The sequence below is a fragment of the Triturus cristatus genome, chromosome 9 (assembly GCF_964204655.1).
Source record: "Triturus cristatus chromosome 9, aTriCri1.1, whole genome shotgun sequence".
Lineage (NCBI taxonomy): Eukaryota > Metazoa > Chordata > Amphibia > Caudata > Salamandridae > Triturus > Triturus cristatus.
Genome location: NC_140592.1, coordinates 619,091,853 through 619,163,941, shown reverse-complemented (window position 1 = coordinate 619,163,941; position 72,089 = coordinate 619,091,853).

The following is a 72,089-nucleotide window of genomic DNA, read 5'->3' as shown; positions in this document are numbered from 1 at the left end:
TATTACAATCTGGGATCCATATCTTTGTCACAGTGCATATGCAACGTTACACTCCCCAGCACATATTTTATTTTACAACTTTAGAGACTAGTTAGGTTACACAACACTGCCCTGTGCATATTACACTCCAAGGCGTATATCGCATAGAACGCGCTAGTGCCTGTGCTATCTCGCGCTCTCCAATGAATCTGTCATTGCGCACAATGTATTGCATATTATATTTCACGCCCGGTTCATCTTATATCACACTTTTTGGTGCATAGTTTATACCATACACTATATCTAGTTTTCATTTTCAATCGTGCTCTCAGGACTATGTTCTATATAACACTGTGTTCACCTACCCTTTTCACGGGCATTACATTTTGCGATAGGGGGTGGAGGGTCAGGGGGTGTTTCTGCCAAGTGAGCCCGGAGTCACAGTCACAAACGTCCTCTTCTTCCTGAATAAAAGTGAGATTATGCTGCATACTTGTTCATATTTTAAGTAGTTCGCACAGACACACGTTTTAAAAACAATAAAGTTCCTAATACCCGCCTTCTCTGAACAGTTAGCTTGCTGCCCCATCCCCCTCCTCCCTATCCTCTGTTGTGTGAATCCATGGACTAGCCTCCTCCCTCCTGCCATGCATGGTCTGATGTGCTGCCACTGCCCTCAATTTAGTATGATGTACCAGTCCACTCCTCCTGCCCTCCATTGCCCAATTCTATGCCCCATCATTGACCTCCTGCTTAAACTCTGTGCTTAGCTTGCTGCCACTATTTTCCTTCCCCCTGCCCTCCAATGTCTTTGTGTATGCCCCTGCTCCATCCTTTTTGCCCACCATGTTCCATGGACCTGCCACTCCTATCTACTCTGAGTGTTCTGTTGAGCTGCCACTCCCCTCCCACCTGCTTAGCATTGTCAGATGACTGTAACCTGTCCCTGCCACCTCCACCCTGCCTGTCCACATGCCATGCCCCTATCCTCTTCCTCCTGTCCTACATTGTCCATTGTACTGCCACACCCTTCTGCCCTCCCTGGTCTGTTGTGCTGCAACTGCTCCTCCTGCCTGCCCCGTGCGGTCTATTGCGAGGCCCCTTCCCCTGAACTTTCTTGTCTGTGCACAGGTCCTGACCCTCCCTTCTATCCTCCATCGTCCTTTGTGCATGCCCCTGCACCCTCTTTCTTGCCCATCATAGCCATTGTGCTACCAATAACCCTCCCACTTGCCATGCATGGTCTTCTGTGCTGCCATGGCCCCTCCCACCTTCCCTGTGTGGTCAGTTAGCTGCCCCTGAACCCCTCCCACCTTCCCTCCATGGTCTGTGTGTATGCCATCACAGTCTCACTGTTGCTCTTCATGGTGTGTCTTGCTTCTAGTGCCCATCCTTCCTGACCTCCATGGCTATCTTGCTGCTCCTGCCCTGCCCCCTTGCCCCCAGCCCTCTGTTTACATGTGCAGACCCCTACTCCCTCCCTCCTGGCTTGTCTGTTCCATTGTAATGCCCCTGATCCATACCTCCTGCCCTTTATGGTCTGTTATGCTGCAGCTTTCTCTCCTGTCTGTCCATTATGGTCCTGCCTCTTGCCCCTCTGTTCTCTGTTGTCCATGTGCATGGTCCTGTCCCCTCCCTCTTGCTTTCTATGGATTGTTGTGCTGCACTCCCGTCCCGCATGCCCTGTGTGGTGTATTGTGCTGCTGCAAACCCTGATGCCTGCCCTGCAGGGTCAGTTTGGTGCACCTCTCCATGTCCCTCCTGTCCTCTGTTATCCAAGTCCATGTCCCTACCCCATTTCCTTCCATGATCCAATGTACCATACTTGCGAACATTTTGAACTTGGTAAGAGGGAGATTTTGAAAAAAAACTGGGGTATTGATTTTCCCCTTTGAGTTACATTGAAAAAGAGGAGATTGTAGACAGGAGACAGATAAAAGAAAGCCCATTTGAGCTTAAAAACATTGGACGTTTCCTGGCTGAATCGGGTCTGTTGGCATGTATGGTTGTACTACCATTGCCTCTTCCTTCTGCCCACAATGGTCTATTACATTCCCACAGCCTCTCTTGCAAGTCCTGTATTGTTGGTTTGTTGCCCCTGCCCCCCTTTCCACTGCCCTCCATAGTCTGTTGTGCTGCCACGGCCCTTCCTGCCTGCTCAGTGTGGTTAAATTGTTGCCTTTGCACCCTCCTACCTGCCTTCAATTTTCAGAGTCCGTGCCCCTGGCCTCTGCCTCTCAACAGTATCCTAATGAACAACTAGATTGCTAACATTCTATATTTATTACAAAAGTGTGGAACGCCTGACGTCATCTTGATGTAATCAAAACTGTAATACCTAGAGCATTTCCTTTAGAAATTACATATATGAGCGGGTCTTATTGGCATCAAAATTATGGTTAGTGCTCTAAAAGACTAAAATAAGGACATATTTTCTGAGTTTTCAAATAGCGGGAAAGCACTTTTAAATTATTTGTTACCTTTATGTTTTTTTATCCAGTTGACCACTTGATTAAATGTTGCACTTAGGGGAGAGGATGTGGTGTTACTTCCAGAACTGCAGACTTTGCAACTGGGGAACCAGGTTGGAGTTTCTGCTTCAGCTCGACATTCTGTGATTCTGGTCAAATCACTTAGTCTCCCCATGTCTACAACCAAAATGAATTTGTTCTTGTGTGATGTAACCAATGCTCATGTAAAGCACTCCAATACCTGACAAGTCTGCACTATATAACACTGCAAAAACACAAAATAATAAGTGTTTTGCACACTTCTGTCATTGGGCTATATTTGGGCTACATCTGGGTGATTTTGGGCTACATTTGGGCTCTTTTGTCTCCGGTGGCCATCTTGGGAGATTTATTTGTTATGAAATTTCCTCATGTACTGCAGTCTCCTCAGTAGGAAATGCTTTCAGTTTTTTACTTTGATTCCATCATGAAGGTATTCAGATACGTCACACATTTGCCATAAATTCTGAATGTTAGCACTCTAGTTGCTCATTAGATCAGTGTAGTAAAACTACTGTTCACCATGGAAGTCTGCTCCTGGTATTAAAAGTGCATGTATCAGTCTGCATGTCAGAATTTTTTAATGAAATAGAAGAGGATTTGAGAAGTCACTCAAAATGTGCCCTCATTTTCTGTCTTCAGCAGTAATCATAATTTCTATGGCAAAATGAACCCCCTCATTGTGTTCCTTTTTAAATTAAATGTTTTAAGTGTTACCAGTTTATTCCAATCAAGATGGCTTCAGGTGTGCCATACTTTTGTCATAATGAAGACAGTAAGCGCTCTAGTTGTTTTTAAGAACACTCTGGGACATTCTGTCATTGGGCTATTCTTGGGCTACATCTGGGTGATATTTGGGCTACATTTGGGCTCTTTTGTCTCTGGTGGCCATCTTGGCAGACTTATTTGTTATGAAGTTTCCTAATTTCCTCATTTACTGCAGTCTCCTCAGTAGGAAATACTTTCAGTTTTTTACTTTGATTCCAAAGGCATTCAGATGTGTCACACATTTGCCATAAATTCAGAATGTTAGCACTCTTTTTGCTCATTAGATCACTGTAGTAAAGCTACTGCTCACCAGGGAAAACTGCTGCTGGTATTGAAAGTGCATGTTTCAGTCTGCATGTCAGAATGTTTTAATGAAATAGAAGAGGATTTGAGAAGTCACTCAAAATGTGCCCTAATTTTTCTTTCTGCAGCACTAATCATACTTTTTATGGAAAAATTAACCCCCTCATTTTGTTCCTTTTTGAATTAAATGTTTTAAGAGTTACCACTTTAATCCAAGCAAGATGGCTTCAGGTGTGCCATACGTTTATCATAAGTAGGACTGTTAGCGCTCTAGTTGTTCTTTGGAACACTCTGGGAAGCTGCAGTAGAACACAAAGGAATCAACTGACAGTCTCTGCCCTTGTTGGATGTACATGTTTTACTGAGAATGTCAGACTTCATTCTCACATGACTGAGAAAGATAATGTGAATTTACAGAAAATAAGCTCTCAGTTTAGCTTATAGATCGCCTTCCAAACCTCTGTGGGAAAGGCATATTTTTCTCTCAATCATGATATCCCAGCAGAAGGCTTTTTCACATGGTGAAATCACCTTAGAACATACCACAATTCCTAAAATGAGTATGGTACCATCAACAAATGATTTATAATGTAACTAAAGTCTTAAAACCTTCTATTAACTGCAATGCTTTTTAATGAGGTGCTATCATGTATATTGGTCCCAAGATGGCTGCCAACACTTCTTGGATGAAGTGCTGACAGCCAATCAGATCTCAGGATGAGATGTGTGGTTAGGCTCCGCCCACATATATATATGATTTTACTTTTGATTTTCTCAGGAACTACTGAGCAGATTGACACCAGACCTGCAAAAGGCACATCCCTGACCTGAGGACTACCTCTCTGCCAAATTTCAAGTAATTCTGTTCAGCCGTTCGGGCTGTACCTTGGACTAAAGGTCCCTATGGAAAATTGCATGGGGAAAACGCGTTTTGGGACCCCCTTTTTTCTAAGCCCCCGCTTGACGAATCCCCCCGAGACTTTCTGGGTAGGAGCGGAGCGGAGCGCCCCACCTATTTTGAAAATTTTGCGAGGATTCGTCAACCGGCGCCAAAGGTATTCCAAATAGAATGTTGCGGATTTCCTATGGAAACACGGTCCTAACTATAACTATCTACTGGCGACCGCCAGTAGATTATATATATATATATATATATATATATATATATATATATATATATATATATTACTGTGACAGGGTTGTAATAACGGGATGTAGGCCAGGTCGGGTCAGGTATGGTTTTATTTTGCCATAAATTCGCTTGTATCGTCTTTCTTTAGCGATTGAGGCCGGATCCGTCTTGGTGTCAGTTTCAGGTTTCCGTGGGACTGGTTGGGGTTCCGTGGCTGGAGCTCTTGGCGTCTATTTTCCGGGTCTCGTCACGTCAGGTGGAGGGATGTTACGTGAAAGAAAAGAAAGTAAAGCGATATCAGAATTCTTGTCCTTTTGGTTGTGTTTTTAGGAGGACTGGGGAGTGAGGGAAAACACCTCGCACCGTGCACGTTGTGACACATGACTCTAACCAAAGGGTATTCAAGGTAGTGGGCTAGTGCTCGTGTGGGCGAAAGGAATGGGGTTTTTGAAAACTGGTGGGGGTTGGAGGGTTTTCGCTGGGTGGTTTACGCTCCTTCCTTCCCACCCACCCCGAGAACTTGTCCCATACCTGTTCCAGCCACGCCCCTCCTGGAGCGTGGCCCGGCGGCTCGTGGTGTTGTTGGCCTCCTGGCTTTTTCGCCGTTACCACGGGGCTGGTTCTTCGCTCCTCCTCATCTCCTCCTTCTGCTCCTCTCGTCACCGTGAACGCTCTCTCTCCCAACTCCGTCTCTCCTCCGGTGTCTGTGCGCGGTGGTATCCAGGAAGTCTCTGGTCTAAATGCCGGGAACGTGCTGATGTCATCAGAGGGAGGAGCCTCGTCAGGTATGTATCCCCAGTTAAAGGAGCCGTTCCCATGTTCGTCATTGGTGTGGTGCAATAAAGTTTTATTCTCTGGCATCCATTCCTCCTGCTGAAAGGGGACAAGAGTTGGAGAAAGAGGTACAGCAGACCACCAGTCGCTCTTTGCTTTCAGATTCCTGTCGGGTGACCCCAACCCGTCACAATTACCTACTGGCAGTCGCCAGTAGGTAGTTATAGTTAGGACCTATTTTCCATAGGAAAAGCGTTTTTTGTTTTCCAAATAACTTTAGCGCCGGATGATGAATCTTCGCGAAGGTTTTAAAACTCGTGGGGCTCTCCGGTCAGCTCCTATCCTGAAAGTTTCAGGGTGATTCGCCAAGTGGGGGCCGAGAAAAAAGGGGGTCTCAAAACGCGTTTTCTCCATGTTATTTCCCATAGGAAACTGTAGACATGACTACAGCCCGAACTGCTGAACGGAATTATACCAAATTTGGAAAAAGGTAGCCCTTGGTTCAGAAAGAGACCTTTTTGTTAATGGTGTAAATCCGTTCAGTAGTTCCTGAGAAATTCAAAAAATAGAGATCAAAAAATCAATTTCCCATAGGAAACTTTAGACACGGTTACAGCCGAAACTGCTGGACGGAATTACACCAAATTTGGCAAAAAGGTAGCCCTTGGTTCAGAAAGAGACTTTATTTTTAAATGTTGTAAATCTGTTCAGTAGTTGCTGAGAAAATCAAAAAATAAAAGTTTCAATATTTATGGCCGCGGTGGATCCGCGGACCCTCCCGAGCACAAGCTTTAATCTAATTGGCTGTCAATACTCCAAACCAGGAAGTGTTGGCAGCCATTTTGTGACTCGGTAGAACGGAGTCAGAAGAAAACAGGGAAAGAAAGGTGAAAAAGAAGTAAAGGGGGCAGGGTAGAAACACCCTGACCCCCTAGGTCTGCTCAGGGGGTCCCACAAGGACCCCCAGGGCACACATAAGCATATATATTTTTTTAAAAACACAGCATAATGCGCGCTGGGTGCACGGATCCGGATGAATTAATTTTTTTAAAACGAAGCGAGGGCTTCCTCGCTTCGTTACGTTTAACCCCCCTGGTGGGCCAGGTCCCGGGGGGATTTGTAGAATGAAAAGCGGGGGCCTGCGGAGGCCCCCCAGCCCCGGGGACCACCACCTCCCTGGGGCACTAGCTGTTAAATTGTGGGTGTCCTTTTTGGACCCCGGTGCTCCGGGGATCACCACCTCCCCGGGGCTTTGGAATTGTTGGGAGGAGGGCTGCTTCGCCCCCCTCCTGGAGCCTGTGATGGCCCTGGGGACCGCCACCCCCCAGGGCCAGCTCCTACAGTGTCCCAGAGTGCCCACCACGGGACACTGTTGTTTGCTACGGTAGGGTGGGAGCATGGTCTCCCGCCCTATCATAGCAAGCTCTGGTTTGGATTTTGGAAGAGAGAGTAGGGAAACCTACTTTCTCTTCTAAAATCCAAAGCAGAATTGTTTTTCCACAAGCGGAGCTGCATGTCAACAGCTCCCCATGTGGAAAAGAAATGGCGGCTCCCACAGAACGTGGGGAGCCGGCGGGACCGTGGGGGCATTGGGGCTCCCCCCACGGTCTCCAACAAAGTTGATAGGCCCCGGGGGATGGGGTCTCCAGGGCAAATAAAAATTACTGGTAGGAGCCGGGTTTTTTTCCCCAAAAATTTGGAGTCGTGACCCTAGCGCGGTGCTCAGCGCAGCCCCCTGGTGTGAATGCGAGGGGTGCACAGATCCCAGCGTGGCCCCTGGTGTGAACGCAAGGGGTGCGCGGCTCCCAGGAAAACAAATGTAGGATTTTTTAATGATAAATCTAGGTTGTATGTTTGGATCTTGGGTGGCTCTAAAAAGAGCCGTTGCGTTTATTGTGAGAATATGGTAGCTACATGTAAGTGCCGATGCAGAGTCTGAAGTTGTTGAGAAAGACTGTTTCCCTCATCTGTGAAATGTACACCATCTCTCCTGTATATGCCATCCATATTAAAACGCAGATTGTTGTTGTTTATGGACCCCCATACTATGGTCTCTGAGATAAGCAGAAACAGCTTTATTGACATTTTTTCTAGCTTTCTATCTTTGGACAAAATTGGACAACTTCCATTTCTGTCTTTGGCATATGTTAGAGTAGACAAAGGCAGTTTGGGGAAAAGCAACATCAGTTCTGCAAAGGTGTCCTTCATTAGCATTTCCAGACCTACCCCAGTCAATGTGCCTAGGTCATTGCCATCACAGTGCACAATCATGAGGTCAGGAGGTTGGAGGTGCATAAAGGTTTTAACCAATGGCATCAATTGGTGCCACTTCAATCCTCTCTGTCCAAGCCATTTAATATCTACATTTTGCATACTAGGTCTTTGTCAATACCTCTGCTCTCAGCATACCTTTTGCACCAGAAAACATAGCTGTGCCCAACAATCCACACTGAAAGCATCTTGAAGGGATTTCTGTAGGTAGAAGATGTCTGTAGCTGAGGTAGGAAGGTGGTAGAATGAAATCTATCTAAAATGGTGGACAACATTCTGTTTTTAGGAAAGTAGAGATTTGATTGGCTGTTTAAGACCACTCTACTTTCAAATATAGGGTGCATTTTACTTTGTTTAGAAAGCATGTTTCTTATTGGTTATTAAGAAAAGTTTGAAAGGTACAGCAGAAAGGATAAGGGCATGCTTTGCAAAGCCAACCACACTTGCTGTTGCCATTTGCAACATTGTGTGGTGAACTTGTGACCTGGCAGCTAAGTTGAATGTTGCATGACCTGTTCCTATGGAAACTGATATTAAGGACAAGGGGTGAAGATGTCAGTTGAAAAGTATTATTCTCTGTGACCAATGGAAATTCGTTTTTCAATTTGAAAAACACTGGGAAGCAATGTCATTTGTGGGTTCTGTGTGTATGTATGGAAAATTAGAGGGACAGTTTGCCTTTACTGGTTTTACATTGGAGGGTGTGCTCATCTACATTCTCTGTGTGAAAAAGAAAATCCTGACTGAGTGTGTGAGATTTTTCATTCAACAGAATTCTTTAAGAGGTGAGTTATATTTTTAAGAGATTTATGTAATATAGATGTGACATTTTTATGAAACTCTGCTGGTTAAATTAATATATTAAATGTACAGATATATATTGGGATAATATCTATTGCATTTGAACTTTGTTTAAAAAATAGTATGTGCAGTAATATATATATATATTATTAAGTGTCTTGAAAGGCATAGTTGACTGATGCTTCTTATTTATTATTAATTGGTTAAATATGTATGAAGAATGTGTATTTTCCAAAATGTTTATTTAAGGTGCAGTTTATTAGGCATGCATATTTCTTCTCAGCAAAAAAGGATAGATTAATAAAATGTCATTATTATAGATAGTTTGGTAAAATGAGGTACAACTGTGCTTTCTGCAAGATGATCATATAAGGTGTTAATGATTACAATTCTGTTATTAGTTTGTACAATTTGTGTGGTTTTAGAAATCCTCATAAAAAAGGTGTTGTTGATTACTCTTTTTACTTAAGTCTGTTGAGAGGTACAGTTTGTTGATGTTACATATTTCTAGATTTAATGGGCAATATGTAGTTCAAAAGAAAACCACTACATTTTACACGTAATGGGCAATATGTAGTTCAAAAGAAAACCACTACATTTTACACTTTCTGGTATGTAGTAGTTGTCTCCTTAAGTATAGTATGTCATGAGTCATGTATTTGTTTAGATTGTATTTATATAGTTGTATTTATATTTACTTAATTAATGAGAGGTACCTAATAGATTGCAGGAGTGCAAAGGTAGTGAATATGTGATTTTATAAGTGCATGAGAAGTGTTTTTGTGGTTCTATAATGTCTAATTTCGTAGTTAGTATGTAGGTAAATGTGCACAATCTATAAGGTCCCATAACCCCCTGCAGTCTACTGATTCACGCCTGCAAAAGTCCAAGTAGTAGCAATGCATTACACTAATCACAGTGTCAGTCTCTTCCCACTCCTGCTATCATCCTGACAGAAATATATCCTTATGTAATCTCTGTGCCAAAACAGAAGCACTTAGAAACTCACCCTGCTGTCAACTACCAGCACTCTACCTACCAAGTCACTGTCCATGCACTTGTACAATGACTCAGGCATGAAGAGACACTGTGCCACAGTCACATGTGCACAATCTATGCGGTCCCCTAACCCCCTGCAGACTACTGATTCACTCCTGCAATAATCCAGATAGTACTTTTGCAGTGCCCCACTCACACTGTCACTCTCAGTCCACCCTTGCAATCATCCTGACAGAACTATGTCCTAATCTAATCTCAGTGCCAAAACACAAGCACTTATAAACTCGCCCTACTGTCAACTACCAGCACTCTACCTACCCAGTCACTGTCCATGCACTTGTACAATAGCTCAGGCATGAAGAGACACAGTGCTACAGTCAAATGTGCACAATCTATGCAGGCCCCAAAAACCATGTAGACTACTGATTCACTCCTGCAATAATCTAGGTAGTACTCATGCAGTGCCCCAATCACACTGTCACTCTCTGTTCACTCTTGCGATCATCCTGACAAAACCATGTCTTTATCTAATCTCTGTGACGAAACATAAGCACTTATAAACTCACCCTGCTAAGAACTACCAGCACGCTATCTACGCAGTCACTGTCTATGCACTTGTAGAATAGCTCAGGCATCACGAGACACCATGCTACAGTCAAATGTGCACAATCTATGTAGGCCCCTAACCCCTGTGGACTACTGATTCAGTCCTGTAATAATCTAGGTAGTACTCATGCAGTGCCCCAAGCACACTGTCCCTCTCTGTCCACTCTTGCAATCATCCTGACAGAACCATGTCCTTATCTAATCTCTGTGCTGAAACACAAGCACTTATAAACTCACCCTGCGGTCAACTACCAGCAGTCTATCTACCCAGTCACTGTCCATGCACTTGTACAAACACTCAGGTATTAACACACGCAGTGCTACAGTCAAATGTACAATCATTCAGGCATGAAGAGACGCCATGCTAGTCACATGTGCACAATCTATGCTCTCCGCTAACCCCCTGCAGACTACTGATTCACTTGTCCTTATCTAATCTCTGTGCCAAAACACAAGCACTTATAAACTCACCATGCTGTCAACTACCAGCACTCTACCTACCCAGTCACTGTCCATGCACTTGTACAATAACTCAGCAATTAGGAGACACAGTGCTACAGTCAAATGTACACAATCTATGCAGGCCCCTAACACCATGTAGACTACTGATTCACTCCTGCAATAATCTAGGTAGTACTCATGCAGTGCCCCAATCACACTGTCACTCTCCGTCCACTCTTGCAATCATCCTGACAGAACCATGTCCTTATCTAATCTCTGTGCCGAAATGCAAGCACTTATAAACTCACCCTGCTGTCATCTACCAGCACTCTATCTACCCAGTCACTGTTTTTGCACTTGTAGAATGGCTGAGGCATGAAGAGACACCGTGCTACAGTCAAATGTGCACAATCTATGCAGGCCCCTAACCCCCTGTAGACTACTGATTCAGTCCTGTAATAATCTAGGTAGTACTCATGCAGTGTCCCAAGCACGCTGTCACTCTCTGTCCACTCTTGCAATCATCCTGACAGAACCATGTCCTTATCTAATCTCTATGCTGAACCACAAGCACTTATAAACTCACCCTGCTCTCAACTAACAGCACTGTACCTACCCAGTCATTGTCCATGCACTTGTAGAATGACTCAGGCATGAAAAGACACCGTGCTCCAGTCAATTATGCACAATCTATGCAGGCCCCTAATCCCCTGTAGAGTACAGATTCAGTCCTGTAATAGTCTAGGTAGTGCTCTTGCAGTGCGCCAATCACACTGTCACGCTCTGTCCACCTTTGCAATCATCCTGACAGAACCATGTCCTTATCTAATCTCTGTGCTGAAACACAAGCACTTATAAACTCACCCTGCTGTCAACTACTAGCACTCTACCTACCCAGTCACTGTCAATGCACTTGTACAATGACTCAGGCATGAAGAGACACCGTGCTACAGTCACATGTGCACAATCTATGCTCTGCCCTAACCCCCTGCAGACTACTGATTTACTTCTGCAATAATCCAGATAGTACTCATGCAGTGCCCCAATCACACTGTTACTCTCTGTCCACTCTTGCAATCATCCTCACAGAACCATGTCCTTATCTAATCTCTGTGCCAAAACACAAGCTCTTATAAACTCACCCTGCTGTCAACTACCAGCACTCTACCTACCCAGTCACTGTCCATGCACTTTTACAATAACTCAGCAATTAAGAGACACAGTGCTACAGTCAAATGTGCACAATCTATGCAGGCTCCTAACACCATGTAGACTACTGATTCACTCCTGCTATAATCTAGGTAGTACTCATGCAGTGCCCCAATCACACTGTCACTCTCCGACCACTCTTGCAATCATCCTGACAGAACCATGTCCTTATCTAATGTCTGTGCCAAAACTCAAGCACCTATAAACTCACCCTGCTGTCAACTACCACCACTCTACCCAGTGACTGTCTATGCACTTGTAGAATGACTGAGGCATGAAGAGACACCGTGCTACAGTCAAATGTGCACAATCTATGCAGGCCCCTAACCCCCTGTAGACTACTGATTCAGTCCTGTAATAATCTAAGTAGTACTCATGCAGTGCCCCAAGCACACTGTCACTCTCTGTCCACTCTTGCAATCATCCTGACAGAAACATGTCCTTATTCCATCTCTGTGCTGAAACACAGTCACTTATAAACTCACCCTGCTGTCAACTACCGCAGTCTACCTACCCAGTCACTGTCCATGCACTTGTACAATGACTCAGGTATTAACACACGCAGTGCTACAGTCAAATGTGCACAATCTATGCAGGCCCCTAACCCTCTGCAGACTACTGATTCACTTCTGCAATAATCCAGATAGTCCTCATGAGGTGCCCTATTCACACTGTCACTCTCTGCCCATTCTTGCAATCATCCTCACAGAACCATGTCCTTATCTAATCTCTGTGCCGAAACATAAGCACTGACAAACTCACCCTGTTGTCAACTACCAGCACTCTACCTACCCAGTCACTGTCCATGCACTCAGGCATTAACACACGCAGTGCTAACTTCAAATGTGCACAATCTATCCAGTCCTCTAACCCATTCACTTCTGCAATTACCCACATTGTAGCCATGTACAATATAATATACAACGTGTTTCTTTAGTAATATAATAGTATATTTTATAAATGTATTCTTAATAATGTCATATATAAAAAGAAATTCACAGGTATTGTTCATCATCATTAAAAAAAACTTACCTTGACTAGAATAACACAAAAGAGGAAACAACAAAAAAGGAGAATTGTTTGAAGAAAACAGAACATCAAAAATTAGATGAACTACAACATGTGGGAAAAAAGGTAAAGTCTTCTGGTAAGAGAACAAAATAATGTATTAAAACACTTTCAAAGGCTTAAAAGAATGCCCCAACAACAAAGAAGAATAAAAAGAAAAAAGGAGAAGGTAATGGAAAAATGAATTCTGAAGAATCAATGTATGTTAAAAGGAGAAAGAATCAGTTTGAAGAAATTAGAAAGAGAATGTTTTACAATAGAGTTGTTTTTAATTTGTTGAAAGATGTGAAGAAATATAAAAAAAGATCAGCATTTTATAAAAAGAAGAAACAGATTGAAACTATTGTTGAGAAGGCTTTTGAATTAAAAAGGAAATTATTCATTTTAGATTTAAACAGAATTCGATCACTAGATAAGCCAATAAATTTTATGAAGGCCAAAAGTAAAAAGAAGAGAGTAATTAACAGAATAAAGTTTTGTGATTTTTTTTGGGTGAATGGAAACACATTTCAAGATCAGAGCCTTTTTTTAATGAAGAGAGTTATTTTCAAACCAATACATTATTGCTTGAAGTTGATACCAGTGGCCGTGCTTATGAGGTTAGAAATGGTTGTCCAATTGAAAAAGAGAAGATGGTTCCCAGAAATGTAGAAGAAGTGATAGCTGATGAAGTTCTAAGGAGACATACTAAAGTCCCAGTGTATACTTGGGATTGTAGTAGTATTTGCATTATACAACAGGAATCTATTGATATTTTATGGAATTTCTTACAAGAGTATAGTATAAAAAAAGTGTTAAACAAAAGATTAAGATGTTGCAAGGACTAGATTCTTGCAGAGTGAGGAAAAATACTGGTTTGCAAGGTCATTCTCTGGCTTGTCTTTCTAGAAAAGTATGCAAAACTGTTTTTCATCATTTTAGAATGTTAGCAGTACATCATTCTCAAATGCGGAAGTTAGTCAGAAGATTGTATTACGCAAAAAGTCCAGCAATATTTTTAAATGATTAAAACAGTGCTCTTTTGCATGGGTCACTATCAGATGTTAAAAGGTTTGTGATGAAATAGAGTTTTGTTACTTTGGTCCTGAAGAAGAGAGTGGAGAAAATGAGACATTGATAGAAGTAGGTGTTGCAGAAAATGTGGAAAATAGTAGTACAGAGAAGTTTGAAGAACAAATTACAAAGTTTAAGGTCATTTTGTGTGAAAGGCCAAATTATACTTGTATTTGTTGTCGAAGAACTCACTATAAAAATCAAACTAGGACTATTGATCTATATTTAAAAAGTGAAAGAGAAAATAATGATAAGTGGAAGGAATTTGCAACTTATTTGCTGATAGAGGATTGTTTTGATTTGGGTACTGATCAGCGTATTTGTAAATATTGTTATAACAAATTAGACGATAATAAAATGCCTGCTAGAGCTGTCCGTAATAATCTAGAGTTGGTAACTATTCCTCCAGAACTGATAGATCTAAACACATATGAGTCTATTCTGATTCAATGTGTTCACCCATTTCAGGCTATTATTCGTATGGAGCCTAAAACAGGTAAATTGCCTCCCACAGATTTACAGAGAGGAATAAAAGGAAGAGTTGTATATTTACATCTAGATTTAAAGAAAAATATTGAAACTATTGGTGTAAAGAAAGAGGAAACTGAACCTGTAATTATTCTAGTTCATGGTGTTCCTACAAAGAGTAAGAAAATCTGGCAGGAATTAGTAGATGTCAGCAAAGTGCAAAAGGCAACATTATATCATAGAAAAAACAATGATTACTACAAAAATGTGTATGTGGAAGAAGAAGAAATACTTTTAGGAGAAGATAGTGAAACGTCAAGTAGTCAAATTGAAAAAGTTGACATGTCCAAAAGTGAAGAAATTTATGAACATCATAGTGTACATCCACTTCATTCAAAAGAAGTGATGGGGAATACTACTGAATTATTCCAAATGAAGAAAGCGAAGGGGACTCCCATGAGTATATGGGAAAAAAGTTTGGAAGCTCGCTGTTTTCCGCAGCTGTTCCCAACTGGAAAAGGTGTTCGATATGACGAAAGATCAGTGCAGATTCCTGTATCAGAATATCGGACAACAAGATTATATGCAGAAGATCCAAGATTTCGACAATGTATCCCATATATATTTCATCTTCTGTTTGAGAGTGACTTGTCTGGACTTTAATATGAAGTCAACCACATATTAAAAACAGGAGTACATCTTCAAAATGTTTCTGTAAAGGAATTTATGGATAAAGTACATCAGAGAGACGATCATTTAGAATCTCAACTGATTAATTTGATGGCATGTCAGCGCGGTACTAATGAGTATTGGTGTTGTCATCATGGAGAACTTAAATGTATGCTAAGGAACTTAGGAACTCCTACGTGGTTTGTTACCCTAAGCTGTGCTGAATACGCTTTGGATGATTTACTTGAATGTCTTCGGGAAGCAAATTCAAATATTAAAAATATTGAATACAAGACACCTGGAGAATTGTGTTCTTTGGATCCTGTAAATGTATGCAGATATTTTAACCATAGGTTTGAAGCTATGATGTCTTTTATCTGCAATAAAAAGAATCCTCCTCTTGGAGAAGTTATTGATTTCTTTTGGAGAAAGGAGTATCAAGCTAGAGGTGCTCCTCATATACATATGCTGTTATGGATCAAGGATGCACCCAAATTTGGAACTGATTCGGATGACACTGTTTTATCTTTTATACAAGATTATGTTACATTTGTTATACCAAAAAGAACAGAAGATAACACCTTAAGGCAACAAGTGTTACTATTCCAATGTCATCGATGTGGTAAATATTGTCGACGGAAATACAAGTCGAAGGAAAAGTTTTATACCAAATGTCGTATTGGATTTCCACGTCGAGTAATATCCAAAGGAAGAGTAAACAGTTTCATGTCAGCAGTGAGACATACCATAACCAGAAAATCAATTTGAGAAGAACTGAAGAATCAAAGTATATCAATGATTATAATCCAGTTATTCTCTCAATGTGGAATGTTAATATGGATATCCAGTATGTTGCGGACAATTCCATTGCTGTTGCTCGGTATGTAACATCATACATCTCAAAATCAGAAAAGACGGAGTTGAAAGAAATGTGGTAAGACATTTCCCACAAGAAGAGTCTTAGTAAGAAATTGTACAGTTTTAGTTTGAAGATGTTATCCCATCGAGAGATTGGAGCATACGAATGCTCGGATCGGTTGTCATCTGCAAGTTTATATCAAAGTCAAGAGGGATCATTTGGGTGAGTCTAGGGCTTGCTGCAACGTGAAATCGAGTACTTAAACCTATACAAGAAATTGAATATTTAGCAGTAAATGAACCGGGAAGTACAGATATTGTCAAAACAAACATGTTGGATACATACTATCCAAATAGAAGTCGTCATCTTGAGAAAATATGTCTCTATGAAGTGCTGCAATTTTACAGTTTTAAGAAAAATACTACAGAAAACATAAATGAAGGAAACTATGCAGTGATTGGTTTAGAAGGATGTTTGGTGAAACAAAATAAAGGAAATCTGATTAATCATAGGAAACTGAGTTGTGATACTCCTGATAGAAGAGAATTTTACTATTTTGCACTTTTGCAACTGTTCAAGCCTTGGCGTACGGAATTGGAATTACTTGGAGATTTTCAGTGCTATGAAGATTCTTTCAATGCATGTAAAGATAGCATTGAATGCCCAGTTTTTGCAAATTATCTCAAAATGTTGAATGAAGAAATTGATCAAGAAGCCACTATTGCAGCTGAGATTGCTAGAGACAGTTCTCAAGATAGTCAAAGTTCTGCTTCCCTGAGTCAGGAGCCACTAGGACAACCAATTCTTGAAAATGACGCAGCAATCGCCATGAATGAAGTGGAAACAGCAATGCATCAAGCTCATGAAGATATTATGGACTTAGAAAATTTGGAAGAACACCTAAATATTGAACAGAAAGAAATATATCAGCAAGTTAGACAACAGATCGACCATGGTTTTTTTCATGAAAAGAAAGAACGCACATGCACATCATTTCAACCTATCCAAATGTATATCAGTGGTCAAGCTGGTACAGGAAAAAGTTTCTTGATTAAAGTTTTGACCACTTATCTACAGAAAATAACTGACTCACATTTGTCTTGTGTTGTAACTGCTCCAACTGGATTGGCAGCACACAAAATTAAAGGAATTACATTACATCATTTCCTAATGCTACCTGTGGAACATGAAAATAAATTGGAATATCACAAGCTATCTGGAGAAGCTTGTTATGAAGTTTCAAGAGTGCTTAAGAAAATGAAACTTCTGATTATTGATGAGGTGAGCATGGTCTCAAACTTAATGCGTGCTTTTGTGCATTTAAGAATGCAGCAAATTTTAAAAACAGAATACGATGTATTATTTGGAGGAAAACATGTGATAGTTTTTGGTGATCTACTGCAACTTACTCCTTTAAAAGGGCAACCAGTATTTAAAACGCTTGTGCATGAAGACACCAGAAAGTCTTTGGGAAGTGTTGGAAACGTTAACATTTGGTCATATTTTGAGCACAAAGAACTCATTAAAAATATGCGACAAGCAAGTGAAGTAGATTATGGAACCATTTTTCAAGATATAAGAATTGGAGTATTGACAGAACATGGCAAACAAAGTCAGATACTTACCAACTTGTTTCCAAATGAAAATATAGTTCCTGCAAAAATATACAAAAAAATTGCAGAAAATAAATCTATTATCTGCCTCATGCCAACACTGTGAGAGTGTTCTACATTCAATGAAGAACTTTTAAAGCTGGAAAATAAACAAATAATAAAAATGGAAGCCATTGATAAAATAGAGCATGAAGGAATTACTATTATTTTGACAGAAAATTGAAAACAAAATTGGATTCTTTAGAAAAATCTGTATCTAAATCTGCTGGTTTAGAAAAGAATTCATATGTATGTGTAAACTGTCGGGTTATTTTGCGGCGTAATTTGGATGTGGAAAAAGGTTTAGTAAATGGAGCAATGGGAAAAGTTGTTGGTTTTGTTAATTATCAAAAAAAAGATGGAATTGAATGTTTGAAAATCAAATGTGATCAGATTAAAGAAGTAAAACAAATTGCTCGTTGTTCTGCTCGTTTTTTGCTTGTTAAAGATTTGTATGTTCGTAGAAAACAGTTACCTCTTTCTTTGGCATATGCCGTGACTATTCATAAATCGCAAGGTTTAAGTGTAGACAATGCTTTGGTAAACATTGGAAGTACCATATTTAAAGAGGGTATGGCATATGTTGCTTTGTCCCGAGTCATAACTTTATCTGGATTGCATTTGATTGATTTTGATGAGAGAAAGATTAGTGCAGATGCAATTTGTGTAAGAGAGCATATCCGGTTAAGAAGACTGTATGCTCCCAATTTAGGTGAATATCCTGTATATGAAAAGTGTGTAGTAGGTCGAAAAAGAAGGTATGAGAATATCTGTAGTGAAGTTAAAGAGAAGAAAAAAAACAAGATAGTGTTGAGATTCCAAGCAAAAAGAAAAAGGACACTATTGAAGAGATTGTCGGATATAAGTTAGAAAATAGTTCAGGTATCAACTGCTATGCTAATGTAGTGGTAAATGTATTTTTTCTAGAAAATCTGCAACAGCAAATTATGGAGAAACGAGAAAAAACGTTTTTTTCCTTGTTACATTCTATCTTTGAAAAATTGAGAACTGATAAAAGTAAAATAAAAAGTGTTTCTGATATTCGGAATCTTTTGGGTATATGTTCTGGTTCTACGCAATTTACACAGAATGTGCAACAAGATGCTCAGGAATTTCTAATGTATATGCTTTTAGTATTAGAAGAAGAAGGAATAGAAATTGAAAATCTATTTGGACTTCGTTATAAATGGGAACATGAATGTGAAAATTGTAGGTTTACTTCTACCACTAACATAGACACTGAAAGATTTATATATTTAACAATACCAGACTGTAAAACAGTGTCTTTCAACAAATTAGTTAAAGCAGCAAATCAAAACATGGAGTGTAGCCAATGCAAATCAGAAATGTTATCAACACTATTTATAGAAAAATTTGGACAATATATAATTTTAATGATACAACGTTGTACAGCTGATGGAAGAAAATTGGAAACTTTAATTAAAAAATTTGTAGCAAGTCAGCTATCAATATCAGGAAGAACTTTTGTAGCAGTAGCAATTGTTTTCCACGATGGTTCTTCTATAACATTTGGACATTACACTGTCTATTTAAAATGCAATTAAGGATGGACATATTGTAATGATGCTCATTTGGTTTTTAGACATCGTTTGCCGAACGAATTACCAAATTCATACCTAATATTTTTAAAGCCAAAGTTCTAAGAACATAATTCGGCCTATTGGGAATATGTTAAAGTGTATTAATATGATTACTTTGCACAATTTCAGTAGAAAGGATTTCAGGAATATCATTTGGCTTAGAGGAAAGATATTAATATGAATTAAGCACTTTTTCTGGGATATTCTGACAGCATATATTTTAAAGAACATCATTTAGAGTATATGAAAATTATAAACAATTGTTGATTGAATTATTGTTTCAGTTCTTTCTTATTGTAGTAACAAAATTCTCTTACAAAGAAGCAGTTTATATATGTGTGATTTGTATTATATGCTATGTTATTGAGGATGTTATTTTTATGCAATGTGCAGAGATAGTTCACTATGTCGAAAATATTTTAGTCACAGTTTTGTGTTTTTTTAAAACAATCTTCTTGATTGTTTTTTTTGCCCGCTGTTATGTGATGAGTAACATTGAAATCACTATTTATAGTGAAATTCAATATATTCTGAGAACAGCAAAAAAGGCAAAAAAAAATATATTTCATATTATACTTAAATTATGTTGTGTTTATAAAATTATATTATATATTACTGTATTTTTCTTCTCTTTTACAGATCCTAATTCTAAAGTTTAAAAGTTTTTAAACTTTAAAATATAACAAACAACTGCTAAAAATGTTTACAATATTTTGATATCTACTACTGTAAAGGTAAGGTTAAGTAAGCCAAACACTATCCATCCACTACTACATTCATCCAGGCACTATTCATACACACCTTTAAACACCTACTCACTGCTCAATGTCTAAAATACCTCAGGTACTCACCATACAGTACACCAATCACTATGTTACTGGTAATGCAGTTTTCAGTCATTTACTACTAGCATGTACTAATTCAATACCTCTGTCAATACCCAAGCAGTTATGCTTTTCCTCAGATGATCTCCTTGGAATACTCTAATCATTCAGTAGAACTATGTCCTTATCTAATCACTGTACCAAAACAAAAGCACTTACAAACTCACCCTGCTGTTAACTATCAGCACTCTAACTATGCAGTCTAGGTATCCTCCTGTCTACCCCATGCACTCCCTCAATCATGCATCCAGCACTATCTTCTTATCATGTCACTCCACAAATACCTAAGCACTCATAAATTTACAATGCACTCTGTTTGCAGCACTGTCATCATTCAAATTACTAGTGATGTACTTATGGAGTGGCCTAGCCAGTAAGACAGGTACACCTACAATATTCTCTGCACAATGCATGCAGACCTCTAACCAGATACATGCTATTGGTACACTCCACTAAATATCCCAGTAGTACCCATGCAGCTGTGGTAAATATTTTAATTACCTGTACTATTTTTGATGCGGTAAATCTAGTAAGAATAACTCAGTAAAATAAGAGGCAGAATCCGTGGTATTAGAGGTTCTGAAAGGGCTTTATTCCTCTACAAAGGAATTACAGTTCGAACTGCAGGCATCATATTCCATCACCACGGGGGTTCAGGAAAGGAAGGCAATACATTATTGACAGGTAATCATATTTATACGGAAAAGAATTACATTAAGACAGATGCAGGAGGCGTAACAGTTGATAAAACAGATAAGAATATACATACGTAATAAAAAAGGCGGACATTTGGGCGTAACTAAAAACGTCATTATACATGATGTCACAGGTGGGTGGATCCATAAGAGAATCCTGTAATGTCAGCAGAAATAATTGGCAGAGATGCGCGCGCAGCCGCATGACGTATGATTGACGTGCAACTAGAGGGTGAAGGGGACTTGACATTTAGCTCTACATGTGGAGACAGAAGTCTGGGGGGTCAAGTCAACCTAATCCCAAATCATATCTAACATCCTATGTTTAAAGAACTGTGTTATCCAAAAGGAAAGGTCTCTCGGACGAGATCTATTCTATACTGACTGTTAGTGCGTGTACAAGCGTCTAAGTGTCTACATGAGATGCGAGGGGGGTAGGAATCTTCCATGGTAACAGGGGCTATGAATTACTCGTATGGGGACAGAGAAGCCGGGCCCTTTGCTCGGTAGCTGGAAGGATGTTTACCTAAACTACTAGACAAGAATGCATTGGATGAGGAGCGGAGCAGATAATCTTGAAGGTGAAATGCAGTTTTTGGCAGGCAGACAGGCCGAGTCAGGCACCGTTAGCCGCGCAGGGAGTAGGACAAAGTTCATGGACACAGATGCGAGCTCAGACTGGAGCTGTTAGAGGTAGAAAGCAGGAAAAGACTTGATGGCAGAATTCCGGGCCTACTCGCCTGAACTGCAGAATGGAATAAATGAACCATATAAAGTCGGTGGCCTTTCATACTTAGGAATGGAATATCCAGCCCATTCATGGCGGATCTGAAAGAGGACATGTTGATGGTGGACGCACATGTGTTTGCGTCTTCATAACTGGAACTGGAGGGAACATACATGTACTTATAGCATATACATGGAGCCGTTGGGGTCTAAGATAGGGGACATAACTGATCACAAAATTCATATTTCCTCATTCCCTCCTTGTCCCCTACGGACCCTCAGGAGATATCAATCTTCATCAATCCATCGATCTGTTCATATAGCATCATTTGTTCTTCTTTCTTCTTCCGGGATCTTGAGCGAAAACTTGAATGTGGAATACACGATGTGGCACACAGACCACAAATCGCTGGCGCACATTGTAGACATAAGCAGCAACTGAATAGTATGAGAAAGCTCATACCTAGGAAGGATAGGATCCTCCATCCCCAGGCTGACAACACGCTCCAGAACCAACCGGACCAAGTCCAGGTGCCTGGATTCTGGTGTATCTGGCTTACAATCTTGTGGAGACGAGTTATGGCTTTATATACAGATGGCGAGTTTTCTGGGATGAATACGCAGCAACTTGATCCGATGACCCTACAAGCTCCGCCCCTATCGGCCAGGATGACGTCAAGGACAAGACGATTTTGAAGAACAACAATCCGCATCGCAGACTGCTCCTCTGTTAAGTTGCCTAAGGCGGAAGTAGTTTCATTTACTACTGCTTCAAGGGTTCTAGTTAATCTACGTATCAGCTTACTATTGGTGACTGTACCTATATAGGGAAAGAAACCTTTATTGAAATCTGTATATTTTTCCCATGCCGTTTCAGTGTAATCGACAATTGGGAGATCTCTCCGTTCTCTATTGTGTACTAAATGGGTATTTCTGTGATAATCAGGAGGGGCTAAGAAAACGGGTGGCAAAAGAAATGCGATGTAACAGGTACCATCCCAATCGAGAGGCAAACGTATATATGCAGTCTGACCACATACGAAGTAGGAATGACGGGAAGCTCTAAATGTAGACTTGCCTTGATCACTGAATTCTATTACAGTGGTGCATTTACTATGGCCCATATGTACTGAACCATTCTTTCTTACACATAATTCTCCTTTAACTGGAAATACTGACATAGCGGGCAAGATTGGTGCAGCTTCGGACTCAACATTCAGGATCATGAGGTTAAGCGTAAAATTACCTAATCCATATACTTCATTCTCTAGATCAGTTCCTGTTCTTTTGGGAAGTCCCTCCTTGTTAGGGTAGCAGACTTTAAGCAAAACTAGGTTCAGGTTTCCCCATACCCAATTGTCTTGAAAAATTACTGAATTTGAATCTAAGGAATTAATCAGACTAAACCATGCTCCACAGGAGCCATTGTGTGTGAACGGATACGGAAAGAGAGGCAGAACTCCCTTATAGTTCTGATAGGGAGGGAGTCGGCCACATATCCAACAATTGGTAGCATTGCTGGTCTGATGGGAATGATGTAACATACTAATGAAAGTGTTATTGCGCAGCGCAAATCTATAGGACAACTCATGCGGGGGTAATTCGCTAAAAGAATGTTCAGCAGTAACATTGTAAGCACGTTTAGAAATAGGGTAGTATATGTGCAACAGTATACTTGCAGCAATAATCAGAAGACTTAAGAAAAACAAAATTAATAATGTTACTGTGCAATGACTACGCAGTGATTTACAATACGCATGCTTTTTAAGCTGCATCTGTCGATTTCTTTCTCTATTCAGGTCTAGAGGATACATGTCAGAGACAAATTCAACCGATTCACCTTGGAGAGGACTTAAACAATCAAATTGTCTGACTTGCTTGACCTTAATTTCAGTTTATACAGTTCAGTTTCAGTAGGTTCAACCAAGGGGAGCTTTGAATCAGTCTGTGAAGGAATGCAAGGCTGAGTGTTTACATCGGGCGGTAGTCCATAAAATTTCTTGATATGACTCGAGTGTAACCACCCTTTACGTCCCTCGATCTTCACGGCTGTCCTTGTAGTTAGCAGAACGAGTTTAGGTGCTTGCCACCTAGGCTCCAGCTGGGTCTTCTGGTCGAAATTCCTCACTAGCACAAGATCCCCTGGAACCACGTCATGGGGCTTCACCTCAGTGTTATCGGGAAAAGCTGCAGCTACCTGTGAACGACAAGATTGTAGTGCAGACATCAAGGAAGCCAGGTAATCTGTCAGCATATTACAGTCAACATCAGTTATTTTGCGAGGTATAGGCGTCCCCCACATATTTGGTGGTCTACCGAAGATCACCTCATACGGGGATAGCCCTGTTCGAGAATGTGCTACCATTCTCATGTAAAAGAGTGCAACTGGTAAGGCTAATACCCAATCGACACCTTTCTCTCTACATATTTTAGACAATCTAATTTTCAGAGTTTGATTATGGCGTTCCACGAGACCTGCTGCCTCGGGGTGTCGGACACAGTGGAATTTCCATTGGTAACCTAACAAAAGTGAAACGTGTTTCATCAGTTCGGATGAGAACGGCTGGCCGTTATCTAAGTAGACAACACGTGGTAAACCATACCGTGGGAAGAATTCTCGAACTAACTGTTTGGCAGTAGTCGGGGCAGTGTAATCTGAAACCGGGTAGGCTTCTGTCCAACGAGAAAGAGCACAAACAACTACGAGAACATATTTGAATCCTCGACATCGTTCCATCTGGATATAATCCATCTGGAGGACTTCAAAAGGGTGATCAGGAGGCTGAAATCCACCCTGTTCTACGGGAATGCTTTTACCTGGGTTAAACTGACAACATATCATACAGGTACGAACTTTTTGTTTAGCAGCTGCTCGCAAATGTTTGTTAAACCAAATGTGTTGAATGCTGTCTAGCATAGCTTTTTCTCCTAGGTGCGCTGGACTATGTATTGTGTTAATGATGACTTGAACCATAGAGTCAGGAAGAAACCATATAGATTTTTCCTTCGTCATCCATCCTTGATCCGTTTGGATCCCTCCTAATTCAGTCCATTTCTTTACTTCATCTGGTGTAGCATGTGTCTGTATGTCAATTACATCAAGAGCGGGATCCTTAACTGTCATACACTGTGTTGGTGTCGGAACTATTGTCTTTGTTACGTCAGTTGTGTGAGTTTGTGCAGTTTGTTTAGCTGTTCTGTCAGCTAGGTCATTACCCTGAGAAATGGTATCGGTAACTTTCGTATGGGCTTTGCATTTCATAATCGATATTGCAGCGGGTAGATGAATTGCGTCTAATAGAGCATGAATGAGGGGTCCGTGCTGAATGTGGGCACCGTGAGAAGTTAAATAACCTCTCTCTCGCCACAGCACGCCGAAGTCATGTACAACTCCGAATGCATAACGTGAATCTGTGTATATGTTGACTTTCTTATTTGCGGCTTGAATACAGGCTTGTGTCAGAGCGGTGAGCTCTGCTGCTTGAGCTGACAAAGTGTTAATACAATTTGTTTCAAGGACTTCAGTGTCTGTTGTGACTGCATACGCGGCCACTAACTCTCCTGTACTTGTTCTCATGCATGAACCATCTACATACAACGTCAGGTCTGGTTCTAACAATGGGACGTCTGTCAAGTCTTGTCTGGGTTTCGTCGTTATAGTAATGACTTCAATACAATCATGTGCTAGTGGGTCTGTTCCGTTTACTGGCAAAAGTGTGGCAGGATTCAATGTATTACAACGTCTGATTTCTATGTGTGGCTGAAACAATGTCAATTCGTAACCAGTAAGTCTTGCTATAGTCAAGTGTTGTGTTTGCGTTCGGTTCAAAAGAACCTCTACTGCATGTGGTACTTGTACTGTCAATGGATGTCCTAACACTATGGCATCGCTTTGTCTGATTGCTAAAGCTGTCGCTGCCACTGATTTCAGGCATGCAGGCAGAGCCTGAGCTACGGGATCTAATGTACTGGAGAAATAAGCACATGGTTTGTGTGATCCTGCTTGTTCCTGAGTGAGTACTGACAAAGCAGTACCTTCGCGTTCTGTAACAAAAAGTGTAAAACGTTTACTATAACATGGTGTTGCTAAAACAGGTGCTTGACATAAAGCTTTCTTTAAGCTTTCAAAGGCTTGTGTATGTTCTTGAGTCCAAGGGAGGACAGTCGGTGTGGCTGCCTCCTGTGTTGTCAACTGAATGAGCGGTTTTGCTAGAAATGCGTATTGAGGGATCCACTGTCTACAGTATGAAGTGAGGCCTATAAAAGCCCGCACCTCCTTTTGCGTCTTGGGTGGTGGCATGTTAGCTATTAACTGGATGCGATCAGGTGTAAGCTGTCTTCCCTCCTTGGACAGCGAGTGCCCAAGATAAACAACTTGCTGGACACAAAATTGCAGCTTAGAAGGGGACACCTTGTGCCCCTTTTCGGCCAGAAACTGTAAAACCGTCAGTGATGCTTTTTCACATTCAGGCTCGCTTTGAGCGGTGATCAGCAGATCATCAACATATTGAAGCAGGGCAGTGTTGACTGGCATGTGGATACTGTCAAGTTCTCGTTTGAGAGCTTGGCTATAGATGCTGGGGCTTTCTGTAAATCCTTGAGGTGCGCGTGTGAATTTAAAACTTCGTCCATTTAAACTGAATCCGAATAAATATTGGCTTTCCGGATCGATTGGGACGCTAAAGAAAGCATTCTTGAGATCAATTACAGTAAAGAGCGTTGCTCCTGAATCGATAGCTGTCAATAATGAAGAAATATCTGGGACCACGGGATATTGTGGTACAATGCATTTATTTAATTCGCGCAGATCAATAACTAATCGATATACTGGCGGAGCTTTTGGATCCGTTCTTTTGAGAATCGGAATTATCGGGGAATTACATACATTTGAGTCGGTTTCCACAACCACTCCTTGTGCAATGAGCTCGTCAATGATTTGCAGTAAAGCCACTACAGCATCTGGTGGTAATTTGTATTGTCGCATTCGTGGTAGTACCACTCCTGCCTTTAATGTGACTCGATATGGTGTAATGTTCATGCAACCAACATCAGTGGGGCCTTGTGCCCATAAATGTGTAGGTAAATTCTGCAGTCGGTGATCCATGTCTCTGGACACGTAGTGACCCTTAAAGTCACGTAAAAATAAACTTACTCCTTCCGGAGAACAACATATTATAGCTCCTAGAGCTTTCAATGTTTTTATACCTAACAGGTTTTCTGGACATGATTTAGTAAGCAATAGATCTGTAGTTCGTGTCAATGGGCCAACCGTGAGGGGAAGGGGTTGCGATACTTCATTAATGATAGGCTTTCCTGAGAATCCAAGGGAAATATTCTGTGAGCCTGAGAGGGGTGCCCCTGGAACTTCACTGCGTCGTATGGTTGTTCTGCTTGCCCCTGTATCAAGTAAAAACTTTCTGTCTTGGCCTAATAGTTCACTATGTACATAAGGTCCCTCTTGATCTATAGGAACCTCGATAAGGGGTAAGCCAACTTCCCTCTCTAGGCTGTTTCATGTGTATTGTTGATAATCGGGATAATCTGTTTGTGCATACTGATACATCTGTTGCGTTGTTGCTTGTGTGGCAGCAATAGGCTGCTGCTGTGTTGTAACTACGATCTGTGGTGGAGCTGCCTGTTGCGGAGCTGGCATAGATTGTGCATGCTGAGGGATTTGTTGTTGGTTCTGATCCTGTCTAGGTGGACGTGGTCTTTCCTGGGTTCTACCTGTGGCAATATTATGTTTCAGAACTGCACAATCGTGTATATAATGACCTGACTGTTTACAATAGTTGCATGTCCCTTTTGTAGGACCTGTGGTATCACCCTTTTTATGACCGTCAGCTGGAACTGACTGAGCCACAAGCATTTTCATTTTCGTATCTTTCATACGTCTTTGTTCATGTTCTTGTTCCTCTCTAATTCTATTGTGGTGATATTGCAACATTTGTAACATTTGTGACGGGGTGTTACCTTGCCAGGTACTCTCGAATTTCAGTATTCTATTCTTAACTTGGGGCAGTGAATTTTCAACTAATTTTGTCACAAACAGATGTGGATATGACTCGCTACTTGCTTTTATGCCACTATTTATACCAAAACATTTTTCAAATCGAGAATAGAAATCACTAGTGTCTTCATCTTGCTTTTGTTTACAGGCTGAGATTGCACCCCAGTCTTCCTTTTTCGTACTTAATAAACGTGGCAGTACCTGCACTAGTAATCCTGGTAGTGCTTTAGTCTTGTCCCCAAGTCCTGAACCTGGAGCTCGGGCCTTCTCTTCTGTTTCTAATGCTGTCCAATCTATCTTTTGGTCTCCCACCTCCCAATCCTTTTCTTTGAGTTTTTCGTAGACACCAGCAGGCATTAGTACTTTTAATATTTTCATAATGTCGGGGTAGGTATACTCTCCCATGAGTAACATGTCCTTTATCTCACGGTGGAAACCCGCCGGGTCTTTGTCATGGCTAGGTACTACTTTCTTCATTTCTAATAATTCAATTTTAGTTATAGGTGTGTACACAAATACTCGATGGAAATTATTGTCGTCACCTCTAATTGGGTGTACTTCGCGTAATGGATTCTGTCTGTCCATGTAATACGTCGTTCTTTCCTTGATGGGAAGTGAGACATGTTCTGGGCATACGAAAACAATGTACTGGTTTCTGAATTCTAGAATTTCTTTAATTAAATCAGTACCTGAACCTCTCCATCTATTCGTGAGTAATTCAGTCAATATGTCAGGTAAGGGACCAGGATCGGAGTGTTGGCTTTTATATAATATAAGGAGTTGTTGAATCATGTATATACCAGCTAAACGTTGTTCGTCTGGGGTAAGGTTCAAAAACGTGTGTGCTAGTGCATCATCACTGTATTTTCCGGGACTGTCAGCCCATAGGACTGCTGACCTGGCTAATTCTTGTTCGTCCATAGAATCGAGCATATGATACCCCCTTCGTTCTCGGAGTAAATTATCGGCAGCTTGAAATAGGTGTTCAGGAGACCTTATATTTATTATAGGGGTTTGGAAATTTCTATTACATTCTGGGCGTGTCGGACGTATGGGGTCATTAAAGCATCTGTTATTATTATGAGGTCTTCCTCTACCTACATAAGCCATCGTTTCTAATTGTCCTGCGGCTATTTCTGATTCTTGCTCCTCCTCTCCCTCTGATTCAATTCTGACCGCTTCTCGTCTTTCTTTATGTATTCGCTCTACTTCCTTGCGGATCTTTCGGCACATAGCTACTATACACGCCTGTCTATCATGTTTCTCTCCTGATATGTTCTGACCCCATTTGGCCAGTTGTTCCATGGTATCGTGATCTGCCCCGGGCCTGTCTTGATTCCTGATCACACAGTTTATAAAAAATCGTAGTAGTTGTCTTTGTACATCCACTTTCTGGTATTCCATAGCTTCGTTAATACATTCAGGGCCTCGCCCTGTTTGGACAAAGTGATATATATTGTCTAGGTGTTCAACCATTCCTGGTATCGTCATTAAATACAATGTAGCTCGTCGTATACGTAGTGATGACAGTAGCAGTCTATCCTGCTTACCTGGCACTGGATCATATCTACAATCCACAAGATGCTCTTTAAACAGGTCGGGTGTTGCTAGTTGGGGCGTACGTTGGAGTGCTAAATCTCTAAGGGTCTGTTTATTTCGTGGCGGTGTGGCAAACATGTCTGTCGTACCTCCTGTAGCACCATCTGAGGTGCTGGCCAGGAAAGGATTTGTCGGATGTAAAATAGAAATTGTAGATGCGGGAAAAACGGTAGAAATGGACGGACCTGCGAGAATGGGCGTAGGAGTTTGTTGTTGCGGGACTACAGTCGGATGATCTTGGCGTTGAACATCATCGGCAAGCGGTCTGTGTGGTGCGGTATTAACATACTCGGGAGCTACGTCATCTAAATAGGAGGAAAGGAAAACATCTTTTGCGGTTTTGGGATGGCCCTTTGGATGTGCTTTTATCGGGAGCAATGGAGGCGGCAAGTCTTTAGGTATTTCCGGGGTAGCCTTAGGTAACCCTTCGGCCAAAAGAGGATACATACCGTTCATAAGGGTATTTCTTTGTCTATCTACTTGTTCTGATTTTATTCGGGTACCTTCCTCCATTAATATATTTTCTCGGGCTTTATTTGAATTCTCTTTACTTTTTTCTTCCTGTCTGAGTGCTTTTTCTGTACGTCTATATGATTCTTTACGCCATAATTCAATGGCATCTTTCTGTGACTGTCTGGCTTTCTTTTTCCACAATTCTTCTTCTACTCTCATGATGCAATCTGCATCCCAGGTCCCAGCTGCGGGCCACCTCTGACTTTCTGGTAATTCCTTGGTGTAGTCCACCCATAAATCAAGAAATAATACGGCATCTAGGCCATGTTTATGATACATGAAGTACCCTGGAGTGTCCCTAGGAGGAATGGGAACAGCTTCTTCGAGTACCACTTTTCTAGTTTTGATCTGTCTTAATTTCGAAAAGAGCGGCATTTTGAGATCTGGTTACTTAGTCTTGAACACACTTAATACAGTAAACACAATAATGAACAGTCATTCACACCACAATATGTAGAACGTATCAGAACATTTAACATTTAACATTTAACGGACAGTGATAACTATAGGGAACTAGTTACTGGTATAATAATAAAACACTAGATGATACAGAATTATATACTAGACATACTAGATATACTGCTAAACAGTACAGATACACTGCTGAAACAGTGCAGACCGGATTTGTGTACCCAAACCCGTCTTGACCGGCACAGACTATGTGCACGTCTAAATGCCTCCCCGGCAATGGTACTCACCGGGTAGCTCGGAACGGAAGGCCTCGGAACTGAACTGGACTGGACCGGACTGGACTCGACTCGACGCGGAACTTTGGAACCTGGTGGGCCTCTGTATACCTCGGATCTTGCTCTCTCAGCTAGGCTCTGGTCGGGATACTTCGCACTTCTCACCGCCTCGTCTGGGTGTTGATCGCAGCCTCAGTCACCCCCGCTTGGCCGGAGGGAGATACAGGAAATCCTGCGGGTACGCGTTGTTGTCCGTCCAGCTGTGGCAGGAGACCGGGCCTGCAACGCACCTCCGGCGCGTGAGATGAGAAAGTGTCCCTAATCGGGCGCCAATTTATGTGGTAAATATTTTAATTACCTGTACTATTTTTGATGCGGTAAATCTAGTAAGAATAACTCAGTAAAATAAGAGGCAGAATCCGTGGTATTAGAGGTTCTGAAAGGGCTTTATTCCTCTACAAAGGAATTACAGTTCGAACTGCAGGCATCATATTCCATCACCACGGGGGTTCAGGAAAGGAAGGCAATACATTATTGACAGGTAATCATATTTATACGGAAAAGAATTACATTAAGACAGATGCAGGAGGCGTAACAGTTGATAAAACAGATAAGAATATACATACGTAATAAAAAAGGCGGACATTTGGGCGTAACTAAAAACGTCATTATACATGATGTCACAGGTGGGTGGATCCATAAGAGAATCCTGTAATGTCAGCAGAAATAATTGGCAGAGATGCGCGCGCAGCCGCATGACGTATGATTGACGTGCAACTAGAGGGTGAAGGGGACTTGACATTTAGCTCTACATGTGGAGACAGAAGTCTGGGGGGTCAAGTCAACCTAATCCCAAATCATATCTAACATCCTATGTTTAAAGAACTGTGTTATCCAAAAGGAAAGGTCTCTCGGACGAGATCTATTCTATACTGACTGTTAGTGCGTGTACAAGCGTCTAAGTGTCTACATGAGATGCGAGGGGGGTAGGAATTTTCCATGGTAACAGGGGCTATGAATTACTCGTATGGGGACAGAGAAGCCGGGCCCTTTGCTCGGTAGCTGGAAGGATGTTTACCTAAACTACTAGACAGGAATGCATTGGATGAGGAGCGGAGCAGATAATCTTGAAGGTGAAATGCAGTTTTTGGCAGGCAGACAGGCCGAGTCAGGCACCGTTAGCCGCGCAGGGAGTAGGACAAAGTTCATGGACACAGATGCGAGCTCAGACTGGAGCTGTTAGAGGTAGAAAGCAGGAAAAGACTTGATGGCAGAATTCAGGGCCTACTCGCCTGAACTGCAGAATGGAATAAATGAACCATATAAAGTCGGTGGCCTTTCATACTTAGGAATGGAATATCCAGCCCATTCATGGCGGATCTGAAAGAGGACATGTTGATGGTGGACGCACATGTGTTTGCGTCTTCATAACTGGAACTGGAGGGAACATACATGTACTTATAGCATATACATGGAGCCGTTGGGGTCTAAGATAGGGGACATAACTGATCACAAAATTCATATTTCCTCACAGCCTAGGAATTCTCCTATCAGTCTTATGCACTTCTCCAATCACCCATCCGGTATTATCTACTTATCCTATCACTCCGCCAATACCTAGCCTATTATAAATTCACCAGGGACTCTGTTTACAGCACTGTCATCATAGTAGTTACTAGTCATGTATTTATAGAATGGCCTAGCCACTAACACAAGTTATTGGTACACTCCACTAAATATCCAAGTAGTACCCATGCAGCCTAGGAATTCTCCTATCAGTCTTATGCACTTCCTCAACCACCCATCCAGGACTATATACTTATTCTATCACTCTGCCAATAACTAAACACTTATAAATTGACCATGCACTCCATTTGCAGAACTGTGATAATTCCAATTACTAGTGATTTTCTTATGGAATGGCCTGGGGACTAACACAACTACACCTACAATATTCTGTGCACAATCCCTACAAACATCCAAGCACATACATACATACATACTATTGGTACACTCCACTAAATACTAAAGTAGCACTCATACAGCCTAGGATTCCTCCTGTTAGTCTCATGCACTTCCTCAATCACACATCCAGCACTATGTTCTTATCGTATCACTCCATCAATACCTAAGCACTTATGGGGCAGATTTACAAGCCCCCTCCGCCACCAGTACATCACTTTTTGTGATGTAGTGGTGGCACTGGGAGCACCTCCATATTTACAAGGAGAGGAAAAGCCACCGTGCATGGCTTTTCTTCTCCTTGTAAATACGGCCAGTTCACATGCAGCACTTTGTGTTGAAGGTGTGTTCCATGGGTATTGCTGTGTTTGTTTCCACACAACACCCATGGAACAAGACACATCTCAAGATTTACGAGAAATCATAAATCTAGAGATGTGTGTGAATGCTGCACCACCCTAGAGGTGGCGTAGCAAGGTGCAACGAGGAGAAATGTTTTCATTTCTCCTCATTTTTTCCTCTTTCAATGCATGCTGCATTCTACAGCACACATTGAAGGAGGAAAATGCCTTTAGTGATTGTTTTTATACAGGAAGGTGTCCCTTTCTGCACAAAAACAATCTCACCACGACGCAGGCATCCTTGCATCATGGTGCAAGGTTGCCTGCACCAGTGTATGGCTATAGTTTGTGCGCCAGTGCAGAGGGAAGTACAGAGATGCAACATATTCATGTAAATATGTCACATCCCTATGCTTCGGAAGTGCTGCAGCGCGGTGCAGCAAAAGGGCTTGCACTGCCATGCTGCAGCACTTCCGCATACATCTGCCCCTATAAATTCACCATACACTACTAATGCATTCTTTCAGTCAATCATACTCTACACATATATTCAACCAAACTTTCAGACATTACTATGCAATTATTTTTCTTTTTTTAACCAGATAAGGAAGTTCTGACAGGAACTTTTTTTTTCTTCTTTTTTCTCTTGTATTTTTTGAACAATTTTGTATTTTTTTTTTGTGTTTTTTCAAAAACTGAACAAAAAAAGGAACAAAGTAAACAGGTAACTTTTGTGATTCGTTATCATTCCAAAAACAAAAAAACAAAAAAATTACACTGGTGGTTGCGTTGGGCAGCACAAATTGCATCCACTGACTGCTTGCCATACCAGATAATGTTTGGGGAATTCACACAGTGCTGCTCCAAAAACGCAAATTCTGCCCTTATGTCCATAGGAGGTGTAGGTTGTGATGCTCCTGCGGTGCTAGCAACTGCTGGTGCTGGATTTTCCGCAGCACGCCTCATTTCCTCCCGAGCAAGAGTCCGAGGATGTATGGTACGCAAATGTTTGTACATGCTGGCAGTGCTGCATGAATACTTTTTGCTTTTTGTTAGTTCCTCTTGAGAGGACCCTCCCACAAATCTTGCATGTCACTTTAGTAGCATTCACTTTTTTTTCTCCTTCCGGAAAAGTGAAGAACTTTCAGACCACAGATTCTGGTCTCTTTTTGGGTGGGTCTTCCTCCAACAGTTCTTCTTCTGAAGATAGTTGCACCAGCTGCTGTTCTCCAGATGCCATTTTTGTACAGACTTCTCAAAAAATACGAAAAAAAACAAACAGGTTCAAGATGGAGAAGAGATGGTACTCTGAAGATGCACAAAGAAGAATGATTAAAATGGGTGGGGTCCTTCAATAGTTACAGTGGGAAATGTTATAAACCAATCAAATCCTTTTTTTAAGGTCACATGGCAGTCGCGCACCCTGCGCTCACGAAGAACGCACCGGAAGCGACTCCGTAAAAATATATTTAAAAATAATATTAGTTTATTACAAGTAGAAATATATTATTTTTATGAATACCTTAGATAATCTCTTGCCCTAATATGTACATTAAAGACACATACATATCATTTTAATATCTAAAAACCTTTGTGGGAACCGCGCACCCAGCGCGCTCCACATATGATGTCACGCAGGGCCTGCCACCGCGCAAACTTCACATACCGTAATGCGCATGTGTCGCGAATACACGGGAGCAGGAGTCGCGCATCGGTCGCATACCAATCGCGCACACCACGTAATAATATACGTATATCACGTAACTGGAAAACATGCACCCGTCGCACATATAATATATTAAAATAAGAATATAAAACAAAATAATTATAGTATATTTCAGTTTTAATTTTTTAATTTTTTTTAAAGAATTTTCAGAAAAGTATATAATATTGTTTAATAAATAATATATTTACAAATAAACAGTTTTAAAAAATCTACAAATTCAGTACAAAAACATAGGTATAACTACTATTATACTTAAAAATAAGCATTTAAAAAACCTTTGAAATTCACTGAATAAACCATAGGTTTCAGGGACGCTATAGTTATCAACTAGCATTTAAAAAACCTTTGAAATTCACTGAAAAAACCATAGGTTTCAGGGACATTTTAGTTAGAAATTAGCATTTTAAAAACCTTAGAAATGCACAGAAAAAAACATAGGTTTCAGGGGTGTTATAGTTAGCTGGACATTTCACTCATACAAAACCATAGAAATTCCCCTGTTATAGTTAGTTCTGCCTAACTATAACTCATGCGCCCGCAATGCACTGCTGATGATGTCACATATTGTATCATTCATGACATGGTCAGTGACATCACTGATGACATCACTGATGATATCTCAAATGACATTTCCAGCCGTATCGTAAGGCTGGTGATAAAAATACATGCACCACTGGTAACAAAGGATTACAACAATTAACAATGAGAAACAAAACAAACAAATTACGCCCTGAATGGGCAATGAATATCGAAATGCTTGGTGCACAATTATTTACAGTGATTCAGAAATATTAATTTTCTTCAATTATTGTACCATCCATGAGAAAATCAAATGATACTATTTGCACTATGCCCAATAGATTTAAATCATGAAAATTCATGTTGCAAATGTGTTTCACTACATTATCCTAGAAATAAAATAAAGAAAATCATTTAGCACTGTAATTCTCTTTCGCATGTTAATTCTATGTAACAATTCATCACGTTACAATAGTGTTTTTATATGCATACTCATGGAAGATAAAAAAGACAGATCCTATGAAAAAAGAAAAATAGGTAAATGCGATAATTGATCAAAGCTTAATATCAACAATCCTGATTTGCTGCTTAAGCAATATATATATATATATCAAGGCCACCTGCTGGCCGAAACGCGTAATGACGTGCTATGCCGCTGTTGTCTAAATAAATCTCTGTGAAGCACGACCGGTGTCTGTTTGCTTTCCTCCTCGCCTGCTTGGAAGTGGATGAATGCGCCAGGAACCTGTATATATATATATATATATATATATATATATATTCACTGAAAAAAACATAGGTTTCACACATGTTATAGTTAGCGGAAATTTTACTGATAAAAAACCTGTGAAATTGCCCCGTTATAGTTAGTGCTGGCAACTATAACTCACGCGACCGCAATCCTCTGCTGATGCTAATACTGTATTTAGACACTTATTTGCCCATGTCTTCTTCCATACATTTTTAGCTATACATATATTACAATTATTTTTTTTTCATAAAGACACATATGTCATCAGCAGAAGATTGCGGTCGCGTGAGTTATAGTTGCCAGCACTAACTATAACGGGGCAATTTCACAGGTTTTTTATCAGTAAAATTTCCGCTAACTATAACATGTGTGAAACCTATGGTTTTTTCAGTGAATTTGCAAGGTTTTTTAAATGCTAATTCCTAACTATAACGTGTGTGAAACCTATGGTTTTTTCAGTGAATTTGTACGTTTTTTTAAATGCTAAGTTACTTTACGCCATTCGAGGCGTGCGCGCCCACTTAACGCAGTTCGTTCCGTGCACGGTTTTTATCAACTTTAATAAGCCCTGTACATTTGGTGGCCTTCGGCCACCAAAAGCACAGGGGGTGGGGTCAATGTGGATAGTGTTTTTTTTATTTCGATTTTATAATTTCATGTTGCCAAAATTTAGTTTTTTTTACCTATTAATAAGCGCTGTACATTTGGTGGCCTACGGCCACCAAAAGCACAGGGGGTGGGGTAAGTGTGGATAGTGTTTTTTTTTTTTTTTTTTTTTTACCGTACGCTTACGGTAAGCGTACGGTAAGCGTACTCGGCGAAATTGCCGAAAAAAAAATAAAACCGTTTTTGCTCTTGGGGGATGTTTGGGGACTCCCTCAACATGACTATGTGGGAGGGAGTTGTCAAAACAGCCCCGTAACATGTTTTTGGCCATCATGTTTGATAAACAACACTCAGTGCGAGAGACAAAATGGCGGACGCCGCTTCCTGGTTTCGGCCGATTCGAATGTTTACTAAGATCTAAGAGCCAATCAGAATCGCGCTCGCGCACGCCACCGTACGCTTACGGTAAGCGTACGGTAAGCGTACCGTAAGCGGGCTCAGATATATATATTGATTTAAAGGCTATTTTCCCAGAATCTACTGAACAGATTTACACCAAACCTACAAAAGGCACTTCCTTGACCTAGGGACTACCTCTCTGCCAAATTTCTAGTAATTCTGTTCAGCCGTTCGGGCTGTAGCTCGTTCTAAAGGTCCTATGGAAAAATGCATGGGAAAAACGCGTTTTGGGACCCCCCTTTTATCTCAGCCCCCGCTTGACGAATCCCCCCGAGACTTTCAGGGTAGGAGCGGAGCGTAGCGCCCCACCTATTTTGAGAAATTCGCGAGGATTCATCGACCGGCGCCAAAGTTATTCAAAATAGAATGTTGCGGATTTCCTATGGAAAAGGGGTCCTAACTATAACTACCTACTGGCAACCGCCAGTAGGTTATATATATATATATATATATATATATATATATATATATATATATATATATATATATATATATATATATATATATTACCTACTGGCGGTCGACAGTAGGTAGTTATAGTTAGGACCTATTTTCCATAGGAAATCCGCAACATTCTATTTGGAATAACTTTGGCGCCCGTTGACGAATCGTCGCGTAATTTTCAAAACTTTTGGCCAGCTCCGGTCTGCTCTTATCCTGAAAGTCTCGGGATGATTCCTGTAGCAGGGGCTGAGAAAAAAGAGGGTCCCAAAACATGTTTTCCCCATTCAATTTCCCATAGGACCTTTAGCCGCAGCTACAGCCCGAACTGCTGAACGGAATACACCAAATTTGGCAGAAAGGTAGACCTTGGTTCATAGTCGTGCCTTTTGCTTAAATGGTGTAAATCCGTTCAGTAGTTCCTGAGAAAATCAAAATCACATATATATCTTGGCGAAGCCTAACCACACATCACATCGTGAGATCTGATTGGCTGTCAGTACTTCATCCAAGAAGTGTTAGCAGCCATCTTGGGACCAATATACATGATAGCACCTCATTAAAAAGCTTTGCAGTTAATAGAAGGTTTTAAGACTTTAGTTACATTATAAATCATTTGTTGATGGTACCATACATGTTTGAGAGAAAACTATTTTCTCATGCTTTTCCCACAGAGGTTTGGAAGGTGATCTATAAGCTAAACTGAGAGCATATTTTCTGTAAATTCACATTATCTTTCTCAGTCATGTGAGAATGAAGTCTGACATTCTCAGTAAAACATGTACATCCAACAAGGGTAGAGACTGTCAGTTGATTCCTTTATGTTCTACTGCAGCTTCCCAGAGTGTTCTAAAGAACAACTAGAGCGCTAACAGTTCTACTTATGACAAACGTATTGCACACCTTAAGCCATCTTGATTGGAATAAAGTGGTAACTCTTAAAACATTTAATTTAAAAAGGAACAAAATGAGGGGGTTCATTTTGCCATAGAAAGTATGATTAGTGCTGCAAAAAGAAAAATTAGGGCACATTTTGACTTCTCAAATCCTCTTCTATTTCATAAAAGAATTCTGACATGCAGACTGAAACATGCACTTTCAATACCAGCAGCAGACTTCCCTGGTGAGCAGTAGCTTTACTACAGTGATCTAATGAGCAACTAGAGTGCTAACATTCTGAATTTATGGCAAATGTGTGACACATCTGAATGCCTTCTTGCTGGAAGTAAAAAACTGAAAGTATTTCAATACTGAGGAGACTGTAGTAAATGAGGAAATTAAGAAACTTCATAACAAATAAGTCTCTCAAGATGGCCACCAGAGACAAAAGAGCCCAAATGTAGCACAAATATCACCCAGATGTAGCCCAAGTATAGCCAAATGACAGAATGTCCCAGAGTGTTCTAACGAACAACTAGAGTGCTAACAGTCTTACTTATGACAAAAGTATGGCACACCTGAAGCCATCTTGATTGGAATAAAGTGGTAACACTTAAAACATTTAATTTGCAAAGGAACAAAATGAGGGGGTTCATTTTGCCATAGAAATTATGATTAGTGCTGCAGAAAGAAAAATTAGGGCACATTTTGACTTCTCAAATCCTCTTCTATTTCATAAAAGAATTCTGACATGCAGACTGAAACATGCACTTTGAATACCAGCAGCAGATTTCCCTGGTGAGCAGTAGCTTTACTACAGTGATCTAATGAGCAACTAGAGTGCTAACATTCAGAATTTATGGCAAATGTGTGACACATCTGAATGCCTTCTTGATGGAACCAAAGTAAAAAACTGAAAGTATTTCCTACTGAGGAGACTGCAGTAAATGAGGAAATTAGGAAACTTCATAACAAATAAGTCTCCCAAGATGGCCACCAGAGATAAAAGAGCCCAAATGTAGCCCAAATATCACCCAGATGTAGCCCAAGTATAGCCCAATGACAGAATGTCCCAGAGTGTTCTTAAAAACATCTAGAGCGCTTACTGTCTTACTTATGACAAAAGTATGGCACACCTGAAGCCATCGTGATTGGAATAAACTGGTAACACTTAAAACATTTAATTTAAAAAGGAACACAATGAGGGGGTTCATTTTGCCATAGAAATTATGATTAGTGCTGAAGAAAGAAAAATGAGGGCACATTTTGACTTCTCAAATCCTCTTCTATTTCATAAAAGAATTCTGACATGCAGACTGAAACATGCACTTTGAATACCAGCAGCAGACTTCCCTGGTGAGCAGTAGCTTTACTACAGTGATCTAATGAGCAACTAGAGTGCTAACATTCAGAATTTATGGCAAATGTGTGATATATCTGAATACTTTCTTGATGGAATCAAAGTAAAAAACTGAAAGCATTTCCTACTGAGGAGACTGCAGTAAATGAGGAAATTAGGAAACTTCATAACAAATAAATCTCCCAAGATGGCCACCAGAGACCAAAGAGCCTTAATGCAGCACAAATATCACACAGATGTAGCCCACATGTAGCCCAATGACAGAAGTGTGCAAAACACTTTTTGTTTTGTGTTTTTGCAGTTTTATATAGTGCAAACTTGTCAGGTATTGGAGTGCTTTACATGAGCATTGGTTACATCACACAAGATCAAATTTATTTTAGTTGCAGACATAGGGAGATTAAGTGATTTTACCAGAATCACAGAAGGTTGAGCTGAAGCAGAAACTCCAACCTGGTTCCCCAGTTGAAAAGTCTGCAGCTCTGGAAGTAACACCACGTCCTCTCCCCTAAGTGCAACATTTAATCAAGTGGTCAACTGGATAAAAAAACATAAAGATAACAAATAATTTAAAAGTGCTTTGTCGCTATTTGAAAACTCAGATAATATGTCCTCATTGTAGTTTTTTAGAGCACTAACCATAATTTTGACGCAAATAAGACCCTCTCATATATGTAATTTCTAAAGGAAATGCTCTAGGTATTACAGTTTTTGATTACATCAAGATGACATCAGGCGTTCCACACTTTTGTAATAAATATAGAATGTTAGCAATCTAGTTGTTCATTAGGATACTGTTGAGAGGCAGAGGCCAGGGGCACGGACTCTGAAAATTGAAGGCAGGTAGGAGGGTGCAGAGGCAACAATTTGACCACACTGGGCAGGCAGTAAGGGCACTGGCAGCACAACAGACTATGGAGGGCAGTGGAAAGGGGGTAGGGGCAACAAACAAACAATACAGGACTGGCAAGAGAGGCTGTGGCAATATAATAGACCATTGTGGGCAGAAGGAAGAGGCAGTGGCAGTACAACCATACATGCCAACAGACCCGATTCAGCCAGGAAACGTCCAATGTTTTTAATCTCAAATGGGCTTTATTTGATCTGTCTCCTGTCTAGAATCTCCTCTTTTTCAATGTAACTCAAAGGGGAAAATCAATACCCCAGTTTTTCCAAAATCTCCCTCTTACCAAGTTCAAAATGTTCGCAAGTATGGTACATTGGATCATGGAAGGCAGGAGGAATTGGGGTAGGGACATGGACTCGGATAACAGAGGACAGGAGGGACATGGAGAGGTGCACCAAACTGACCCTACAGGTCAGGCATCAGGGTTTGCAGCAGCACAATACACCACACAGGGCATCCGGGACGGAAGTGCAGCACAACAATCCATAGAAAGCAATAGGGAGGGGACAGGACCATGCACATGGACAACAGAGAACAGATGGGAAAGAGGCAATGGTAGCTAGCTGACCATAATGGACAGACAGGAGAGAAAGCTGCAGCATAACAGACCATAAAGGGCAGGAGGGACGGATCAGGGGCTTTACAATGGAACAGACAATCCAGGAGGGAGGGAATAGGGGTCTGCACATGGAAACAGAGGGCTGGGGGTAAGGGGGCAGGGCAGGAGCAGCAAGGAGGTCAGGCAGGATGGGCACAAGAAACAAGACACACCATGGAGAGCAACCGTTAGACTATGATGGCATACACACAGACCATGGAGGGAAGGTGGGAGGGGGTCAGGGGCAGCTAGCTGACCACACAGGGAAGGTGGAAGGGGCCATGGCAGCACAGAAGACCATGCATGGCAAGCAGGAGGGTTAGTGGCAGCACATTGTCTATGATGGGCAAGAAGGAGGGTGCAGGGGCATGCACAAAGGACCATGGAGGATAGAAGGGAAGGTCAGGACCTGAGCACAGACAAGAGAGTTCAGGGGAAGGGGCCTCATAACAGACTGTGTGGGGCAAGCAGGAGCAGCAGTTGCAGCACAACAGACCAGGGAGGGCAGAAGGGTGTGGCATTAAAATGGACCTTGGAGGACAGGAGGAAGGGGATAGGGGCATGGCATGTGGACAGGCAGGGTGGAGGTGGCAGGGGCAGGTTACAGTCATCTGACAATGCTAGGCAGGTGTGAGGGGAGTGGCAGCTCAACAGAACACTCAGAGTAGATAGGAGTGGCAGGTCCATGGAACATGGTGGTCAAAAAGGATGGAGCAGGGGCATGCACAAAGACATCGGAGGGCAGGGGGAAGGAGAATAGGGGCAGCAAGCTACTCACTGAGGCTAAGCAGGAGTTCAATGATGGGGCATAGAATTGGGCAATGGAGGGCAGGAGGAGTGGACTGGTACATCATGCTAAATGGAGGGCAGTGGCAGCACATCAGACCATGCATGGCAGGAGGGAGGAGGCTAGTCCACGGATTCAGCAAGCTAACTGTTCAGAGAAGGTGGGTATTAGGAACTTTATTGTTTTTAAAATGTGTGTCTGTGCAAACTACTTAAAATATGAACAAGTATGCAGCATAATCTGACTGTGACTCCGGGCTCACTTGGCAGAAACACCCCCTGACCCTCCACCCCCATCGCAAAATGTAATGCCCGTGAAAAGGGTAGGTGAACGCAGTGTTGTATGAAGCATAGTCCTGAGAGCATGATTGAAAATGAAAACTAGATAGTGTATGGTATAAACTATGCACCAAAAAGTGTGATATAAGATGAACCAAGGCGTGAAATATAATATGCAATACATTGTGCGCAATGACAGATTCATTGGAGAGCGTGAGATAGCACAGGCACTAGCGCGTGCTATGCGATATGCGCCTTGGAGTGTATAATGCACAGGGCAGTGTTGTGTAACCTAATTAGTCTCTAAAGTTGTAATATAAAATATGTGCTGGGGAGTGTAACGTTGCATAAACACTGTGACAAAGATATGGATCCTAGATTGTAATATGTATGGCATAGCGCTGTGCGTTATAACATAGGCATCGAGGAAGGCACATTAGATGGGGCAATATAACCCGTGCGAAGGCAAGTGTGGCATGACATATTCACGGGGTGGTGTTACAGTGTGCATGGGCTAGAGAGTGTCATGGCATATGCACTAGCTGGTGGAATACAACACAGAGGTGTGTGGCACTCGGCGGGCACTGGTGGGTGTAACACAGCATTGGGCTCAGCCAGGAGCGTGCTGTGACTCTCAAGTGAGGTTTGTCTCCTTTCCAGAGAGTAAAATAAAAAGTATTACACATCCAGCGGGGGATGTGTGTTTTATTAACCGTGAGGGGGGTTTCTTGCATAGTTTTGGTTGAATTTTTGTCGAATCCCCTTTGAATGACTTGGTGTGCGTGTGTATTAAATGTGCCCATCAATAGCTACCCATGTTTGTATAAATAAATGACAAGGGTGTCTACTTGGAGAGTACCCATCGGCGGGGGCGCGGGATTAGGCACGGTAGGGCGTCAGACACGTCAGAGCTTCACTAGCGGTGTAAATACATTCCACGTGGATTCATTGTATGTATAGTCGCCTTTTAATGAATATCACGCAAATCGTCATGGTGATAGCTACATACAGTTTGTCCAGCATGTCCTAGGTGTTTCTATAAATATATATTTTTAAAAAATATTAAAAAACAAAGGCCGGCCCCAGGGAATGGGGTCCCCGGGGCCATATGTGGCCTGAGGAGGGGGGCAATGCAGCCCCCCTCCTAAAGAATAAAAAAACAAAAGGCCATGCCCCGGGGGTTGGGATCCCCGGGGCCGATTAAGGCCTTGGGAGGTGGGCCACGCAGCCCCCTTTCAAAATTGTTTTTTCTTCCCAAAAAAATTAGGGGGCAGGCCCTGGGGGATGGGGTCCCCAGGGCCAATAAATTAGAGAAAGAAGGGGGGCCACACAGCCCCCCTTCTTAAAAAAATAAAATAAATGAAAAAGACCGGCATTGCTTTGGAGGCCACGTCCCCTCCTTGCAGCACTCTGCAAACGCGCCCCCTGGCCAGTTGTAAGTTGGGGAATTAATTCCCCTTCAATAGTGAGGGTCCCTGAGGGCCAACTAACCCAACAGGTATCTCCAGTATGTGCCAGGGAGCTGCGTTGCAGACAGGTGTTCTGAGGCCACGCCCCTTTTTACATCTCTCTGCAACGCAGCTCTGTGGCACTTACTGGAGGTACCTAGTGGTCTAGTTGGACCCTAGGGACCCTTAGGATTCAAGGGGACTTAATCTCCCAACTTAAAACGGCCACAGGGCGTGTTTACACAGTGGGGAAGGGAGGGGACGAGTTAACGTGTGCAAACACGCCCAGTGACGCATTTTAAGAGGTAGTTTTAATCCCCTGCCCTATTATATACTAGGAGCTTACAGAGGAGGTCATGCTAATCACAGGGGGACCCCAACGCATAGTGTTCCCTAGTGTATGTAGGTGTTTTCACTGTATTCTGAGTGTCTTTTAACATAGCACTGGCTCTAGGACTGGTTAGTCAGACTCAGTTACCACCAGTATCCGTCTCAAAAAGTTGAGGGTACAGGATGATTTTGCAACAAGGTTTCTTTCTGCTCTTCTGTTTGTTCTTTCTGCACGATATCCTTCTTCCTGCACTTTTCTTCGTCTTTGAGGACTTCTGTTGCTTCTTTCTGCATTTCTTTTTTTTCTTTCTGTGCGTTTTTTCTTCTTTCTTCACATGTCTTATCTATGTAGGCATAGTTAGAAATTAGCATTTAAAAAACCTTTGAAATTCACTGAAAAAACATAGGTTTCAGGCAAGTTATAGTTAGGAATTAGCATTTAAAAAACCTTACAAATTCACTGAAAAAACCATAGGTTTCAGGGGCGTTATAGTTTGCTGGACTTTTCACTCGTACAAAACCATTGAAATTCCCCCGTTATAGTTAGTTCAGCTAACTATAAGTCGCGCGCCCGCAATGCATTGCTGATGATGTCACATATTACATCACTCATGACATGGTCAGTGACATCACTCATGACATCAATGATGACATCTCAAATGACATCACTGATGACATCACTGATCACATCATCCTTGTGATTGAGTGGCAGACCTCCTCTCACCCTAATATAACCTTTGATACACACATTTAAAAATAGAAACTAAAATTTTCAAAACAATGGACATACCAATACCAGTTACAACAACCTATTCAGTAATTCTAAGATCCACATACACATCCACTCATTCACCAACAGTCCTATACAGTCACTCATACATGTACGCACTCATCATATGTACTCATACACCTATACATCCTGTTACACAATGCCACTTATCCATAGTTACTCACACACATAGTCACTCATGCTAATAAAGAATCAAACATCCATTTACTTGCATATACAGTTATACACATACCACCACACTTACTTCTACTGAAACTTACACATACTTAGTCTTTTAAACAATCACTTATAGAAAAACATACTTATTCATACAGGAACTCTTCCTACCTCTCACTCTCACATATACTCACTTATATACACCAACAGTCACATATACTAGTTTAAAACATATGTAGTTACTCATAAAGACACTATTGAGACAGTCATTAACTCACTAACACACCCATGCACACACTCATCCACCCATACAGTCCTGCACACATGCTGTCTTCAACACATACAAACAGTGAGTCACTGACCATGTCATGAGTGATGTAATATGTGACGTTATCAGCAGTGCATTGCGGGCACGCGAGTTATAGTTAGCTGAACTAACTATAACGGGGGAATTTCGGTGGTTTGGTACGAGTGAAAAGTCGAACTAACAATAATGCCCCTGAAACCTATTGGTTTTTCATTGAAAAAAAAATATATATATATATATTCACTTAAAAAACCATAGGTTTCACACATGTTATAGTTAGCTGGACATTTCACTCATAAAAAACCAATGAAATTCCCCCGTTATAGTTAGTGCAGGCAACTATAATTCACGCGACCACAATCCTCTGCTGATGACGTCAGATATTACATCACATATGTGTCTTTATGAAAAATAAATATTTGTAATATATGTATAGCTAAAGATTAATGGAAGAAGACATGGGTAAATAAGTGTCTAAATACAGTGATGTAATATCTGACGTCATCAGCAGAGGATTGCGGTCGCGTGAGTTATAGTTGCCTGCACTAACTATAACGGGGGAATTTCATTGCTTTTTTACGAGTGAAATGTCCAGCTAACTATAACATGTGTGAAACCTATGGTTTTTTAAGTGAATTTGCAAGGTTTTTTAAATGCTAATTCGGAACTATAACGTGTGTGAAACCTATGGTTTTTTCAGTGAATATATAAACATATAAATATAATCTGCATATCTATATAAATATAAATTCATGCAAACATATATATATATGCATACATATGCATGGTATGTACATGAAAGTTTGAAAAACTCCAATACAAGCAAAGCTAAAAAGCCACCTAATTACAAACAGAATTGCTTTAATTTAAACGAGGGCGAGACCTATTGCATTTTCAATGCTTGTTTACTTTGATTCCATCAAGAAGGCATTCAGATGTGTCCCACATTTTCCATAAATTCTGAATGGTAGCACTCTAGTTGCTCATTAGATCACTGTAGTAAAGCTACTGCTCACCAGGGAAGTCTGCTGCTGGTATTGAAAGTGCATGTTTCAGTCTGCATGTCAGAATTTTTTAATGAAATAGAAGAGGATTTGATAAGTCACTCAAAATGTGCCCTAATTTTTCTTTTTTCCTCACTAATCATAATTTCTATGGCAAAATGAACCTCCTCATTGTGTTCCTATTAAATTAAACTACTCACTCTCTACTACTCACTCGCTACTACTTTCTACTACTCACTCTCTACTACTCACTTTCTACTACTCTACTACTCTCTACTACTCACTCTTTACTACTCACTCTCTACTACTCTCTACTACTCTCTACTACTCTCTACCACTCACTCTCTACTACTCTACTACTCACTCTCTACTACTCTCTACTACTCTCTCTCTACTACTCTCTCTCTCTACTACTCCCTCTCTACTACTCTCTCTACTACTCACTCTCTACTACTCACTCTCTACTACTCTCTACTACTCTCTACTACTCACTCTCAACTACTCACTCTACTACTCTCTCTACTTCTCACTCTACTACTCACTCTACTACTCTCTACCACTCACTCTCTACTATTCTCTCTCTCTACTACTCACTCTCTACTTCTCACTCTACTACTCTCTACTACTCTCTACTACTCTCTCTGCTACTCACTTTCTACTACTCTCTACTACTCACTCTCTACTACTCACTCTCTACTACTCTACTACTCTCTACTACTCTCTCTACTACTCACTCTACTACTCACCTCTACTACTCTCTACTACTCTCTCTCTACTACACACTCTCTACTACTTGCTCTCTACTACTCACTCTACTACTCACTCTCTACTACTCTCTACTACTCTCTACTACTCACTCTCTACTTCTCCACTACTCTCTACTAATCACTCTATACTACTCACTCTGTACTACTCTGTACTACTCTCTCTCTACTACTCTCTCTCTCTACTACTCCCTCTCTACTACTCTCTCTACTACTCACTCTCTACTACTCACTCTCTACTACTCTCTACTACTCACTCTCAACTACTCACTCTACTACTCTCTCTACTTCTCACTCTACTACTCACTCTACTACTCTCTACCACTCACTCTCTACTACTCTCTCTCTCTACTACTCACTCTCTACTACTTACTCTACTACTCTCTACTACTCTCTACTACTCTCTCTGCTACTCACTTTCTACTACTCTCTACTACTCACTCTCTACTACTCACTCTCTACTACTCTACTACTCTCTACTACTCTCTCTACTACTCACTCTCTACTACTCACCCTCTACTACTCTCTACTACTCTCTCTCTACTACACACTCTCTACTACTTGCTCTCTACTACTCACTCTACTGCTCCCTCTCTACTACTCCCTACTACTCCCTACTACTCACTCTACTACTCACTCTCTACTACTCTCTACTACTCACTCTCTACTTCTCCACTACTCTCTACTAATCACTCTCTACTACTCACTCTGTACTACTCTCTACTACTCACTCTCTCTACTACTCTCTCTCTACTACTCACTCTCTACTACTCACTCTCTACTACTCACTCTCTACTACTCACTCTCTACTACTCTCTACTACTCACTCTCTACTACCCTCTACTACTCACTGTACTACTCATTCTCTACTACTCATTCTCTACTACTCTCTCTCTGCTACTCAGTCTCCACTACTCACTCTCTACTACTCCCTACTACTCCCTACTACTCACTCTACTACTCACTCTCTACTACTCTCTACTACTCACTCTCAACTACTCACTCTACTACTCTCTCTACTTCTCACTCTACTACTCACTCTACTACTCTCTACCACTCACTCTCTACTATTCTCTCTCTCTACTACTCACTCTCTACTTCTCACTCTACTACTCTCTACTACTCTCTACTACTCTCTCTGCTACTCACTTTCTACTACTCTCTACTACTCACTCTCTACTACTCACTCTCTACTACTCTACTACTCTCTACTACTCTCTCTACTACTCACTCTACTACTCACCTCTACTACTCTCTACTACTCTCTCTCTACTACACACTCTCTACTACTTGCTCTCTACTACTCACTCTACTACTCACTCTCTACTACTCTCTACTACTCTCTACTACTCACTCTCTACTTCTCCACTACTCTCTACTAATCACTCTATACTACTCACTCTGTACTACTCTGTACTACTCTCTCTCTACTACTCTCTCTCTCTACTACTCCCTCTCTACTACTCTCTCTACTACTCACTCTCTACTACTCACTCTCTACTACTCTCTACTACTCACTCTCAACTACTCACTCTACTACTCTCTCTACTTCTCACTCTACTACTCACTCTACTACTCTCTACCACTCACTCTCTACTACTCTCTCTCTCTACTACTCACTCTCTACTACTTACTCTACTACTCTCTACTACTCTCTACTACTCTCTCTGCTACTCACTTTCTACTACTCTCTACTACTCACTCTCTACTACTCACTCTCTACTACTCTACTACTCTCTACTACTCTCTCTACTACTCACTCTCTACTACTCACCCTCTACTACTCTCTACTACTCTCTCTCTACTACACACTCTCTACTACTTGCTCTCTACTACTCACTCTACTGCTCCCTCTCTACTACTCCCTACTACTCCCTACTACTCACTCTACTACTCACTCTCTACTACTCTCTACTACTCACTCTCTACTTCTCCACTACTCTCTACTAATCACTCTCTACTACTCACTCTGTACTACTCTCTACTACTCACTCTCTCTACTACTCTCTCTCTACTACTCACTCTCTACTACTCACTCTCTACTACTCACTCTCTACTACTCACTCTCTACTACTCACTCTCTACTACTCTCTACTACTCACTCTCTACTACCCTCTACTACTCACTGTACTACTCATTCTCTACTACTCATTCTCTACTACTCTCTCTCTGCTACTCAGTCTCCACTACTCACTCTCTACTACTCCCTACTACTCCCTACTACTCACTCTACTACTCACTCTCTACTACTCTCTACTACTCACTCTCTACTTCTCCACTACTCTCTATTAATCACTCTCTACTACTCACTCTGTACTACTCTCTACTACTCACTCTCTCTACTACTCTCTCTCTACTACTCACTCTCTACTACTCACTCTCAACTACTCACTCTCTACTACTCTCTACTACTCACTCTCTACTACTCTCTACTACTCACTGTACTACTCATTCTCTACTACTCATTCTCTACTACTCTCTCTCTGCTACTCAGTCTCCACTACTCACTCTCTACTACTCTCTACTACTCACTCTCTAATACTCACTCTCTACTACTCCCTCTACTTCTCACTCGCTACTACTCTCTACTACTCACTCTCTACTACTCACTACTACTCTCTCCTACTCACTCTCTGCTACTCTCTCTACTACTCTCTACTACTCTCTCCACTACTCTCTCTCTACTCTCTACTCTCTATTACTTATCCTCTACTCTCTACCTCTCTACCTTTCTCTACCTCTCTCTCTACTACTCTCTACCTCTCTACCTCTACCTCTCTACCTCTACCTCTCTACCTCTACGTCTCTACCTCTACATCTCTACCTCTCTACCTCTCTCTACCTCTCTCTACACGCACACATATGCACATATATGCATTTATATATATGTATGTGTATATATATGTATATACATACATATATAAACATATATATAATCTGCATATCTATATAAATACAAATATAAATGCATGCATACATATACAGATACGCATCTTATTTACATGAAATTTTGAAAAACACTAATAAAAGCAAAGCTAAAAAGCCACCTAATTACAAACAGAATTGCTTTAACTTAAACAAGGGCGAGACCTATTGCATTTTTGTTTACTTTGGTTCCATCAAGAAGGCATTCAGATGTGACACATTTGCCATAAATTCTGAATGGTAGCACTCTAGTTCCTCATTAGATCACTGTAGTAAAGCTACTGCTCACCAGGGAAGTCTGCTGCTGGTATTCAAAGTGCATGTTTCAGTTTGCATGTCAGAACTTGAAATAGAAGAGGATTTGAGAAGTCAAAATGTGCCCTAAGTTTTCTTTCTACAGCACTAGTCATAATTTCTATGGCAAAATGAACCCCCTCATTTTGTTCCTTTGCAAATTAAATGTTTTAAATGTTACCACTTTATTCCAATCAAGATGGCTGCAGGTGTGCCATACTTTTGTCATAAGTAAGACTGTTAGCGCTCTAGTTGTTCTTTAAAACACTCTGGGATTTCTGTCATTGGGCTATACTTGGGCTACATCTCGGTGATATTTGTGCTACATTTGGGCTCTTTTGTCTCTGGTGGCCATCTTGGGAGACTTGTTATGAAGCTTCCTATTTTCCTCATTTACTGCAGTCTCCTCAGTAGGCATACTGTCAGTTTTTTACTTTGATTCAATGAAGAAGGCATTCAGATGTGTCACACATTTGCCATAAATTCAGAATGTTAGCACTCTAGTTGCTCATTAGATCACTTTAGTAAAGCTGAACGGAGCGCCCCATTAGTTTTGAAAAGTTCGCGAGGATTCGTCAACCGGCGCCAAAGTTATTCAAAATAGAATTTTGAGATTTCCTATGGAAACTAGGTTGTAACTATAACTATCTACTGGCGACCGCTAGTAGATAATATATATATATATATATATATATATATATATGTATGCAAAATAGAAGTAGAGGATCCTGGATAGCTCCCAAGTTTAGGTAAGTGTGAGTATTCTGTCAAAGAATTTGTTTGATGTTTGAACTCTTACTTCCAACACTTTGAGAGGAAGATGGAATCTGCTGCTCCTGAATCCAGAGGACCATACCAACTCCTCAGAGGAAGATGAGCCAGTCAGACCAAAGAAGGAGCGCATAGTGTGGAAGTTTTCCTCCATTTGACCAGGAGAAAAATAGTCAATGCAAGGAAAGTTACTTCCACTATTTGTGATAAGAGTCTTTCTAGGGGGCCAGAACAGAAGTACTTGTGTTGTTCTTCAAGTATGATGAAGCATCTGATAATGATGCACCCCACATGTCTGGCAATAGCAGAGAGAGAGAGGGCGGGAGAACAGCCATCAAAGAACAGCTGCGCAGCCAGGCACCTCATTAGCTCCTGCACTTTCTTCGGATGTTTCACCCACTGTTTTGGAATTTGCAGGTGTTGGACAATTTTATCTCCAGTACAAATAAATGTTCAGCATGAGGGAGCAGTCAATCCCATCTCTAGTTGCAAGCATCATCACTTATAAGTGTTAGTTTTTCTCTTTCCAGTTGTTGGTACAGGGTTTGTGCTTTTGGTTGAGAAGAACTCTGTTTTGAACTTTGATATGAAAAACCCCCAAAATTGTTGGAAAATACAAAAAAATAAAAAAAAATTCAAAAAAAGGAAAAAACAACAGTTTTTGTTAGCACTACAAATACGGTTTAAGAGAGAATAATTATGTGTTATATTTATGTTTGTAACAGTGTGAATACATGTTGTTCTGTCTGTTGGTTTATGACTTAGTGTATAGATGAGTGGCTGAGTGTGTGAGTGGCTGTATGTATGAGTGAGTGGGTATATGAGTGGCTGTATGGGTAAGTGAGTGGGTGTGTGAGTAGCATCATGGGCGAGTGAGTATATGTGTGAATTGTTCTATCAGCAAGTGAGTGACTGTATGAGTGGCTGTTTCATTCAGTAAGTGAATGTGTGAGTGGGTGTATTGGTGGATGACTTATTGTGTGAGTGCCTGTATGGGTGTGTGAGCACATGTATGGGTGTGTAAATGCATGTGTGAGTGACTGTATGTGTGGCTGAGTGGGTGCATGATTGCCTGTATGGTTTAGTGAGTGGGTGTGTGAGTAGCTTCATGGGTGAGTGAATAGATACATGAGTGGTATATGGGTGAGTGAGTGGGTGCATTAGTGGTTTATAGGTGAGTGAGTGGCTCTATGAGTATGTGTATGAGTGAGTGAGAGAGTATGTGAGTAGACTTTGCGTGACTAAATCAATGTGTCAGTGTATGTATGGGTGAGTAAGTAAGTGTATGAGTGGTATATGGGTGAGTGAATAAGTGCATTAGTGGTATATGGCTGATTTAGTGTGCATGAGTTGCTGTATGGGTGTGTGACTGGGTATGTAAGTAGCTGTATGGGTGAGTGATTGCCTGTATAAGTGAATTTATGGGTTGGTGAGTGTGTATGTGAGTAGGTGAATGGGTGACTGAGTACCTGTATGAGTATGTGTTTGGGTGAGTTAGTGGGTGTGTGTGTGAGTTGCTGCATGGATGGGTAAGTGGATGTGTGAGTTGCTGTATGGGTGGTTGAGTGAGTGTATGAGTGACTGTATGAGTGAGTGAGTGGGTATGTGAGTGGCTGTATGGGTGAGTGAAAGGGTGTGTGAGTGGTTTATGGATAAGTAAATTGTTGTGTCAGTGACTGTATAGGTGAGTTAGTGTGTGTGTTAGTAGCTGTATAAGTAAGTGAGTGGGTCTATAAGTGGCTGTATGAGTGAGTGAAAGGGTGTGTGAGTGGTTAATGGGTAAGTGAGTGGGTGTGTGAGTGGCAGTATGGGTGGGTGAGTGAGGGGATGAGTACCAGTATGGGTGAGTGAGTGGGTGTGTGAGTGGCTGAATACATGTATTATTGGGTATGTAAATTCCTGTATTGTGAATTAGTGAGTGTGTAAGTAGTTGTATTAGTGAGTGAGTGACTCTATGAGTGTTCATATGAGTGAGTAAGAAGGTGTGCGAGTAGTTCTATGGGTGAGTGAGTTGGTGCATGAGTGGGTGTATGTATGAGTGAATGTGTATATATGTAGGTATATGGGTGAGTGAGTGAGTGACTATATGAGTGGGTGTGTGAGTGTATGTATGGGTGAGTGAGTAGGTGCATGATTGACTGTGTGGATGAGTGCCTGGGTGTGTGAGTGACTGTAAGAGTAAGTGAGCGAGTGTGTCAGTGGATAGATAGGTGAGTAAATAGGTATCTGAGTGGCTGTATTAGTGTGTGAAATTATATGTGAGTGGTGTATGGGTGAGTGAATGAGGGGATTGGTGGTTGTATGGGTTAGATAGTTGGTGTCTGAGTACCTGTAGGGGTGAGTGAGTGGGTGCATAAATGGTTGTAAAAGTGTATTAGTGTGTGTGTGAGTGGCTGTATAGTAGGTGAGTGACTTTGTGAGTGTCTGTATGGGTGAGTAAGAGGGTGCATGAGTAGGTGTATGGGCGAGTAAATGAGTATGTGCATTAGCTATATGGGTGAGCAGCTGTATTAGTATATCATTGTGTATGTGACTGTCTTTATGGTGAGAGATTGACTGTGCAAGTTGTTGTATAAGTGAGTGAGTGACTGTGAGTGTCTGCATGGTTGAGTAACAGTGTGCATGAGTGGCTGTATGGGTGTGTGGTTGCATGAGTGGGTGAATGGATGAGTAAGTGTGTATATCTGTAAGGGTCAAATAGTGTGTGTGAGTGGTTGTTTGAATAAGTAAGTGAGTGCCAGTACTTGTGTAAGTTAGTGACAAGGTGTGTGAGTAGTTGTGTGAGTGAGTGTTTGAGTTGCTTTATTAGTATGTGAGTTAGTATCTGTATGGGTAAGAGAAAGGGTGCATAAGTAGTTGTATGAGTAAGTGAGTGCATTAGTGGTGTTAGGGTGTGTGTATGTGTCTAAGGTTCTGTGTGGGTGTATGACTGTGTGTGTTTGCACCTGTGTGGGAGAGTGATTGGGTGTCAGTTATTACATGGGAGAGTGATTGGGTATGTTAGTAATTATATGGGTGACTGATTCAATGAATGACTGACTGCATGGGTGAGATGATTGGGTACATGAGTCTCTGTTTGACTGTTTGAATGAGCGTATCAGTGGCTGTATGAAGGAGTTGGTGCATTTGTTAGTACTTTTATGAGTGAGTGGGCATGTCATTATCTGTATTGGAAAGTGAGTGTATCTAGTTGTAGATGTATGTGTGTCTTTGGCCACATGTATGACCGTTTTTAGTAGTTGAACATGGAGATTCAGGCCATTTGCAACTGCTAAAAAGGGTTGTACCATGCATCAACCCTATTATACGAGTCAGTAATCTGTTACCGACTTGCAAAATAGGGTTTGCAAGTTGCTATTAGGAAGGGGCGTGGCAACGGAATCCCTTCCTAATAGCAAATCGCAAGGGGCTGTGCAATTGTTGTGCGACCCGAATGCAGCCACCAAACAATCGCAGTTTACTGCCTACATCAAGTAGGTGGTAAGCCAGTCGCAAATGAGATGGGGTCCTCAGGGGTCCCCCTTCCCTTTTGTGATTGGCAGTGAAAATGTTTTTTAAGAGCATGCAGTGGTCCCACGGACCATTGCCTGCTCCTAAAAAATGAAATTGAAACATTTCATTTTTGTTTTTGAAACGCATCCCGTTTTCCATTAAGAAAAATGGGCTACACTTAAAAAAAAGTTGCTTTATTTAAAAAGCAAACACAGACATGGGGGTCTGCTGTCGCCAGCAGGTCACCATCCCTGTGTTATTGCCCATTCCCAATGGGTCGCAAATTGCAACCTGCCTCATTAATATTGATGAGGCAGGTCAATTGCAATCCCATTGGGAATTGCAAAATGTGTCTGAGACACATTAGTACATTTCTTTTTGCGACTCGCAAATTGTGAATCACTAAAATTTGCAAATTGCGAGTTGCACATGTCGTACATGTGGCCCCTAGTCTTTTATTGATTGTATTGGTGAGTGAGTGGATGTGTGAGTGGGTGACTGGCTGAGTGAATGACTGGGTTTATCAGTGTGTGTCTGTCTATATCAGGGCCTCTATGTGACTCTTACTTTTATATTTCAAACAAAACAGTAGACGTTTCCTATGCATTAATAGTAATTCGCATTATAGTAATGTAATTCCCCCCGTTTTTTTTTTTTTACTGTTTTCAGGTTTTGTACTCGGATGCCATAATAGATGTACTGTATAAATATTCATTTTTCAACATTGGGAAAAAACAATCGCAAACATTGTTAAAAATAATACTGTGTTTACATTTTAGCACCTGTTTTTTTATTTTTCTAAATTGAAGTTTGTTGTGTTTTATACCATTTTCAAATAACATTGCACCTGATGGCATTGAGAATAAGTTGCCACATCACAGCAAAATGGCAAGGAATTGCATGGGAATTTTTCACCATCTCCTCCTCTCAGTAAGAAACTGGTGTCAAAGGATATCAAGTGCTCTTATGCATGAAGACCCTCTGTACGAGTATGTCAAAGAAGTTTTTCTGTGGTACTACAAGTATGTTCATACCTTTAAAGGCGTATTACTACAAACACTGTTGTAAAAGAAAAAGAAAAGCAATATAAGTTAGTATTTGATTTACAAAATTCAAAAAACATGACAGTACACACTGCTTATGCTGTCACAGTATGTCACAATATATTAAACCATTTCATTTTCTCTTTTTTACTGTTCTCAGCTTTCATACTTGCTCATCATAAATGATGTACTGACTGAAGATTCATCCTTGAACAGTGGGGAAAAAGCAATTTTGTGGATTGTATATTGCACTATACATCACTATAAATAAGTGACACTATGCACTGCACTCACTACAATTCTTTAATCAGTTGTTTTACTTACAGTTACTACACTAATCTAAACAAGCTTATTTTAAAATGGGTAGTTATATTATTATACCAGGTACAATAGTACTAATAAATATAAACCACACTTGAATTTGGAGATCTTTTTGAAAACATCACCACTTGTAAGCCAAATGCTGTCTAAAATTCTGATGATCCACGTAGACAAAATACTATACATTACTTATTTCCACAAATAGTACATAGAAGTTTGGTTGAAGAAACAAAAGGGAACAATTTTGTAGTTTGAAAGGTAGTTTTGGTTTCAATTTAAGGTTGCTCTGATATCATTGTGCCCATTCAGTTTCACACTTTAATTAGAGAGTGTAGGATTTAGATGTTATATTAACTCCTTTGCGGAAGATAAAAGGACTCTTGAATTTTGGAGAACTTTTTAAAGACATCACCCCTGACAGGTTGAATGATGTCCAAAACACTGGTGATCCACATAAAAGAAACACTATACATTACTTTTTTCACAAAAATACTCCTTAGAACTTTGGTTGAAGAAACAATTTCGTAGTTTGAAAGGCAGTTTTGGTTTAAATATAAGGTTTCTGTCATTGCGTCGTCCATCCAGTTTCACTCTTTAAATAGGCGGTATAGTGTACAGATGTTACATTAGGTCCTTCATCAGGGCCGGACTCGGAACCCAAAGCAGCCCTGGCTGGGGGTGGAGGGGTGGTGTAAGTGTGAAGCACTGTTTCATTTGCTACTGGAGGCCGATATTACAGTGCTGCTAAACCAGAACCCACTAACAAAACGGGGCTTCTCTGCTGGAAAAAAATACCCCCCACCCTTCCAGCCTCCTGGGGAAATGCACTGTGCCCTCTATGCCCACTTCAGCCCTGTCCTTCATTAAAGAGGAGAGCTATAGTAGTATAAGTTCTTCCAGAAACTGACATTTGTCCTGCTTTGAAGTTTGTAATTTTGGTTTCCAATTTACAGCCATCTGTGCTGCATTGCTTCAGCATTAATAAAAGGCATTTTCCACTTCTTTGTATATGCACTGTAGACATAACACTTGATCTACAATTTGGGCAGGTCATAATTTGGTTATCCATTTTAATCAATCTGTCAAAAGGCACAGTTTTGGAATCTGGTAGTGTTACGTACAGATATCTCTCAGAATGTATTTGAGTGGTAGATGTACAAGAGCAATCTTCACAGTCATGGTTCCATTTGTAACTCAGTCCAAATAAGTAATCTGTTAATTTCTTCTTCTTCTAAAACGCCAAGGAGAACCATTATAGAATCTTATGTTGCGTGTTGAGTGTACTGAGTAAATAGTACTGATCCACTACATATATCTACTAGATCTAGAATGCCTGAAGCCCTATGTATCATAGTCCTATCTCTAAGTAAACGTTGTTGCAAAGCACACAGTGCAGAACATAATCTCTTCTGTTGTTTCTGTTCAATTGCATTTATAAGATGTGGTAAATGAAACAGTCCATTGAGAATAACATTTTCATGTTATTGATACCAGAAGTGTTTGACAACTGGTAATCTACAATCTCTCCCTCATTCTCCAGTTTTCTCTTCTTAACACTTTCCTCGTTCCCCTTCTTTTCCTTCTTTTCAGCAACACCTGTAGATTCTTTTGTGAGCTTCCACTTTGAACAGATTATCATTTCTTCATAAATGGAATATTGTCCGAAATGAGGAGTGTACACACTTCATAACCAATTGTACTCTCTGACACAACTTGCATCTGCACTAACTTTTCTGTCATCAAAATCAATGGAAAACAAGAGACGATGACAATGAAACATATACCATACCTTCTTTAAACACAGTACCATCAATATTAATCAAAGCTGTGCCTGCACTTAAACCTTGAAATTTATGGATAGTTACTGCGTACTCTAGAGGCACTGGGAACTGCTTTCGCTGGACATATAAGCCCTTTTCGAGTGAAACCATTACTGTTACTTCATGGTGTTCAAGTTTGTCAACAACTGTAACTTCCAAAATTTCTTATATCTCCAGTTTCAGTAAATGTTCATTAAAATTGGAGCACTCTTAAAGTATAGGCATTAAGCAGACTATAGAGTTACCTTCTTTAATGAAATTGAACATTATCTGTGCTGCTGTGTCCTTAGAGGAGAAATGTTTGTTGATAAGTTGACTTTCTATGGTACGTTTCCCCTCATTTGTCAGAACTCCAATTTTAACGGCCTTACAAATATTTCCATAGTCCATGTTGGACGCTTGATGCATATTCCGCAGTAGTTTCTTGTATTTGAAGTTTAGCCAAATGTTTACAATGCCAAAACTTCCCAAAGAATTCCGAGTTTCATCATGCAGAAGTGTCTTGAAAACATACTATCCTTTGACAAGGGTAAGTTGCAGTAGGTCACCGAAGATAATTAAATGCTTTCCTTCAAATAGCACATCATACTCCATTTTTTAAATCTGTTGTATTCTCAAGTGTACAAAGGCAAGCATTAGGTTTGAGACCCTGCTCACCGCTGTGATGATACAAACCTTCAGTTTCGACAACACTTTCAATACCTCATGACAAGCTTCACTGGATAACTTTTGTCATTGCAGTTTATTGTCATGTTCAACAGGTATTATTAGTAGATGATGTAGAGAAATTCCTTTAATGTTGTGGCAGCCAATCCAGCAGGTTCTGTTACAACACATGATAAATTTGATTCTGTAGACCTCTGTAGGTAAGCGATGAGAACTTTAATAGAAAAGCTTTTCCCAGTGCCAGCTTGACCACTGATGTATAACAGTATTGGTTTAAATGACGAAGATTTGCATTATTTCTTCTTGTGGAGGAATCCATGCTCTATGTTCTGTTTTAACTCTATATACATTTTTTTCTGTTTGGTGTTCAGTTGTCAAACTAACTATTCAAAATGAACACTTTCCTCTCTCGCTTATTCTATTACAGTTTAAAACTCATTCATAGCTATTGTAGCTTAATTTTCAATAATGGGTTATCCAAGAAGATCTTGACTCAATGGTGCAGAACTTGACTGCTTTGGGCACTTTCCTTAGCCACCTCAGCAACAAAAATGTCTTCCTGTTAACTCTTCATTTAACGTTTGTAAATATTTGGGAAGACTGCACACTGAATGCTGTCTTTCACAGCATTATATGAATCTTCGTAGCAGACATAGTCTTCAAGAAATTCTGATTCAACATGCCAAGGCCTGCAGAGTTGTAGATGTGCAACATAGAAAAACGTTCTTCTGTTTGGAGTTAGGCATCTAAGGGGCATATTTATAAGCCCCAATAGCCACAGAAACATCACGTTTTATGATGTTCCTGTGGTGATAGGGGCTTTGTCTTATTTACAAAGCAGCTTTAAGCCACTTAACGTGTCTTAACGCTGCTTGTAAATAAGGCCCCCTTTCACGCTACACCTAGCATGAAAGTGGTGGGCAATGGGTGTTGCGGTGGGTATTCCGCTGCAACACTTATTGATTTTGACGCTGCCCTATTTAAAAGGGTGGAGTAAATAGGAGGCAGTGCCAAAGTAAGACCAGGGAAAACCTGGTCTTTACATGGTGAAACAAGGAGGAATGCTTTATTTCTCCTAGTTTTTGCTGTTTCTATGTGTGCTGCATTGTGCAGTACTCATAGAAACAGCAAATTGCCATGAATGATTCTTTATGTACAAGAAGGTGTCCCTTCCTTCACATAAACAATCATTTATAAAAATGATGATTTGCAACTTCTATGTGTGCTGGACAATGCAGCACATGTGGGAGTTGCAATTCGCCATTCTGGACTGTTTATGTGCAGGAAGGGATGCCTTCCAGCATGCAAACAAACATACTCTCAATGCAGGCACCCTTGCACTATGGTGCAAGGGTGCCTGCATTGGAACTAGGTAGCTGAATTTCGCGCTAGTGCAGGGAGAAAATGCAGGGGTGTGCCGTATTATTGTAAATATGGCACATCCCTGAGTTTCTAAAGTGACGGAGCACCCGTTACCAATTTTGGAGCTAATACGTGCTCAGCTACTTCCTTGCAAATATGCCCCTAAGTTTTCTGTGGTTAATTAGATTAGAACTGTTACATCCAACTATTGCATATTTCCCTTTGTCTAAGTTTTCTATTATATTCCTTTTGTATCTGTAGTAGTGAAGTACTTCATAAAGGGACATGTCTTCTAGATGTGGACTCCTTGAATAGTATGTGTGTATCATATTTGATTTCACAATGTCTGTACTTTACGGGTCAAACTCTGCTAGGTACTGAATTTATCGGAAAGACTTTAGCACTCTATTTCATTTACGTATTAAACCTAGACTTAACCGAACAATTCCCCTTGACTTTGAGTAAAAACTAGCCAGGCTCAAAAGGTCCCATTACTCATAGGAACCCATCTCTCTATGGGAAACTATTTTCAAGCTGAAGCTGTACAGGTTCCGGGATAGAGTCTTTTCAGCACAACTCTCCTCCCACATCTCCTTCATCTCTGTCTTCTCTGATTTTGTAATGTATGTAGTAACGTACCAAGCAACAGCAATGGAAGTGTCTGCAACAAAATGTAGATCCATATTTGTATTCACATCTTGAGAATCACAGTGTTGTAGTCATTAATATACTTGGAAGCCTCTGTTCTTCTCAGGCTGTATGTGATGTTTGGTGATTGTTAGTGATTTCCTTGACTGCAGACAAAAAGCTGTTCATGTTTCCTTCAGAAATGATGAGTCATGGAAATCCAAAATGACATCTTGTGCAAAATGTACTTTTGCACCTTTATTTTCAATGACTGTACTTCACACATCTATGAGTTTGAAAGTGCAGAACTTGCTGTCTCAAGCCCATTTCACCACTGTCTTTTGGGGTGGTGCATGCCACATACTGTTCTATAAAAGTCAAGACAGACTCATCACTGTCTGTTTCACATTTTGGTGCATCTTTTATCTATAACAGCATGTGACTATGAGAAGCACCTCTTGCTTGGTACTCTTTTTGCCCCAAAAAATCAGTTAATCCTCAAAGAGGAGGATGTTTTTGTTGCAGAGGAAAGACATCATAGCTTGAAACCTGTGGTTAAAATATTTGCAAAAATTATTCGGAAGTAAGGAGCAAAGTTATCCAGCTATCTTTCCTTTGATATCTTTCATGTTAGAGTTCTCTTCTCTCAAACATTCAAGTAGGTCATACCACTCGTACTCAGCACAACTGAGTGTCAGAAACCAAGAAGGTGCACCTAGATTTCTCAACACATTTCAGCTCTCCATGATGGCGATACCAATACTTGTTGGTACCACATTGGCACGCCATCAAATTAATTATGCTGTATTCTAAGGGGCTTATTCAAAAGACCCTTGTGCCACCAGTGCCTCACTATTCCCCGTATTAAAACTGATGCACCAGTGGAGCAAGGGGCTTGTAAATAAGTCCCTAAGTTTTTATCCTTTCCATGAACTTTGTCAATGAATTCCTTTGCAGAGAGATAGATTTTGAAGGTTAACTCTTGCCTTCAGTATGTGGTTGACAGCATATGAAAGTCCAGATAAGTCACTCCAAAACAAAAGATGGAATACGTAGTGAATACACTGCCAAAATCTTGGATCCTCTGAGTATAATATGGTTGACCGGTATTCATCTGCTGGTATATGTACGGGGCAGTCGTCAATGTGGCCACTTTCTCCAGTGGGAAACAGATGTGGAAAACAACGAGATTATATACTTTTCTCCCACACACTCACTGGAGCTCCATATGCATGCTTCGTTTGAAAGAGATCAATAGCATCACAGATGACGTCTTTAGAATGCAGAGGATGGATTCTGTAGTGTTCGTAAATCTCTTCTGATCTAGATTGATCCACTTTTTCAATCTGTCCACTTGATAGTAATGTTTCTTCCTCTATATATGTCAGATCTCAAACAATATCAGAGACCTGTGCATTAAGCAATCCACCCCAGATCACATTTTTTCTTAGCAAGTGAGTGAAACCAGATAACCTCCCCTTCCCCCCCTAAGCCACAGAGATATTATACATCAGAGACTGAACAGATGGTTCTCTGAGACAGCAGTAATCTGCTGTTGCTTGTTTAAACTGTGTTTATTTGGGATTGTAAACTCATTTTGTGGCTAGGCGAGTGAATAAAGTTTTGTACAAAAAAGTATTGTTAGTGGGCAAAGATTGTTCAGCCCTTTCCTGTAGAACTCCAAAAGTGTGGCTTAAGCCTGCCTCTCTCCTAGGATATTCTGGATCGAGGAGCAGCTTCCAGCCCTCTGGCCAGCCGCCTAAGCTTGCTGATTGGCTCCCTAGCTCCTATGCAACCCTGAGCCCTCCTCTCATACCTGCCCAGGCCCCTAAAGGGTTTGTTGAGTGAACCCCAAATTACCTTGATTTTATGAGCTGCAGTTTCCCTGTGCCCTAGATTGCAGTGAACCAAGGCCCTGGAGGCAGTAAGAAGGCAGACTTGTGCTGTCTCTTTCCTGAAATTTAAAAAGCGATTTCCCTCTACCAGTGATTGCATCATTTTCACCTGTTTTGCTTGTGGTTGATACAGTTTAAAAATGTAAGTTTTTACCTGCCTGTGATTGCATCATTTTTCACCTGTTTTGTTTAGAAATTTGAGGTTTTTACTTGCCCATGACTGTTTCAATTTATCTATTGAATTGTGGACTTTGCAGTACAAACCCTGTTGTATTTTCAAACTGCCTTTGACTACCAGTTTTTTCCTTTTAGTTTCTCCCTTGATCGGTGCTCAGACCTGTGAGGTATGCAATCCTCCCCCAGCATCCATTTTGTCTTCACAAGTGAGGAAGCCAGATTAACCCCCTTTTTCACCTTAGCAACAGAGATATTATACATCAGAACTGAACAGAGGGTGCTCTCAGACAGTAGTAAACTGCAGTTAGCTGTTTAATCTGTGCTTTTTTAGGGATTTTACACTCGTTTTGAAACCTGTGGTTAAAATATTTGCAAAAATTATTCGGAAGTAAGGAGCTAAGTTATCCAGCTATCTTCCCTTTGATATCTTTCATGTTAGAGTTCTCTTCTCTCAAACATTCAAGTAGGTCATACCACTCGTACTCAGCACAACTGAGTGTCAGAAACCAAGAAGGTGCACCTAGATTTCTCAACACATTTCAGCTCTCCATGATGGCGATACCAATAATTGTTGGTACCACATTGGCACGCCATCAAATTAATTATGCTGTATTCTAAGGGGCTTATTCAAAAGCCCCTTGCGCCGCCAGTGCCTCACTATTCCCCGTATTAAAACTGATGCACCATTGGAGCAAGGGGCTTGTAAATAAGTCCCTAAGTTTTTATCCTTTCCATGAACTTTGTCAATGAATTCCTTTGTAGAGAGATAGATTTTGAAGGTTAACTCTTGCCTTCAGTATGTGGTTAACAGCATATGAAAGTCCAGATAAGTCACTCCAAAACAAAAGATGGAATACGTAGTGAATACACTGCCAATATCTTGGATCCTCTGAGTATAATATGGTTGACCGGTATTCATCTGCTGGTATATGTACGGGGCAGTCGTCAATGTGGCCACTTTCTCCAGTGGGAAACAGATGTGGAAAACAGCGAGATTATATACTTTTCTCCCACACACTCACGGGAGCTCCATATGCATGCTTCATTTGAAAGAGATCAATAGCATCCCAGATGACGTCTTTAGAATGCAGAGGATGGATTCTGTAGTGTTCGTAAATCTCTTCTGATCTGGATTGATCCACTTTTTCAATCTGTCCACTTGATAGTAATGTTTCTTCCTCTATATATGTCAGATCTCAAACAATATCAGAGACCTGTGCATTAAGCAATCCACCCCAGCTCCCATTTTGTCTTAGCAAGTGAGTGAAACCAGATAACCTCCCCTTCCCCCCCTAAGCAACAGAGATATTATACATCAGAGACTGAACAGATGGTTCTCTGAGATAGCAGTAATCTGCTGTTGCTTGTTTAAGCTGTGTTTATTAGGGATTGTAAACTCATTTTGTGGCTAGGCGAGTGAATAAAGTTTTGTAAAGTATTGTTAGTGGGCAAAGATTGTTCAGCCCTTTCCTGTAGAACTCCAAAAGTGTGGCTTAAGCCTGCCTCTCTCCTAGGATATTCTGGATTGAGGAGCAGCTTCCAGCCCTCTGGCCAGCCGCCTAAGCTTGCTGATTGGCTCCCTAGCTCCTATGAAACCCTGAGCCCTCCTCTCATACCTGCCCAGGACCCTAAATGGTTTGTTGAGTGAACCCCAAATTACCTCGATTTTATGAGCTGCAGTTTCCCAGTGCCCTAGATTGCAGTGAACCAAGGCCCTGGAGGCAGTAAGAAGGCAGACTTGTGCTGTCTCTTTCCTGAAAATTAAAAAGCGATTTCCCTCTACCAGTGATTGCATCATTTTCACATGTTTTGCTTGTGGTTGATACAGTTTAAAAATGTAAGTTTTTACCTGCCTGTGATTGCATCATTTTTCACCTGTTTTGTTTACAAATTTGAGGTTTTTACTTGCCCATGACTGTTTCAATTTATCTATTGAATTGTGGACTTTGCAGTACAAACCCTGTTGGATTTAGAAACTGCCTTTGACTACCAGTTTTTTCCTTTTAGTTTCTCCCTTGATCGGTGCTCAGACCTGTGAGGTATGCAATCCTCCCCCAGCATCCATTTTGTCTTCACAAGTGAGGAAGCCAGATTAACCCCCCTTTTCACCTTAGCAACAGAGATATTATACATCAGAACTGAACAGAGGGTGCTCTCAGACAGTAGTAAACTGCAGTTAGCTGTTTAATCTGTGCTTTTTTAGGGATTTTACACTCGTTTTGAAACCTGTGGTTAAAATATTTGCAAAAATTATTCGGAAGTAAGGAGCTAAGTTATCCAGCTATCTTCCCTTTGATATCTTTCATGTTAGAGTTCTCTTCTCTCAAACATTCAAGTAGGTCATACCACTCGTACTCAGCACAACTGAGTGTCAGAAACCAAGAAGGTGCACCTAGATTTCTCAACACATTTCAGCTCTCCATGATGGCGATACCAATACTTGTTGGTACCACATTGGCACGCCATCAAATTAATTATGCTGTATTCTAAGGGGCTTATTCAAAAGCCCCTTGCGCCGCCAGTGCCTCACTATTCCCCGTATTAAAACTGATGCACCAGTGGAGCAAGGGGCTTGTAAATAAGTCCCTAAGTTTTTATCCTTTCCATGAACTTTGTCAATGAATTCCTTTGCAGAGAGATAGATTTTGAAGGTTAACTCTTGCCTTCAGTATGTGGTTAACAGCATATGAAAGTCCAGATAAGTCACTCCAAAACAAAAGATGGAATACGTAGTGAATACACTGCCAAAATCTTGGATCCTCTGAGTATAATATGGTTGACCGGTATTCATCTGCTGGTATATGTATGGGGCAGTCGTCAATGTGGCCACTTTCTCCAGTGGGAAACAGATGTGGAAAACAGCGAGATTATATACTTTTCTCCCACACATCACGGGAGCTCCATATGCATGCTTCATTTGAAAGAGATCAATAGCATCCCAGATGACGTCTTTAGAATGCAGAGGATGGATTCTGTAGTGTTCGTAAATCTCTTCTGATCTGGATTGATCCACTTTTTCAATCTGTCCACTTGATAGTAATGTTTCTTCCTCTATATATGTCAGATCTCAAACAATATCAGAGACCTGTGCATTAAGCAATCCACCCCAGCTCCCATTTTGTCTTAGCAAGTGAGTGAAACCAGATAACCTCCCCTTCCCCCCCTAAGCAACAGAGATATTATACATCAGAGACTGAACAGATGGTTCTCTGAGACAGCAGTAATCTGCTGTTGCTTGTTTAAGCTGTGTTTATTAGGGATTGTAAACTCATTTTGTGGCTAGGCGAGTGAATAAAGTTTTGTACAAAAAAGTATTGTTAGTGGGCAAAGATTGTTCAGCCCTTTCCTGTAGAACTCCAAAAGTGTGGCTTAAGCCTGCCTCTCTCCTAGGATATTCTGGATTGAGGAGCAGCTTCCAGCCCTCTGGCCAGCCACCTAAGCTTGCTGATTGGCTCCCTAGCTCCTATGCAACCCTGAGCCCTCCTCTCATACCTGCCTAGGCCCCTAAAGGGTTTGTTGAGTGAACCCCAATTTACCTTGATTTTATGAGCTGCAGTTTCCCTGTGCCCTAGATTGCAGTGAACCAAGGCCCTGGAGGCAGTAAGAAGGCAGACTTGTGCTGTCTCTTTCCTGAAATTTAAAAAGCGATTTCCCTCTACCAGTGATTGCATCCTTTTCACCTGTTTTGCTTGTGGTTGATACAGTTTAAAAATGTAAGTTTTTACCTGCCTGTGATTGCATCATTTTTCACCTGTTTTATTTAGAAATTTGAGGTTTTTACTTGCCCATGACTGTTTCAATTTATCTATTGAATTGTGGACTTTGCAGTACAAACCCTGTTGTATTTTCAAACTGCCTTTGACTACCAGTTTTTTCCTTTTAGTTTCTCCCTTGATCGGTGCTCAGACCTGTGAGGTATGCAATCCTCCCTCTGCATCCATTTTGTCTTCACAAGTGAGGAAGCCAGATTAACCCCCCTTTTCACCTTAGCAACAGAGATATTATACATCAGAACTGAACAGAGGGTGCTCTCAGACAGTAGTAAACTGCAGTTAGCTGTTTAATCTGTGCTTTTTTAGGGATTTTACACTCGTTTTATGGCTAGGAGAGTGAGTAAAGTTTTGTACAAACAGTATTGTTAGATGGAAAAGTTTGTTAGGCTCTTACCTGTAGAACTCCATAGTGTGGATTGAGCCTATCTGTCTCCTAGGAGATTCTGAATTGAGGAGCAGCTTCTAGCCCCCTGGCCAGCTGCCTAAGCTTGCTGATAGACTCTCTAGCTCTCAAGCAACCCTGAGCCCTCCTCCCACACCTGCCCAGGTTTGTTGGGTGAGCCCCAAAACATTCACCTCCATTTTGTGAGCTGCAGTTTCCCTGTGCCCAAGATTGCAGTGAACCAAAGCCCAGGAGGTGGTAAGAAGGTGGACTTGTGCTGTCTCTTTCCTGAAATTTAAAAAGCGATTTTCCTCTACCCGTGATTGCATCATTTTAACCTGTTTGTGCTTGTGGTTGTTACAGTTTTAAAATGTTAGTTTTTTGGCTGTTTGCTGTCTCTTAAATGATCTTAAGAATAAAAGAAGAATTTTTGGGATATATTTGTTTATTGGGACTTAATTCTGAGTGCACCTTCCTTTGTGCAAAGTTTTTACCTAGCCGTGATTGCATCATTTTTTACCTGTTTTGTTTAGAAATATTAGGTTTTTACTTGCCTGTGATTGTTTCATTTTACTTGTTGAATTGTGGGCTTTGCAGTCCAAAACCTGTTGTATTTTCAAATTGTCCGTGTCTACCTGATATTCCCTCCTAGCTTCTCCCTTGATCTGTGCTCAGACCTGTGTTTTAAGCAATCCACCCCAGCTCCCATTTTGTCTTAGCAAGTGAGAGAAACCAGACAACCCTCCCTTCCCTCTTTAGCAACAGAGATATTATACATCAGAGACTGAACAGAGGGTGCTCTGAGACAGCAGTACTCTGCTGTTGGTTGTTTAAGCGGTGTTCTTTAGGGATTGTACACTCGTTTTGTGGCTAGGAGAGTGAGTAAAGTTTTGTACAAAGAGTATTGTTAGAGGGCACATTTTGTTAGGCCCTTACCTGCAGAACTCCAAAGTGTGGATAGAGCATGTCTGTCTCCTAGGAGATTTTTGAATTGAGGGGCAGCTTCCAGACCCCTGGCCAGCAAGCATTGACTGAGATCATAAAGACTTCATATAGGCTGCTATTGGATACTACATGTGTGCACTGATTGGTGGTTGTATCTGGTGTTTCTATTGGATTCAGGTTTATATTCTCATTGGTTGAGTATCTGAGAGTTCTGATTGTTTCCTGGGTCAGTGATTCTATTGATGTAGGGCTTAGGGTTAGTGATCGGATTTTTGGATAGGTTTATGGTTTCAGATTGGTTCCTGGGGCTGGGCTATCTATTGGACGTAGGGCTTCGGGTTTCTTTCCTGATTGGATGTTGAGACTAGGGTTAAGACTCTCTTGGATGTAGGGCTTAAGGTTTCCTGCCTGCTTGGATGCTGGGACTGGGTTGGGACTAGGGCTGAAGTTTGGCTTACTCTTTGATGTAGGGCTTAGGGTTACCTGCCTGATTGGCTACTGGGACAAGGGCTGTGATTGGCTGTAAGAGGCTGATGTCCTATTGATTGTAGGACTTAGGGCTAGTGTTGTGATTGGTTAGAGTTAGGGCTAGATTTGCCATTGGCTGAAGGGTCACCTGATTACTAGGGCTATTTAAGTTGAGGTTTCAGGGCGTCTCAGCCTGATCGTAGAGGCTAAGGGCATGGAGGAAAAGGGCAATTGCCTGTTTGAGCCAGTTCGAGATGGCACAGGACTAGGGCCAAAAATGCTGCCCAATTTCACATACACCAGCAACCACCCTACCCCATCCACAACCAGCGTAACATAGTCACAGCACATGTACTCTACATATTTACTATAAACTAACCATATACAAATTTCAATATCTCAGCACCCACTACAAAGCCCCACCAACCTCACATATACACCCTTTCTATCCCAGCTACCACACATTTCCACCATCACCTAAACACAGTCCACAACTCTATCCTATACCTCTAACCAATCCACTCATCACTCACACAACCGCAATCCACAACATATTTAACACTATCCCATCCAGACACACACTCCCTGCTCTAATTACTCCTAGTAGATCCCTTTTCTCACTATCAAACCTATACTCAGCCTTCCATCATTTCTCCAACCAACAACTTCTTCTTTCTACCACAGTAACACAACCACACAACACTTACACTCCATTGCACCACACATTTTACCTCTTGCAACAATCAAGTCTAAGACAAACACTATTAACTCTAATTCATACCTTCTTACACACAACATACACTCTACTCACAAACACATCACAACCCGATTTACCTTACAACTTCTGTTCACAAACAATACATTTCAAACAAATCCATCTCATAAAAGAAATACATCAGCAACTCATTTCACTACTTCTCAAAAACAAAACATAACACGCCCACCAGTACAACGGAATCTCTCAAGCGCAACACCTCATAATACTTTCCATCAAAAATTACATACATCCACCTTTCAGACTACACAAATGAACAAACTCCAATGCCAAGCTTTCTCTCTTCCACCACACCTAACACATATACAGCAATACAGCAACTCTCTTTTAACTGCCTCCCATCCATTAGACAATTTAGAACCTTACTATATGACCCACATGCTGCAACATCACCCCTAACTCATATGCCTTCCGCCCTAAACAGATGCAAACAAAATAAGTGACATGCCACACCTGATATCTTTGCTTTTCCATGTATACTGCACAACAAGGTTACACTACAAAAACAACACAGCGCACCAATTCTCCCACCTACACACAGACCGATTAAAATGCCTTCTGAGCCTGCTGGACGAGAAACACAATAAACAGCTACACGATTGGTATCCTCATACAGCTAATACCAACACTAAGGACACACCTGCTACAAACCCTCAAAATACTGCTCAGTCTTCTACAAAACAAAGTCACACAATCGCCAAAGCATTTTCTCTAAATTGTCTACTAATAAATGCGCAATCACTCTCTAAAAACAAACATCACATCTACGACCTTCTCACTGACGCAAAACCTGACTTACTGGTCATAACTGAATCATGGGTGGTAGATGATATGGATCCAGTTCTGCATGAATCCGTCCTTCTAGGTCCGTGGTACTCATAGTACGGCCCGCTGGTGGCAGGCCTTCATTGGTGGCCCGCAGACCTGGCCTTGCAATTTCTACGTTTCAAGTGAGGCCGGCAGAAAACACAGAAGATGACTGCAGGAGCATACATAGTGAACATATATTAAATGGATGTATGTCGTTACAACGCACACTTTTACAACGCATGCACTTACAATGCATTTTTTACAACGCAAAATCCATTACAACGCATGACACTACAACGCATTTTTAAAAACTACCTTTACAACGCATTCCATTACAACGCATACTACCTTTACAACGCATACCATTACAACGCATAATATTAAATTGCATTTAAGGTAAGTATTAGATAGTATAGGGGTAAAAATTACTTTTCTAACTCCAGGGGGTGCAACAGTAGGGTAAGTGTTGGATAGTATAGGGGTAAAAATTACTATTCTAACTCCAGGGGGTGCAACAGTTGGGAAAGTGTTGGATAGTATAGGGGTAAAAATTACTATTCTAACTCCAGGGGGTGCAACAGTAGGGTAAGTGTTGGATAGTATAGGGGTAAAAATTACTATTCTAACTCCAGGGGGTGCAACAGTAGGGTAAGTGTTGGATAGTATAGGAGTAAAAATTGCTATTCTAACTCCAGGGGGTGCAAGAGTAGGGTAAGTGTTGGATAGTATAGGGGTAAAAATTACTATTCTAACTCCAGGGGGTGCAACAGTAGGGTAAGTGTTGGATAGTATAGGGGTAAAAATCACTATTCTAACTCCAGGGGGTGCAACAGTAGGGTAAGTGTTGGATAGTATAGGGGTAAAAATTACTATTCTAACTCCAGGGGGTGCAACAGTAGGGTAAGTGTTGGATAGTATAGGGGTAAAGATTACTATTCTAACTCCAGGGGGTGCAACAGTAGGGTAAGTGTTGGATAGTGTAGGGGTAAAAATTACTATTCTAACTCCAGGGGGTGCAACAGTAGGGTAAGTGTTGGATAGTATAGGGGTAAAAATTACTATTCTAACTCCAGGGGGTGCAACAGTAGGGTAAGTGTTGGATAGTGTAGTGTAATATTATGCGTTGTAATGGTATGCGTTGTAAAGGTAGTATGCGTTGTAATGGAATGCGTTGTAAAGGTAGTTTTTAAAAATGCATTGTAGTGTCATGCGTTGTAATGGAATGCGTTGTAATGGATTTTGCGTTGTAAAAAATGCGTTGTAAGTGTAGTGCGTTGTAAAGCGTTGTAAAGATTGTTCCCCATATTAAATAGGTATTCACTACAAGGAGTGTACGAAAGATGATATAACTCGGAAAATTGTCTGAAAGGTGCTAACCAAACCAGATCTGATACATTTTAAAAAGTGCACTATTCCTTTTGTATCAGACATGTTACGATAGGATGAACCAGCTCCCCAAAATGCAGCGGGAAGTGTGGAGTAGGGTCTATTTCTCAGACGCGGATTTTGCAACCTGGAGATCAAATATCTCTTTGGCTAAAGTTAAGGCACATCGTTTTGCAAGAGCATGGCTTTCAGTTTGCTTAGGGAATCAAATTTTATGTTGGAAACATTTTTAGAAGGCCACAGCGCTGCCTCCCTGAGGTAGAAACAGTACTTGTGTACAGCAAATGAGTATGGAATTAAACATCACCAGATAAGCAATGCCTGGTTCCATTTCGCAGCAACCTTGATCATTCAGCATCAAATAGCTAACATTTGAGAGCAGCCTGAACGCAGGGTGAATCTCGGTAGCTGGGGAACCCTTCAGATAACAAAACAAGTTCACCACTGAATGCTTGCATGCCCCATGGAGAGAAATGTGCTTGCAAACCAATGAGCCGCTTAAAGCATCTTCACAGTCGGAGCCACTAAACCTCTATGTCCTTATTCCTGCATCTGAACCTGAAGAGTAATTCCCAATACTCGCCACATATCCTTCCCCTAGCGCATCATATCTGACTACCTGTTGGTATTGGAGAAAATATTGGAATTGAAAGGTTGTGACCAGTAAGGTGATGTAACCATGGATAAGCCAGTCAGTTGATGGTGTCTCAGCCATGGTGAAAGGTAATTGGTCTAATTTTTCAATGTGCAACATGGTATATTTCGCATCTCTATATGCCATTGTTATCTTTCTATAAGATAGTATGCTGAAAGCAGATGTGTATATTTATGTAGCGTCATGGCCAGAACTTAACATTTGTAGCATCCAACTCAGTTAGAATACAGACATGTCTTGCTGTATTATGTCAATTGCGGAAGACACTATGTTGCCCAGTGAATACATTCTGGATGATACCGTTGTCACCCATTGTCAACCGCAGCCTATGCCTTTTCTAAATTAACCCTATCAATCTTTTGCTCAGCTTCCTGTTGAGAAATCTTCCACAGCTTGTTGAATATTCTGTACAAGAAGTGCTTTTGACTTGGATTCCGGGGGCCTAATGAAAACTACCCAAGATCCTTGTCATCAGAAAAAAGAGACAAGTGTTGTTTCACCTGGGAGAGTGCTAAGGTTTGTAACCAATCTAGGCACAACTTCCCAACACTATATGATGTCACCACCCCCGAATGTTCTGTCTGTACATATCGCTGATCAGACCTATTGATCCTAAATCCTTCAGTGTTACCCAGGAATCTAGATTGTCACCCGTTTATGTCCACAGGCCATACCAACCATTCCTTTCAATTGGGGTCTGATGAACTGAAGGAACCATTACATATCATGGTATCCAGTGTATCCTCACTGAAGTGTGTAAAGTGGTGCCAATTATCAAAGCATGAGAATTCGGGAATACACAATGTGTTCAAA